Source organism: Malus domestica, chromosome 02 (assembly GCF_042453785.1).
Source record: "Malus domestica chromosome 02, GDT2T_hap1".
Taxonomy (NCBI): domain Eukaryota; kingdom Viridiplantae; phylum Streptophyta; class Magnoliopsida; order Rosales; family Rosaceae; genus Malus; species Malus domestica.
The window spans coordinates 28826589-28898332 of NC_091662.1; the positions used below are offsets into that span (position 1 = coordinate 28826589).

The following is a 71744-nucleotide window of genomic DNA, read 5'->3' on the forward strand; positions in this document are numbered from 1 at the left end:
TATACCCACCCCCATAATCGTTTATAAACGGTTAACCATACCCATAACCGCATACCCATTTAACCGTAACTGTTTAGTACCCGTTTACCCTTTTTTTAGTTCCGTTTATCCTTTCTTTTTTACCATTTACCCTTTTTTCATCCGTCTACATGTTTTTTTAACAACTTGAAAATTGTTGATGCACAAAACCGGAGGTCTTAGAATAACGTAAATCCGACTGTGAATCTGCATGAAATGTAAATGACACAAAATGGTTCACGCCAAGGTTTGGGCTACGTCCACACTGATTGTATTGTATTTCTCTGAGAAGTGATGGAGAGAGTGTGAGAGCTTTGCTCTAGATAGGAGAAGCTTAGGGTTTGTGAGCGTGAGGAGACCCTTTTATAGAATAAGGGTTCATCCCCTAATTACATATTTGCCCCTTCCTTTATTACATAATTACATTTAAGTCCCTCGAGTATTTATACGAGGTCTAAATACAAGGCCCTAAATATGGTATAAACAGTAGTCCCCCAAGTCTTCAGTCAAGAGAGTCTTTTGGCTGGAGATTTGAAATTCAGTCCATGTGTGGGCCGAAGTAACTAGATGCTATCTTAAACTGATGCTCGATATGAGGCAATGTTCAATCTGAAATGACGCTCAACTAGAAATAGCATACGCTGTGAGGCTGCTCGGCTCGTGGCTTATGTTGCCTTGGTTGGCTCAGCTTGCGGCGTTTGAAGGTGAGGGAGTCCCTTTTATAGAATAAGGGCTCGATCCTCAATACATGAATGATGAGCTAGAGTTGATGCTCTCTAATGATGGTGAGGGAGTCCATTTTATAGAATAAGGGCTCGTTCCTCAATACATAAATGATGGGCCAGAGTTAATGCTTGCGGCGAGGCGGTTGCTCAGTAGGCGGCGATGCTCTTTAATGGTGGTGAGGGAGTCTCTTTTATAGAATAAGGGTTTGCTCCTCAATACATAAGTGATGGGTTAGGAGTGATGCTCGCGGCGAGGTGGTTGCTCAGCTGGCGGCGTTGCTCTCTAATGATGGTGAGGGAGTCCTTTTTATAAAATAAGGGTTCGCTCCTCAGTACATGAATAATAGGTGCTCTCTAATGAAAGTGAGGGAGTCCCTTTTATTGAATAAGGGCTCGCTCCTTAATACATAAATAATGGGCTAAGTCCCCCAAGTATTTTTCATAAGACCCAGTTGAGGCCCAATATATGGTACATAATGTAGTCCCCCAAGTCTTCGGTCAATAGAGTCTGTTGGCTGGAGACTTCAAATTGAATCCATGTATAAGCCGAAGTGGCGGTTGTTCAGATGCGGTATTTGTATGCCTTGCACTAAAGCTTTGTAGGTGAAGCTTTGCAAGTGAAGCTTTGAAGCTGGAGCTCTATAAATAAAGCTTTTGAAGCTAAAGCTTTTGTAAATGAAGCTTTTGAAGCTAGAGCTCTGTAAATGAAGTTTTTGAAGCTAGAGCTTTTGTAAATAAAACTTTTGAAGCTAGAGCTTTTGTAAATAAAACTTTTGAAGCTAGAGCTTTTGCAAATGAAGCTTTTGAAGTTGGAGCTCTATAAATTAAGCTTTTGAAGCTAGAGCTTTTGCAAATGAAGCTTTTGAAGCTAGAGCTCTCTGTAAATGAAGCTTTTGAAGCTGATTGACATGAGTGATGCTCATGAATGTTTATGTTGATTGACATGAGTGATGCTCATGGATGTTGACATGAGTGATGCTCATGAATGTTGACATGAGTGATGCTCATGAATGTTGACATGAGTGATGGTCATGAATGTTGACATGAATGATGGTCATGAATGTTTATGTATGATTGACATGAGTGATGCTCATGAATGTTTATGTATGATTGACATGAGTAATGCTCATGTATGATTTTGAGTACTGGGCGTACTTTTGATCACCTGGTTGGTGGCATGAAGGAGAGTACGGGTTGTACATTTCATCACCTAGTTGGTGGTAATAGCGGTAGGTTACCAAATAATTGTGGAGTATTTGGCGTACTTTTGGTCACCTGGTTGGTGATAATAAAGGGTCTGGCTCTTTTGGGCATATGGACCTTCGCCCTCCACATGACATTGCAGCCCTTTATTTTGGGCCTTTTTTTTTTACCCTCTGATGGGGTTCTGATGGGGTTTATACATATTACCCTCTGATGAGGTTTATACAGATATCTCCGAAAGATAAAAAAAAATAAATTACATCATTGTAGTGGGGTGTTTATTCCTTGCTTTTGCAGTGTCCCCATGTGCCTCCCTTTTGCTTTCTCTTTATTTTTCTTTCTTTTGGCAGATGACAGATAAGGGAATAATACCATTTCCTTTTTTTGCTTTTGCTTTTGCTTTCGCTTTCATTTTTGCTTTCCTTTCTGTCTCTCCGCTCCTTGCTTTTGCTTTCTGTATTCCTTTTCTATAAAGTGACAGCACTTGCTTTTCTTGATCTCTCTGCCCAGATGAAATCCAATCGCATCCCAATCTCACCCACCACAATCTGACAACCATTGTGCCTCTTGAACAGATCCTTGTTAACCGTCTTCAGAGGCCTAGAATCCAGAACCAGACTTAGTAGCGAACGCGCCACCAGCCTTGCCTGAGAGTCTCCGACCACCACGACCCATAAGCCGTTGAGCAGATCGGATGTGTCGAAACAACCCAGATCACTTGCCCTCTCTGTAATGCTTCTGGGATGAGTTGCACAACCACGCTTAAAACGAATTTTGCAAGGAACAGAATCTTCAGGGATGTGCAGTAGCTTCTCTACTGTTGCCATTTCTAAAGATATCTGGGGAAGGCTAAACTGAGATTCTAAAGCATTGAGGCAGTTAAATATGTCCCCATCCATATTTTTAGTGTTGGAAATATGCCTTGAAAGTCAATCTTTGGAAGAAACCTTTCAGGACAATAAATGGATGTATAGATGAATCTTATACATCAAATGGCAAAGATACTATTTAGGACTATCTCTATAAACGATATATGTCCTAAATAGTGAATCCATGGACAATGGATCGATTGAAAAAGTAATCTAATGAAGTTAGACTACAGAGACCTTCTTCACATAACCATCATGTCCAAAAGGTTCCTGGTCATAGGATTGTCGGAGGGATACTGACAATGCATAGACCGGTACATACTATGTCCGCTTCAATTAGAAGGATGGAAAGTCTCATCCCATTCGTGTAGTGACACTAAGACAAGTATGTAGGTGCTCATTAAGGGAATGAGTTCACTGAACACAATCGAACAAGAGTACTTGCATGAAGGTCTACTCACATGTCAAGCAAGTAACTCTAATGGTTGGAATAATGTAAGTAGTCATTTGACCTGAGCCATCATCGTTGTCTTGTGGTTAAGTACTTGATCTTTGATTATGTCAAAGTCACTCCATCCGCGGGTGTCCACGGCATAGTCAGGGTTAAACCACTTAGTCATGAAGGCAAGTGAATGCGCAACAAGGAATCTCTAATCCTCGTTAAGAGAGGATGAATACTCTAAGATATGATTCTAGAATCTTCGGCCGAAGTATCAAGCGTAATAAAGGAAAGCGTTCCTATACGAATCAATTGAATCATATAAGAAGGAATAATCACATTAGGGGTTTGACATAATATATCCATACCCTAATGGTGTGATTGAGAGTATTGTTTTAGAGAAGGATCGAATTACATTGTAATTCCAACTGAATAGGTTCTCCGAACAACTTCTACATTAGCTTGGGTAGCCATGATATATGGTTAGATGTTACTCATGGTTTGTGAGTTCTTCTAGATGATTAAATGTAGTCATCAAAGAAGAAGGTAAATTAAAAGTAAGTTTTAATTCACTAAGTGATTGGATTAAATATAATCAATTGGATTGGTGCCAATCACCTCACTGCCTTGCTAATTAGAACCTAAATCGATTGTTCACCAATACACTCTTGTAGTAAGTAATTAATGGATGATGGAAATAATTAATTGGATTAATTAAGTGTTGTGATTAATTAGAAAGTCTAAAGAAATCATAAAAGCGATATAAGATCGTTTTGGGCTTAAAGAAATGTTTGGGTTTAATTAGGCTCATTGGGCCTAAACCCATTGGGCTTTTATTCAAGCATTGGATGACTTGAAATAAATAAAAGACCAAAGCCCAAACAACACAAAGGGGCCGGCCAAAGGAGGGAGAGAAAGGTCAAATGTTGACTTGTTTCTTTTTGGCTATAAAAGGAACTTTATAGCAAATGTTTCATTAGGGTTTTTGAAGTGTTAAAAGAACAAAAGAGAAAAAGAAAAATATCTCTCTAACACTAAAAGGGCTGGCCACCATAGGGGGATTTAGCTAATCATCTTTTCACCTCTTTGGTTATTCCTTCATCCTTCTCACTACACTAGTGGGTGAGGATCTTTAGAGGTTTTCAATTTTGGAAACTTGAAGAGAACCTAGGAGCACTCATTCTAAACAAAGTGGAGGAGACAAGGAAGGAGGCTAGGCTCACGGAGTTCAATGAGCAAAGGGCTTGGAGGTGGTCCATCCTTGGTCTAAGATCTAGATCAAGAGGTATGAAACTACTCCCAAACTTTGTTCTTATATAAATTTGTTTATGATGCATCTTACATAAACCTATGCATCTTGAAGGGGATTTGCATGACTATAGCTTTGATATTATTTGATAACATGCTTCCGTTGCTTTCGTATATAAATTTTGAATTGTATATGCATGCTAGTCACTAGAAATCCCACATGAAATCTCATAAATTTTCCTTCATTTAGCTCACTTACTTGGTGGAGCTGAAAAGACAATCAAATTGGTATTATCCCAGGATTCCATCCCAAGGCTAGTGGCGGGATAAGAATGCATGGCATTATGGTGGCCGTTGTTAGTGCTAACACCATCACACCATTTTCACTTACTTCAGAGATTTGAGAAAGAGAATCTTGCCCAGTGAAGCTCAACTGCGACTTTAATCTTGTTACTCCGTGACCACCATTATTGCTCCATTGTGATCTATAGCTTCCATTTCCTCTGTAACTGAGAATCTTCCATTATTCTCAGGGGCGGTGAGATGGCTGAAGAAGCCAGCTGGAGAGTTTCATTGGCGAACCAGAGCCGCCAACGACGTTGAAGAACAAGAAGAAAAGTTGGAAGATCCAATCTCGTTCAGACCATGCGATCGGAGCAATGGCTTGGTGGTGCTGGTGTCCCTGTGGCTGCCGTTGGATGAGTTGACTTTGAAGCTGAACTCATAGCTAGTGAGGAAGGGAGAGTTACCGCCACCGTCTTCGGAGAAGTAGTGGCCTCGTAGGTGTTGCGGTCAGAGGGATGATAATTCGAGGTCGGCGGCGGCTCCTATGACAGAGTCCACGGCTGAGTTTAGGAGGGATCCTGGGGCAGAACTGTAGCAGGTTAGGCCTGTTGTGCTTGGTCTCGGGGCCATGGGCTTTTGAGGCGATGAGGATGAGTTTGTGGGATATATTTATATGTATACAGCGGCGGCAGCAGCAGCAGCAGCTCACTTCTGGTGTTCTGAGATTTTAGAGAGAGAAAAAGAGAGAGAGAAGGGTATGTGTCTGTTCTGCTTACCCATTTCTGGGTTTCTAGAGAAAGAGAGATGGGACTGGGATTTTGGTTTGGTGTTTCTGCAAATTCACGGTGGTGAGATGAAAAAAAATGAAAGAGAACCGACATGATTTTTTGTGTCGTTTCCTACAGACGGCGCCAAATGTTGATGCACAAAACCGGAGGTCTTGGAACAACGTAAATCCGACCGTGAATCTGCATGAAATGTAAATGACACAAGATGTATCGTGGTTCACCCCAAGGTTTGGGCTACGTCCACACTGATTGTATTGTATTTCTCTAAGAAGTGAGGGAGAGAGTGTGAGAGCTTTGCTCTAGATAGGAGAGGCTTAGGGTTTGTGAGGGTGAGAAGGCCCTTTTATAGAATAAGGGCTCCTCCCCTAATTACATATTTGCCTCTTCCTTTATTACATAATTACATTTAAGTCTCTCGAGTATTTATACGAGGTCTAAATACGAGACCCTAAATATGGTATAAACAAAAATTAAAAAAGAAAAAGTTGTCAGAATTTTCTTGTTATGACAATTAAATACCGTTATAGGTACATTCATCATACATTTCCGCATTTTAATTTTTTTAAAGTCCGTATACCATAGCATAAATGCAGCGATTGATGCTATCTTATAACGTTCTAGACTCTAGAGTAGGGATGAGCAACGGTTCTGGCGGACGGGTAACCGCGATTATTTACCCATAACCATTTATACTCATACCCGCATAACCGTTTACTCGTTGGGTAACTGCCTAAACGGTTAACCATACCCATAACCGTATACCCATTTAACCATAACCGTTTAATACCCGTTTACCCATTTATCATTTTTAATCCGTTTATCTTTTTTTTTTTTTTACCATTACCTCTTTTTTACCTGTCTTTAACAACTTGAAAATTAAAAAAAAAATTGTCATAATTTTTTTTTGGACAATTAAACACCGTTATAGGTACATTCATCATACATTTTCATATTTTAATTTTTTAAGTCCTTATACCATTCCAATAATTGAAATAATAGTTTACATACGATATTTTTAACTGTTACCAATGAAGGTAAATATAATATTTGCTAAGTATTATTGGGTTGCAAAAATTGTTTAGAAGACATTTCTGTCAATTTCATGGTTACCCGCAATGAATTTAAATTAATTTGGCCAATTCCTTGATGATGAGAATCATCATTCATGTAGCAGTGTTTTTGAGAGAATGACCGATGAATTCCTTGCTAATTTATTGGGTGCTAAGTATTATTGGATCAAGAACATGGTTTCTGTTAGTTTTACATATATAAAATAAATAGGTAAACGGTTACCCGCTTATAATGGCGGTTAATACTCATAACTGCTCATTTAAATTTCGCGGGTAAACAGTTATACTCATAACCGTTTATTTATCTACATGGTTACCCATAATCGTAACCGTTTAATTTAAATAGACGGGTAACTGCAGTTACCCATAACCAATGAGTATTTACCGATCCCTACTCTAGAGTAGCATAAAGGTTTCATGTTAGTGGTTTCCTATATTGTGGTCGCAGCAAGCTTAAGCGGTAAACATTTTCATGTCATTTATCTCAGACATCCATGACAAAATAATCAATATCTTCCTCCAGCGCCTGTCCCAAGCAGTTTTTCTGCATTATGCAGGACCGTATCTTCAACCCTAAAAGTAGAAGGTCGCCGACAAAGTTGATAAAATATTGACAACAATTACATATATAAAATAAACGGGTAAACGGTTACCTGTTTATAATCGAGGTTAATACATATAACCATCAATTTAAATTTCACAGATAAACAATTATATTCATAAGTATTTATTTTTTTAAATAATTATCCATAATCGTGGGAAATTTAAATAGGCAAATAAGTGCGGTTACCTATGTGCTATTTGGCCATACCTAATGCCCCCCGCGCGGGGACGTCACCTTTTCCTTCTCTTTGTAGTTTGTACACGAACAACGCAGACAGGCCCGCGCACGGTGAGACTGGCTTCCCCTGAAAATATTATCTGCCCTTGTCACCAATTTCCCTGTGTTTTCTCGGCAACCAAGCAAGTTTTCCCTCCAATTTTTATCTGTCAGCTGTTACATGGCCATTAAATTGTACCATAACGTCTTTAGGAAACTGAGAATGTGTTCCTTGAAGCCGATTCCAGAAGTTGAAAGTTAACGGTGTAATTGGTCTCGAAACAGAGAGAGACCCATGCCTTCAATCCGCCTCTACTCATCGCTAGCTCCGCCCAACAGCCGCCGTCCCACTTTTCTGCTGCCGTCAATCGCAACGTTGCTCAAAGCCTGCAAAACCCAATCCCATCTCCAACAAATCCACGCCCACATTGTACACAAAGGTTTGGAGCAAGATTACTTCCTCATAACCCAGTTCATCTGCCTCTCCAACGCCCTCGCTTCCCTCTCTTACTCTGCCGCCGTCTTCGACCGCGTTCTCAGCCCAAACACCTTTCTCTGGAACTGTCTGATCAAAGGGTACTGCGAAAGGTCTGGTTTTTTGGGCATTGTTTCTCTGTTTGTTCGAATGAAGAGGGAGGAAGGCCTTCCGGATAGGTATACGTACCCGTCTCTTTTTAAGGCGTGTGCGAGTGAGGGGAGGGTCTGGGAAGGAAGGGCGATACATGGGTCGGCGGTGCGGTGTGGGGTTGATGGGGATGTGTTTGTAGGCACCAGTTTGATTGATTTGTACGGTAAGTGCAAGGAGATTGTTTGCGCTCGCAAGGTGTTTGATAGAATGTCTGAGAGAAGTGTGGTTTCTTGGACGACTATGGTTGTTGGGTATGCTAGTGTTGGGGATTTGGTGGAGGCCAACAAGTTGTTTGATCAGATGCCCCAGAAAAATGTGGTGTCGTGGAATGCGATTATTAGTGGGTTTGTGAAGATGGGGGATTTGGTTAATGCTAGGAGGATCTTTGATCATATGCCTGACAAGAATGTGGTTTCTTATACTACTATGATTGATGGATATGCCAAGTACGGAGATATGGCGTCTGCGAGATTTTTGTTTGAGCAAGCCCCGAATAAAGATATCGTTGCGTGGTCAGCATTGATATCAGGGTATGCTCAAAATGGTCAACCTAACGAGGTCGTAAAGATATTTCAAGAAATGAGTACGAAGAATGTTAAGCCTGATGAGTTTATAATGGTGAGCTTGATGTCAGCTTGTTCCCAAGTGGGCTGCTTGCAGGTGGCTAAATGGGTTGATTCTTACCTGAGCCAGAGCTCCGTTGATGTTCGCCAGGCTCATGTTCTCGCAGCTCTGATTAACATGAATGCAATGTGTGGGAATATGGAAAGAGCAACACGTTTGTTTGAAGAGATGCCTAAGCGGGACTTGATTTCGTATTGTTCTATGATACAAGGGTTGTCGATTAATGGTCAAGGGGGTCAGGCTGTTGACCTCTTCAGACAGATGCTAAATGAAGGTTTGGCTCCGGATGAGGTTGCTTTTACAGTCATCCTGACAGTTTGTAGTCGGTCAGGGCTTGTTGAGGAGGGTTGGCACTTCTTTGAATCAATGAGACATAAGTACGGTTTAATACCCTCTCCTGATCATTATGCATGTATCATTAGTCTTCTTAGCCGGTCAGGACGGTTAAAATCAGCTTATGATCTTCTACGATCAATGCCTGTGGAGCCTCATGCTGGTGCTTGGGGTGCACTACTTTCAGCCTGTAAGCTAAACTGCAATGCTGAGCTAGGAGAGTTAGTTGCTCATCGACTTTTTGAGCTTGAACCCCAAAATCCTGGTAATTATGTGCTTTTGTCCGATATCTATGCAGAAACAGGCCGCTGGTTTGATGTTTCTGCAGTGAGGACCAAAATGGAAGAGCGAGGGATTAAAAAGATACCCGGTATCAGTTATTTAGTTTAAAGCGTGAGCTTCTCGGTAACTCTCTTTATGCAGTGCCTGGAGTGTATACAGATGACACACCATCTTCACTAGCGTCTACATCGTGGAGTTGGAATTAATCAAAAAGATTTAGTTCTACTCCTAGCTTATTGGTGCTTGAGGAACCAAGTTGCCAAGGCTGCGTTCTACGACACTCCTTATTGCAAGCTTCAAGTGGGATTGCATCCTGAGAGGATGGTAGAGACAGAGACATAAATGTTTTCGTTCAAAGGAGGTATTGCACCACTTGTATTTCAAAACTTCTGAGTTCATGTGTGGAAGTTGACCAACTTGAAGCTTATAACATCAGTTTTGTAGTTAGTCTATTCAAATTCTGATTTCCTATATTGCCAGTGCTGCTAATAAGGATGTATTTTTAAACTTGGCTTTAAGTATGAGTAGTCTGTGTAATTAAGGACCAGTCGATTACTCACTTCCATAAAAATGGCGTAATTTGATCCCTTTTATAGACAATTGTAATAAGGCGACCATAAAGTTTTAAATATCTGCTTCAACAACCTTATTTTATTTTTAAACTGTAAATTAAGTAATTTAATTTGTTAGCATGAAAGTGGAAATGTGTGCTCTGCTTTGTGTTTTCGGGATCTGGAATACTATTATGAGGATTTTGAAATTTCATTTATGCATATTTACTCGCACAAAGGTTTCAAATGCAACTGGTGTGTGCTTTCTATCCACTTTGGTTGCTTATAGATTATATTAACTCTAAGATTTCTTTTTATATGGTTTATGACTTTCAATATGTTTAACTAATGCATTGATGCAGTTTATTAAGAGAATCTGCTTCCCTTGAGAGCTTTATCCGGGATTAACTATCAGCCAAGCAACCTGAAGCTTATGGGTGGTTTATCTCTAAGCAAGTTCCGTTGGTGGTAACATCCTCTGTTTTTGAACGCGACCCGTGCTTTTCTGCTAAATGGATTTGAGGATTATATAGATTTAATGCTGCATTCAATCTGCTTCCAGGCCTAGTAAGGGAACGCACTTGGGGTCTAGCAACACAAATGACACATCTCTCCTCATGCTTACACTGACATGCAATGCTGCAATTACAAAACTTGGCCAAGCAAAAATTTCTTGCCCTCAATTCTTTGTTAGGTAGACCTGGAATTTTTGACAGATGATACTTAAGTTTGACGTTGCTTTGTTGGTTTGGTTGTGGATTTAGTTGTTTCCATATGTGCAGGTTCCTGATTGGGGGCAGCATCTTATACTATCCTCAGCTCTCATCAATAAGCTCTTATTGATTGTATGTAGAGGTAGCATGTAATTTCATAACCATCTTGTGGATAATGCTTTGTGGTTCAAATATGATATCTAAAGATACATAAGTTCCACATGTAGACCGTGAATAGCTGCACTGGCTTCCATTTTATCCCGGCAATTCTGGCATCCCTAAACAGTTGCTTGGGCATCAAAATAAATGGGAAGGACCTCCCAATTATGAAACAATCCCATAAGTTTTAGAAGTTTGTTTTCAATGGATGTAGAGTCTTATCAAATACAGTAAATGGCTGGAGAGCCCTTCTAATGTTAAGGCAGTGAGATTCTTGTCTCATAGTCATAGTGCATAGTGATTGAACCATAAATAGCTTCAGTTCATAATTTTGACGAAATTCTTTTTATCATCATTTTTAAGCACAACAAATTAGTGGACATATGGAAGAACGGGGTATATTAAAGTATGTTAATGACCAAAGTATCTCGTAGCTGTTTTTAAATAGTTTCTACTATAATAGTAAAGCTATTAGGACCAAAGATCCCCTCTCCCCAAGTAGTTTTTTTATCTGATTGGAACACTAATTTTGTCGCCTAATAGTTGGAGATTGTCATATAGCAGTTGGAGCATTGCACCTTTTAAACTGTGATGCAGGAATGAAGTGATGAAAACTGTACCAATAACATTGTGCAGTATATTTAACGCATCTTTTGTTTGTTCTTATGGCATTATTTCTGCATATAACCTTTTGGATTAATCATGCATAAATGGTCACATGGGCTCTATATTTCATTTTAATACTTACCGGCGCAAAAGAAGGTAACTGGCGCAAAAGAAAGCTATTTATTGCGCTTTTGTTTTTTTAGGTTGGGCAATATAAGGATAGTACGGGGGGTTGAACCAGGACAAGCTCTTGGAAGTGGGTGGATTTGTCACCATACTGTACAGATAGGAACAACTAGATTTATAATACTTCGAAGCATTTAAAGGTGCCTTTGCAAATGTGTTTTTTCTGTTGATATATTGATATTATTAATTAGTTTATGTCGATCTTGGAATTAGAACAAATTTGCATGATGGTAAAGTTAATTGACACAGTAGTTCTGAACCCCATCGTTGCAGTGTCTTACTTATAAGCTACATGAACAGGTTCCACATTCCCTTGTACTTGTGTGCTTGTCATCCAGGAAGGTAATCGCTCTTAGTCTTCTCCTCACGAGCAGCACAGTTCCTTAAAAGGGAAAGCAGAAAGAATGAGGGCAACAGGTATGAAGCTTTAGGTCTTGTCCACGTAGGCGACCATTCTGTTAACTTTTAAGATTTTAGCGTTCCATGTAACCCAACTCTTTTTTCTTTTTCCTTTTTCCTTTTTGGTTGGGTTCAATACTTTTTCATGATAAGGACATCTCATTTCAAAAATTTATTTTTAGAGCTACTCGTGGAGCTCCTTTATGCACCCTCCAACTGCAACCTTGAGTTGATTGTGGATTAATATGTATTTTCACAATGATTTATACATTATATGCATTTGCTTTTTACCTATTGCACCATCTAATTGCCAAATGTATTAGTGTTTAACTGGAACTCTCGTTATCTAAAAGAAGATTGTGTATGCTGCTGGCTCAAATTTTGATCTTTTTGACTTATTTAACAACTCATATTGTTAGCCCTAGGTTTATTTCCGGTAAGGGCAACATTGTTTGTTACTAGAGCAATCAGGTTGAAGATGCCACTGTGGTAGTGTTTGTTTGCATTCTCATGATATATAGTTTTGTTTCCTAGGTGCTTCCCTTATTAACCCTCTGTTATATATTATCATGTGTTTTTTTTCTTTTCTTTTTATTGTCCTTTTAAAAACGTGGTCGAGAATGTAGACTAGTAGTTATTGACTTGTGTTGCCTAGTCTATCTTGTTGTCCCTTTATAGGAAGAATAGCCATCTCTTTTGCCCACTGTTCCTAGCTCAGCAACATGGTGTGCAAAAAACCATAAAAGCGTGTGCTGAGATCCTTTGTAACTGAGCTCTTGAATCTCTTATTTATGAGATTGTTCCTTGTTGCTAATTGCTAATTGCCTACTCGATTCAGGAGCACATCTGTTTTGTTGTTGGAAATTGGAAATGTGCAATTACTCGAACCAAGTTGCTTGATATTTATGGAATGACCTGACAGAACTCAAAAGACGGGTGATAAGGAGTGCTGATCAATCAGAAAATGAGGAGGTATATCTCAAAACTCTGTGCAACTTGATGCCATATCTTCTGATAAAATAAGAAATTTGACTTGTAAACAATTCCTACTTGTGAGAATTGTCATTTGAACTCTTACTGGTTCAAGATATTCTCATGTTGTTATGGATTTTTTTAATCAGGATATTAACCCTGCTGATGATAGTTCTAAGTATGAGGATGATGTTGGAGCGCTTTAACTAGTATCATTGGTAAATTGATTGACAAAGATAAAAGAAGCTAGCGCGGTATGAATTTTTTCTGGCTTCAGTAGGCAAATAATTAAACACACCTCCTTATCAACTAGTTAGACACTGTCAGCCTCCACGGCCAAGAAAATGAGGGGAAAAAAAGGAAAATTTAAATAATGTTGGTTTTGCTCTAATTGTTTCATACTTTGACAATAAAAGCATTTAGAACGAGTACCAAGCCTTCTTTAACCGTACCCATTTTAGTTGCCACCACCACAAAACCAATTACGGTATAGGATATCTATCAATATATGTGGCTGTCTCCATGATGATTTGTACTTGATGATGAGCAGGATGTCGACTCCTAATTTTTTTAAATAGTTGTTCTAATTTCCTTTTCATTACTTTTCATTTTCTGTTTCTTCGAAAAGTTGATTGGCAGGATGTGTCGCAAGGAACTCAATTACTAACAATTGACGTTGGTGCCGTTATGGGGTCGCTTACAAGAGTGTTGATGGGAAATGAGCTCTGACCGACTTAGCTAGCATTGGTTGTTCTGATTCCGGCCAAAAAAACTTATGAAATGATCGGATTCTCATCTTCATGTTCATCCAGCTGACTTGGTTTATTACTGGAGGAGGTTTCTGGGCGGGCATATAACAAGGTCAAGGCGTGCTTCGGTTACTTTGTTTCTGTTGCATTATTTGCGTTCGTGCTAGTCAATAACCTGTATAAACCGTACCTTTGTAAGACGTATGCAATGAGTTATCTGAAATTCATATGTTTTAACTCTTTATAAATCAATCAAATTTTCGGTTATAGAGATGACAGTCAATGATTTCCCAGTTGTTTGGAAAGGACGCTACAAGGAATCAAGGGATATCCAAGCCACACAAACCCTCATGGATACTTAATATTCATATTATCTTCATCTTGATTACACTCACTACTTGCTACTTTTGGTTATAAGTTTGATCCTTATAAAATTAGAAATCAAAAACAATTTTTCGACCTACTATGAAATGTAACACATCAATGATTTTTGCCTTCTTTTTCTTTTCACCTACACAATGACCCCTGTTTTTACTTTTAGTTTTTAAATTAAACAAATTAAAAAGTAGACAAAAAGTGGTGTACGAAAATCCTTCTTTTCCTAAAGGGACCGTATGGTGTTTTCGTCACGGCAATTCACCCTTCTTGAGGTCATGAGGACTCACGAGCTATTTTAGCCTCTCCTTCGCCACCATTGTGCTATTCACCGTCCTAGAAATCGAACTTAGAACGTGCTGTGTAAAATACAAGCCTGAAATTCGTCTCTAACCAATCGGCCACCCCGTATTTCTTATTAGTGACACGTAATTGGATTTGCAAATTTGGTTTAGATCTACCTAGCATTACCCATTGATATATTCATTATTAAAAGGTGGCCTATAATAATTTGTCAAGTTGACATCCACTCATCTCCCTGAATAAAATTCTGCACAGAATACGTATTAACATGTTGAGATGGGATCTTGCTAGTCCAGTTCCATCTCTGGGACAAATCACAACCCGCCCCAGAATTCCCAAACTCCCCAAGATAAAGGGTGGTGAGAGCGAAATCCCCACTCCAAGGCATCCACCCTTGGGGTGTAATAAGAGCTTCCATACTGCAGTTTATAAAATCCGTCCTCGAATACTCCTTCCACGGCCTCCCCAAGTAGTTCTTGTGCACCTGCGGCTTGCTCCGGTACAACCTCATGTACTCTTCCGTGCCGTTGATCGAGCAGTTTCGAAACACGAAACCCGTTGCCAGCGCAGGGTCTGTTCTTCCGTGGGCTGTGACGACATTGTCTTCGCCTTTCTCGGGTAGGAGTTGCCGCGGACGGACAAGGATGGTGCAGTCTTGGAAGATGGAAGCTGACTTTCCGAAGATGAAATCGACGTTGCCATGGATGGTGCACAACTTATAGAACTGTCGGTTTCCTTGTGCGTAAAGAGTGTCCTGGTTGCCTATGAATTCGCAGTTTTCGATTACCGAGAGGTCGCTGTCGGATCTGAAAGCAACTGCTTGGCGGGCGTCGGGACCTGCTGTGTTCTGGATTGTGAGCCCGCTTGCCATGAACCCATCACCAAGAACCCCTGTCACATCACATACATCGACAAATTTACGGAAACTTCTGGAAAAATAAATAAAAATAAACTGAGGAGAAAATCTAACCGACGGTGGCAGTGTTGTAGGTGGAAATTCCGGGCTGGCCGACATTCAACGACCCGGTAATGATCGTTTTGCCGATCCCGTCACCCAAAAGCATCACGTTCCGCTTCTCTAAGGCCACCCTCACGGTCTCCTCGTACACCCCGCCCTTTATCCCAATCACGAACCTTTTGTTTCCCGCGTTATCTGGTGCGGCATTCACCGCCTCCTGCACCGTCCTGTAATTACACCATTCCTCCTTGCACACCGTCACGTTCGCCGTTGAACCCGACGGCACCCCACCTCGAAATCCCGGGTCCGGACCTCCGTGCTCCAGCCGCTCCCAGAACCCGTCTCGCTCCGTCTTCGGCGGGGCCCACATTTTTGTGTCGTTGCCGAAGTTGTCGTACGAGGCCATCATGCCGAGCGCGTTGCTGGATTTGCCGATCAAACTGTCGAGAAATGACATCGTCTCGTCGACCATGCTGGTGTCGTTGGCGTTCTTGAGGCCCGACCAGCACCCGTACTGGTAGAGCAATGCGGAGCTCATAGAAGCACGTGCATTTTTAATTTTACCACGTGAGAGACTGTCGGTCGCGAGAGAGATTCGGTACTGGGAGTTAGCGAGGATGTCGAGGCAGTTATTCGCGGCGGTCGTGCGGTTGTGGCTGGCCGGGGACGAGTCCAGGATAGTCTTGACCATTCCCTGCGCCGTCTTGACGCCGTCGCCGGAGAGTTGAACGGCGAATTGGATGGTTTGGAGTGGGGTGGTGGTGGGTTCAGTGACGAGGTTGGTCAAGGAGGCTTGACAGGCGTCGGGGAAGCGCGTGGCTTTGCAGGCTTGTTGGATGTGAGGTTGTGGGGAGGTGAGGAGGCGGTGAGTGTGGTGGTGGTGGTGCTGGGCGGAGGAGAGAGAGAGGAAGAGAGTGAGGGAGAGGAGAGAGAGGAAGAGGAGGGAAGCCATGAGGACAATGAGGAGGAAGAACAGCATTGCCATGGAGATGGAGGTCTAAATAAGGCGGGGCGGCATTGATGGGTGAAATATAGAATGGGATATGGAAAGTCATGTGATATGTGGGGATTTGATTTTTGTTGGTTTTATTTATTTTTGGGACGCATAAGAAAAGGGATTGCAGCTTCTTTGATTGGAGGGGGTAAGTGATGTATATATTTCAGTGTTAAGTCAACGGCTTTTGTTATATATGGTAATCTTTATAGCCGACGGTCATATTTGTGAAAAAGGACAAAGGGCACGTTTATAATATTACACTTTTTACGTTAGTGGATGCTTCAAAGCGGTTTTATCAGGAATAAAACAACAAAAATGAATTCATGAGAGTTTGATGGATAGTCTTATTTCTCTAAGGTACTCCAATTTGATCTTGAATACCCTAAATTAGTATTTACATTATTTTTGTTAGTAGGGAATTAAGATGAAGTCTCTTGAAACTTATCACTAGAGCATCGAAAAACACAAATTTGAGATGCGAAAATCATATTTACATCCTATTTTATATTTTCAGTAAATGTGAATGAAAAATTTACTTTAATGGGAGAGATGTAAATATGAAATCTCATTTACATCTTCCACCCAAGATGGATGGATAATTTACATTCTGCTATTAGAGGAATATTGTTGCATTGGTTCAAAGCTTTGTCCAACCGAAGTAGGTGTGAAGCAGAATACCCGCACCTTAGCTTAATTGTCTAGTTTACTTAACATGATAAGTATTAAGGAATTGGGGAACAAAAGAAAGGATACGGGATCAACTAGCTCCCTTGTCGATCTGGTACATGATTTTCATGTATTAAATTACGGAAATTCCACATTCTATATACGTAAGATAACATAGAAAAAGTTGGGGATTGAAACAACATGCTTCCACTGCTAATGTATTGCGTTCCTACTGCACTCACTAATTGGTATTTTGTTATTAAAAAGGGGAATTTAAAATCCCGTTAATATTTCATGTTTTAATCCACTCATCTCCCTGGATAAAATTCTGCAGAGAATACGTATTAACATGCTCGGGTGGGATCTTGCTGCTCCAGTTCACTCTCTGGGACAAATCAGAACCCGCACCCGAATTCCCGAATTCGCCATAGAAAAGGGTTTTCAAAGCAAAATCTCCACTCCAAGGCATCCACCCTTGTGGTGTTAGAAGAGCTTCCATATTACAGTTTATAAACACCGTCCTCGAGTACTCCTTCCACGGCCTCCCCAAGAAGTTTTTGTGCACTTTGGGCTTGCTCCAATATAACTTCATGTACTCTTCCGTGCCGTTGATCAAGCAGTTTTGAAATACAAAACCCGTTGACTGCGCAGGGTCTGTTCTTCCTTGGGCAGTGACTGCATTGTTTTCGCCTTTCTCGGGTTTGAGTTGTCTAGGACGGACAAGGATGGTGCAGTCTTGGAAGATGGAAGCTGAGTTACCAAAGATGAAATCAACATTACCGTGGATGGTGCACGACTTGTAGAATTGGCGGTTGCCGTGAGCATAGAGAGTGTCCTGATTGCCAATGAATTCGCAGTTCTCGATTACGGATAGATCACTGTCTGATCTGAAAGCAACCGCTTGGTGAGCATCGGGACCTGCGGTGTTCTGGATTGTGAGACCACTCGCCATGAACCCATCACCGTTAACTCCTGTGATATATGAGATAATCAAACAATCAGCATCTGAGTAAAGATGCAATCAAGGAGTCACAAGAAAACTCGACGAACAAATGATGCTTTCATAATATGTTGTTCCTCGCATTGTCATCCCAATATACGGCCGATTTGTGGAAAGTATAAAAGTAATGGCCGGATTTGTGGAAAATGTCAGCAACGATAGAAAACATATGCAGCTGCGAAGGCTAATTGCAACTTAAACCGGAAGGATTCAGGGTTGTGCAAACTAATGGTCAAGAAGATTCCATGAAGATAAAGACGTTCCTCGGCAATACCATCACAACTCCAGGAGTCGTGCAATAGTTACACAAAATACGACAAGTATTGTGGTCCTAAGCTAAATTCTGGAGATCTTCGTACCATAAACTATGCCTCTCAAATCATTCTAATTTCCTATGCCTCTCCACCCATCCTGACGAATAACGCTACACATATCACATTTACTAACAAGTAATGCTTATATGTATCACATTTACTAACGAGTTATGCATCGGGTCTCACATGTTGAGTTCCATTTATGTGAGGACACAAAAAATATGGTCGCAGTTGGACAACAAGCAACCCACTAGAACTAGGAAAAGCTACCACCTACGCCTACTTCCCCATACTCTACCGATACATTCCAATTGAGTGCAATCATGGACCGCACCAAAATAATGTGCTCCAGCATGTCACCACCCACCCATCCTCTGCCATTACGTGGGTGCGGGGTCACACCATAAGAGTGTGATCCAGCACGTACTGCATTTTCAACTTACCAAATATGACGTCATATTTTAAAAATCTTAAAACTAGAACTGACCTAAAATTTTATTTTATTTTTTTTAAACATACGATATTATTCATAGCGGAAGAAGATAATTCGCTTCAAACTCAAACCTAGTGATAATCGAACGTATGACATCTCATTTATAAATAAAAAGAACTATCACTAGTCTGTATTACTAGATAAGCGCAGATAAAAATAAAAAATCAAATCAAATTAAAATACAACGTAGTAAACATACCGACGGTGGCAGTGTTGTAGGTGGAAATTCCGGGCTGGCCTACATTTAATGAGCCCGTAATGACGGTTTTGCCTATCCCGTCACCCAAGAACACCACGTTCCGCTTCTCTAAGGGCACCCCTACGGTCTCCTCGTACACCCCCGCCTTTATCCCAATCACGAACCTCTTACCTCCCGCGTTATCCGGCGCGGCATTCACAGCCTCCTGCACCGTCTTGTAATCGCACGAATTCTCCTTGCACACCGTCACGTCCGCCTTTAAACCTGACGGAATCCCTCCCCGAAATCCCTGGTCAGACCCTCCGCCCGAGACCCGCTCCCAGAACCCGTCCCGCTCCGTTTTCGGCGGGCCCCACGACTTTGTGTCGTTTCCGAAGTTGTCGTACGACGCGATCATGCTGAGCGCGTTGCTGGATTTGCGGATCAGCGAGTCGAGAAACGACATCGTCTCGTTTACCATGTGGGTGTCGTTTGCGTACTTGAGAGCCGACCAGCAGTCGTACTGGTAGAGCAACGCGGCGCTCATGGAGGCACGTGCGTTTTTAACGCGACCACGTGACAATCCATCGGTGGCGAGCGAAATTCGGTAGTGGGAGTTGCCAAGGACGTCGAGGCAGTTTTTCGCGGCGGTGGATCGGTTTATGTTCCCTGCGGACGAGTCCAGGATGGTGTGGACCATGCCCTGCGCCGTTTTGAGGCCGTCGTCAGCGACCTGGACGGCGAAATGGATGGTCTCGAGAGGGGTGGCATTTGGGTCAGTGACGACCTTGCCCAGGGAAGCTTGGCACGCTTCTGGGAAGCGCGTGGCCTTGCAGGCTAGCTGGATCTGGGGTTGAGGGGAGATGGAGTGACCGGGAGGACGGTGGCGGGAAGCGGAGGATAGAGAGAGGAAGAGAGTGAGGGAGAGGAGAGAAAGGAAGAGGAGGGAGGCCATGAGGAGAATGAGGATTAGGGATTTGGGTATGGAGGAGCAGCATGGTGGTGGCTTTATAAATTTGGTGGGTTTTCTGTGGAAATTGAAGGTCATTGAATGATTGGGGTGCGGAATTAATCGGTCATATTTGGAATTCGGAAAGTAATCCGATGTCGCGATTTGATTTTTGTGGATTCTAATTGGTTCGAATTTAGGAAATTAGGAGTCACGGGGGAAAGGGGAAAGTCACGGGCGGGTGGATATTTGGAGGAATTCAGACTGATGCCGTCTGTCTGTGTGTGTCACGGATTCACAGATGGTAGTGGTAGTGGGAGCAAAAACGAGAGCAGTAAAACCGTAAAGGATCCAGTAATTGCTGTGGAGTTATCCAAGTGAGATATCATCTGAGAGGCTGTCAGTGTAAAACTCTTGTGTCTAACTGAAAAGTAAAGGGGGAAAGCGACACACAGACTGACAGGCATATCCAGGAATGTCAGAGCTTGCTTGGTATCGTATTTGAAAATTTTTATAATTTTTCAAAACATTTCTTAAAATTTTTTTTTGAAAATAATTTTCTTTAAGTCTCAAAAAATTGTTTGGTATGCGATTTAAAAGTTTTGAATCTTACAACTTATATTGGACAAAGAGATCCAAAATGAGGAGGTCAAGAGAGAAAGAGGAGGAAAGAAAGTAAGAAATGATTGGAGAAAAGAGAAATAAATGAGAGGATCGGAGGAGATGAAGAGGAAGATGAGTGAGAGAAGGAATCGAGAGAATGAAGAGAATGGATTGGAGGAGATGCAAAAAAGGTCAAAGAAAAAAAAAAAGAGAGAGAGAAGCGGGAGAGAGAAAGAAGAAAATAGATATAGATTTGTAGTGAGGGGAGGAGGGAGGGAAAATAAATAAATGTGTTTAAGTTTAAAAACTTTAAAAACTCACTTTTTGTGTTTTTAGATAATAGACTATAATTTTGAGTTAGTCTTGAGTTCAGTTTTTGAAAATAATCATACCAAACAAGTTTTTAAGGTTTAAAACTTAAAAATTATTTTTGAGTTTAAAAAGTTTGATTCAAGTAGAGTACCAAACAGGCTCTTAGTGACCATCTTACTTATTCTAATAAATTATGTTATTCAATAAACACATATTAAAACTTAATAACCTCTTTTCCTAAACGACAAACGTGGCAAGTTAGTAGGTCATCACTAATAGATTAGACATTTTAGAGCATTTCCAAAGGAAATGTTAAATATCTTAGCCTTATAATGAGTTAGCAATAATGTGATTCAAATTTGTCTTTGACGAAAATCGAATCTAAGACCTCTCACTTACAAGTAAAGAGGAATACCATTAAACTGTAGTACTAAGTGGTGATGCAAAATTGATTTTAATCCCACTTTTGTACATTGTTATTGTTTGCGCTAAACCGATGACCCAAATCTTTGCGACTTCAGTAGTGGAGCTAAGAATAGCTAATAGCATGGGCTGAACTTCGACCACCAACTCCCGCGACCACCTGAGTTCCGACCACCCCATTCTAGCGACCACTCAAATTCGACAATTCAAATTTTAAAGTTTTTACCCTAGCCCTCCCCACCCTATCATCTGCTCCATCGTACTCTCCCAAAGCTGAAAAAAAAAAAAAAAAAAAAAAAACTCTGATGAAGCAACGAAAACAATACCTCACTCCCAAAATTGAATGAGGATCAGTAAAACCAAATCAATGTGTTCATCTAATCATATTTTGCTACAATTTTCAATTACCCATAACTTAATCCCTGATTCTCTCTCTATAAGAGGGTAGTGGCCAATATACAATAATGTTTCATTAATCCACAAACACAACTATTGACCCTAAAAACTACTTAGCCTACGTGGATCGCAAGCGGAATAGCTAATAAGCTAACTGCATCTTTTGGTTGAATGTGGGGTGTGCCAACTCGTTGGGTGAGCTCGGCCAGGGAGTGAATGAATATTGATGTGGAGCTAGGCATGCTGATGACTTATGTATCTTGCGACTGCGGCCGAGAAAGGAACACGTCTCGACCTTTGGTTCTATAGCCTGAAGACAAGGCTGCTAGTTTTGCGAAGGTCAATATCAAATTCGGCTTTCAGTGTGTCGAACATAGTAACCTGGCAACACCTCACTTCACCGAGAAGGCTGATGAGATGACCTCTTCCAATAAGGACTCATAAATCATTGCTAACCGAGACTTGGATAGATAACCAAATGGTCTCGAAGTAGTGTTGTTTATTCAAATTGAAGTTGCTTCTCGGTTGGTTGATTCTACGGCTCCGGTGCTGTTTATCTAAACTGAAGATGTTGCCAGTTACCACCACAGTACTGTTTATCCAAACTGAAGATAGGGAAAAAGGAAAACAAAAATCTCAAGATATTTGAGAGGTTTTGCATAAAGTGAGAGTTTGTGCATGACAGTTTTGTGTGTTGATTTGGAGAGGCTTGAATGATGCACACCCATCTCTATTTATAGTAGTAATTTCCTTATGGCTGAAGTAGAGTTTCACTCGGACTAGAGCTATTTAACTCAATCCAAATGGATCTTGGCCAATCCTAACTCTTGTAGGACTCTGAATCAAGCTCTTCTATCACCTAAATTCAACCCTTGATTCTTGGCATCTTTTCTGATTCGAAGCATAACCAGCCTCTGAGGATTCCTTATTGTACTAGGATTCGGCCACTCACCTCATCCAGATGAAAACCATTTTTTGATAGGACTCGGCCAAATTCCTCTGGGCCAGGCCCTTGGTGGGAATATTCATGATATCTCTTATTGGACTGAGGCCAAACATGGGCTCGCCCCAAAAAACGTCATTTTGGGTCCAAACAACAACAAAGACACGTATAAAAAACTTAAAAGTATATCAGCAATGAAGTCTCATGCATATGCGGTCCAATATCCTAATAGAAAGGGTGTTGAGTTTCCCTCCATGCGTCTTAGGTTTGAAACTTCCCCTCTCTCTGGCTGGTCAACATCTACAGGTACTTGATGAAAGTGACTAAGTAAAACGTTCTGATTAATTTGAACCAAAAATAAAAATACATTGATTATACGTATGTCTCAATAATATCGGTGCATGAACTACGGTTTTTTTACAAACTTACTCCACACTATAAAAGAGAATGAAATAGATAACTCTGAAAAAACAAGCATATGCCTAATTCCATCTAATGGATTGTTAATATTGCCATGTTTTTCTTCAATGTACAACTTCTCACCGGCGTTTCGAATGTGTTTTTCTTGCTTCTTCCCGATGTTCTTCTCTCCGGGGTTTCAAATGTGTTCCTGCAGCTTTTTCCGATGCACTACCTGTCTCCGGCGTTTTGCATGTGACGTTGCTTCTTCCTTCCAACACAGGAATCTCTGTGACGTGGTTGAGATAGAAAGGTCTAACGTAATTCTGGTAAATATATGTCGACCCGCTGAAGCGTGGGCAGACCAACCAAAAATACGTAATCAGCTTAGCGTATGACCAGATTGGGATGAACTCAATGACTTTGGAAAAGGTGAGCTCAAACGTTGTGATCATAGAATACAGAATCCAGTAAGTAAGCCACTGTCGATCGTCGGCAATATTAGACATGGTCTCCAGTGCCCTAATTGACGCATATAGTGGATAAACAATAGAAACCACAGGCATTGCAAGAACGTCAAAGTTATGAACAAGCACCTTGATAATATCTACTACCATCTCCGATTTCTTTCGTCTCTCGCTAGTCGCTCCTCTCTCTCTCTCTCTCTCTCTCTCTCTCTCTCTCTATATATATATATATATATATATATATATATATCTAGACTACTGGAGAATTATAAGGCAATAAGGGAATGTTATGTAGAGAGGTGGGACTTGTGAGCGTTTTCAGCTCCTTTATGCATCTAAGCAAAATCATCAGATTAGCCCTTCAAAAAGATATTCTACAGTCAAAGGGTGCCATTAATCCTGGTTTCCTGTTGTTTTAGATCAAATTCCTGTTTGCTTATTTCCCTTTTTCATTAGTTTTCTAAAAATCTATCGGAACTCCACTTTCCGTGCAACATTTTACAGAGAGACAAGTAATTTTGTCAATACCAAAAGTACCCTTGAGATAAACTCCAAGTAATTTGTAAAAATAGATTGTACAGATCGTTGAAGTTTGATGTGGGGTGGGTCACACAACTAATTCCCATTTTTTTCCTTTTAGATAAAGAGCCTGATGATAACTATACTCTCATTCACAATTTTTATTTTGGGAAAAGTATTTGAAATGTCATATGAACTTATACATTTTTTTTTTAATTTGTCATATAAACTAAAAATTTAAGCGTTTTGTCATATCAATTTTATGAAATTATTAATCTGTCATTTCACTAACTCTGATAAGTTTTACATTCAAAATAAATAATGGGCAATGCACATGACTTATGTTCAAGGTTTATTGCGAACTTTTGAAACATTTTCGCAAGTTCTTTTTTTTATTCTTATACATAGATATATTATGTGGGGGAATACATAGGTTCATGACTTTTAACCTCTTTTTTTTACAAGTTCTTTACTTTTCCTTAGTACGGACCTAAAACTTTTGGCTGGTAAAAAAAACATGCGAGGTTCATTTCAAAAACTTATTGTCAACAACTATAAAAGACAACGGCTCACTAACATGAATTTTAACTAATTGTAAGCTTTGACAATTCAACGTAGTCATTCGTATCTATTAAAAAAGGAGTTGAAATGTTCGAAATAACTTTGAAATTTTCAGAAAAATCTTGACGGCGAGCGGGGAATTGAAATGTCCAAATTAACCTTAAAAACAAGTCATGTGCAAGTCACAAAACTTTTAGATAGAAAACTTAACAGAATTAGAGTAATGTGGCGAATTAATGTTTTCGAAAAAATGATAAGATAAATTACTTGAAATTTTAGTTCATATAACAAATTGAAAATAATGCATAAGTTCATACAACATTCAAAACATCCCTCTTTATTTTCTAGTTTTTGTGATTATGCAAATGGCAGAATGAGGATTTTATGCAATGGGAGTCAATATACAAACCATATAATTAGTATTTTTATATAAAAGAATAAGAAACTCCAATCTTTCAACCACATGTTCTATGCAGAAGGATAAATGACATGACATTTTGTAGCATGCAAGTTCGGGGATACAAATCCTACATCCAAAATTCCAAAGTTGGTTTGCAAAAACTGCGACTCAATTTTACTAATTAAAACTGAAAAACCGGGTCAACCGGAATCAATTAGGACGGGTTGCTCGGGTTGCCACCCTACATACAAGGAAGAGCTTCTCATTTAAGCAGACATCAAATTTAAAGTCCAACTTATCTCACAAATATTACAAATTCAGGATGCCAAAAACAATTCTTATACAAAACCCACACAAAGTATCGGGAAAGTCTTGGCACCACGAGTCCAAATCACGAATAGAAATTCACCCACCAATAACTTGTCTAGCTATAATGCGTTTTACCCCCGTATGATTCATGAACATGACATTGATTCTGTATCGCCCTGTCTATTTTCGGGGAGTTCAAGTCCTTCTGAGAAGATGAACTTGCTGGTGGCTCCAAAGATGTTCGCTGTCTGTAAAATTACAGTTTGACAAGCTGTTGACATTGGCGAGACAGAAACTGGAAGACATGGCGTACACTTTGGAATAAATTCCTTCTTATTGAAGGTTGGAGCAAAGAGTGATAGCACAGCCTGACAAAATATGAACCTGAAGGAAGAAACAAAAAATATACACAGAAACATGTTTCACACACAGGGAACATATATAAACAAGGAACCGCTACCTAGAACATAACAATTCTAGAAAATTATCGGCAAATTAAAGGTCAACCCATTTGAGAGCATCCAATAATATAAAGTGCTGACAATTGTTAATTTCAGCAAACTTTCAAAGACATGAACGCGCAAACGTCTGTGTATGGGTTGAAGAAATAAAACTAAGGGTTTATCACCAATGGTCCCTGAGCTATGTGAAACACATCAAATTGGTACCTGAACTTACAAAATCAATAAATATCATCCCTACACTTTGGTACACATCAGTGTGGTACTTCCATGAAATGTTCTTTTAAATTTATCACGTGCAGCGCACATGACCTCTGTTTAAGGGGTATATTTGGTATAATCAATTCTCTCCTACCACTGACTGCCACCACCTTATCACTGTGTTTCCCTTCCACCCTATCTCTGTTCATGAAAACCTAAGTATTTCTTTATTTTCTCAAATAATTGCAGCCATAGAAAATTCAGGACTGTCCTTTGCATTAGAATTAACTGTAGGAGAGTTCTATTTTCACATACAAATACTATATATTACATTAAATTAACTAGCAAAGGAATTCGATGGTGTTCTGACTGGTGATAAGAATAACTGTAGAGTATTAGTTTCACCAAAATGCCCCTCAAACAGGAGAATGACTTACATGGAACACGTTCACTGCCACGGGTGTCCCTTGTCCAATAATGTATTGCCATGTGCAATTTTTCCTCCACATGGCAATGTATTACTGGATCAGGATGCCACGTGGAAGTGAACCTATTCAATGTAAGTTGCTCTCCTCAAACAGAGGTCATGTGTGCTGCAAATGACTAGTATTTAACTGAAAATCTAATGGAAAGGATCACATTGATGTGTGGTAACGAAGTATAGGGATGATTGATTGATATTTAAGGTAAAGGAGCTAAATTGATGAGTTTTGCATGCTTTAGGGACCATTGATGATAAAAACCAAAAACAAAAGAATCAAGAATGTCCAGTTGCAAAATGGCAACTGCCCACCAGGACACCTTGCCAGAGAGATACTTGCAGACTTGTAGTTTAGTATCCACTCAGTGGAAAGTCCTTCAAATAAAAAGTCCATTAGACCAATGAGTTTTAGGCGTCCCACATATGTTAACTAAAACTAGCTCTATGAGCTATATTAACCGAAACCCTAAACACTAACATTCAAGATGGAGTCAGATTGGAACTTATGTACCCTCAACTTTTCAAATCTTATACTCAAATACATTTAAAGATATGCTTATGCTGAAGTTGAAATTGAAATTTTTTGCAAGACAAACATGTTGCGGTGAGCTTAGAAAAGACCTTTCAGTCCTGCCTGAGCTCGAATAAGTCTACCCAGCCCAGTCGAACCTATTTGACACTTCACAGCAATTATCCGAACGCCCAAGGATAATGAAGTAACAAATTTAAACCTTCCATGTAAACAGCTTAAGCATTTATGGCTCAAATACGCCTCTTTATGGGTGCCTTGACCAACAAAACTTGTGAGAGATTTTGAACATTAAATCCTCTAGCATTGTGCACATAGCAAGAAAGAACTTGTACCACAAAACATTTCTGTCAAAATTCGTGCCAGTTTCAAGTTTAATCAAAAGTGCATCCTCGTGCAGAAATCATGATGCATTTATTCACACTAAAATATTTCTTGTAAGAGCAGTCGAAGCTGACTATTGATAAAAATAATACTGAAATAAAAGAGAACACTAGAGACTGTAGGCCTACACATTGTAAACTACTCCATAAGAACAAAGGTTAAAAAGAGGAGTACCTCAAAAGGAGTCGCCTTAGGAAGGGGTCACTCAAAATCTGCGCCCAAACAGGATCAATAGTGTCCAATGTCACCAAAGTAGACCCCCAGTCACTTAACGAACTGGAAAGAAGCTTCTCGGCCTTGTCAAATGTTTCCTGAATTAGTTCCACAAAAGTTAGGAGAAAACTAAATAACCAATGCTTATTAAGAAGAGACCAAGTGTCAACATTATACGCACCATGTCAATGTCAGAACCTGAAATACCAAGCAGTAAACAGAAAGCCTGCACTGGAGCTGTGAGGAAAATAGTGAATAGGCTTCCGCTTGACTGACGAGAGGAACCAAGAGTAGTGTGATATGAGGAGCTAGAAGATAGGAGCATTGCAACTGTCTCTCCTTTTTGTACTCCGTTTATAGCCTGAGTACATTTAATCATTAATGAGATCTGTATTGATGAAATTTAAGGGAAAAGAGAAAGAGATGAACATAGGGCCCGCTCATTAAGCTACCATATAAATAATACTGCACAGTGGGGAGACAGATTGGGAGGGGGTTGAGGTTATTAAGTTTTGATAGTGACAACTATATCCTCCATTTTGCTTCAGGTTGGAAATCTGATTATGAAGTAGCTACCAAAGACAGAGTACTCAAACTTCAATCATTTCGTGAACTACAAGAACTGGCCACTTCTAGCCTCCAGGGATTATCAGTACATTCAATGAATCCATATGGAATATTCAAGAAGTAAATAAGCGGATAACTAGGAACTTGCATCAATGCAGTGTGATACGAATTATGAAGAGCTAGAAATATTTATATATTTGATAGTACAGATTAAATATATACTTTTTCAAATCCCTAAACTTCTTTACAGGCAAAAACGTTATTGGCAATGCATTCCAATTCTCATAAACACATCTAAAAATTTAGGAAAGATATCCCACAACAAAATAGAGTTAATATACTTGCCTCAAAAGCTTCACTGCTGTCACAGTCAATAACTAAAACAAGCGGTCTTCTTGTAAATGGAACCAAGTCACTCGGATAAATGTTATTCACTCCTGAAATAGAGATTTTGTATGATGTCAGTTTATCATGGAGGTTATGCAAAAACAAAGAAATGAAATACAAAAATATGACCAGATCAAAGGTTTAAATACACCAGTCACATTGATCAAATCATCAAATAATACCCCGGAAATCTATTAATCAATTATATATCAGATAAGCATGGCATGTGAGTAACAACCAATGTATTAGAAGCGTGAGGCGTGGGCGAGGCGTCCAAGGCGAAGCCCGGCCTAGGTGTGAGGCATGAGGCGAAGTCTCACGGGATTTAAGTTTATATATATATATATATATATATATATATATGTTTTATATATTATACATATAATTGAATAAAAATAATACTACGTAAAATCAATGGATTAAAAGCGTGAGGCGTGGGCTAGGCATCCGAGGCGAAGCCCGGCCTAGGCGTGAGGCAAAGCCTCACGGGATTTAATTTTATATATATATATATGTTTTATATATTATACATATAATTGTATAAAAATAATACTATGTAAAATAAACATCCATTCTCAATTTTTCATTCAAATCCATAGTCATTCGAAAGATAATATCATCTAAATTCATCATTCAAAGGTAATATCATCCAAATTCATCATTAAAAAGGTAATCCAAACAAAGAAAACAATAAACATTCGATGCATGCATACAATTAATGAACCAACAATTTATTAATTAATTTATATACCAACAATTTCCAACAATTTATTAATTAATTTATATACCCCTGTAGTCCTGACTACTTAGGCCTAACAATTTCCAACCTACTAGCACCTTCCACTAAATTTATAGCCTAACCTTCCCCAGAAAATGCAGAGGCAGATTAATAAATTTATAGCCTAAACAAGGCAGCACCCAGAGGCAGCACGTAGAGGCAGATTAATAACTTTTCTGTCTAACTATTAACCCCTCTAGTATAGCAAAACCTTCCCCAGAAAACTAAATCCCTAATTTCAGAATTTCAAAAACCCTAACCCTTGGGATCTTGCTGACGGCGCTGGGGCTGGGCTGACGGTGCTGGGGTGACGGCGGTGAGGTGATGGCGGTGTGGCGACGATGTTGCTCCAAGCGGCGGCGTGGCGACCGGACCAGTGTTCTGTGCTTCTGGGCTTCTGGCGCGCGGGTGAAGAAGAAGCAAGAAGGCAGAAGGCAGAAGGCAGAGGCAGACAAAGGCGATCGAATTCGAAGGTACAGTATGAAGACTGAAAATCCTTACCCAAACGGCATCGTTTTGGGTTTGGATGGTTTTCAAAAAAAAAAAAAAAAGGGTCTGACAAGGCGCCTGGAGGCCTTGAGGCGCGCCTCCGCCGCCTGAGCGTCTCCGGCGAAGCATTTCGCCTACTCCAGCAAAACTGAGGCGTTTGCCTCACCGCCCAGCCTCAAGGGCGCCCTAGGCGCGCCCCAAGGCGAGTTCTTTAAAACATTGCGTAAAATAAACATCCATTCTCAATTTTTCATTCAAATCCATAGTCATTCAAAAGATAATATCATCTAAATTCATCATTCAAAGGTAATATCATCCAAATTCATCATTCAAAAGGTAATACAAACAAAGAAAACAATAAACATTCGATGCATGCATACAGTTAATGAACCAACAATTTATTAATTAATTTATATACCAACAATTTCCAACAATTTATTAATTAATTTATATACCCCTGTAGTCCCGACTACTTAGGCCTAACAATTTCCAACCTACTAGCACCTTCCACTAAATTTATAGCCTAACCTTCCCCAGAAAATGCAGAGGCAGATTAATAAATTTATAGCCTAAACAAGGCAGCACCCAGAGGCAGCACGTAGAGGCAGATTAATAACTTTTCTGTCTAACTATTAACCCCTCTAGTATAGCAAAACCTTCCCCAGAAAACTAAATCCCTAATTTCAGAATTTCAAAAACCCTAACCCTTGGGATCTTGCTGACGGCGCTGGGGCTGGGCTGACGGTGCTGGGCTGACGGCGCTGGGGTGATGGCGGTGTGGCGACGATGTTGCTCCAAGCGGCGGCGTGGCGACCGGACCCGTGTTCTGGGCTTCTGGGCTTTTGGCGCGCTGGAGAAGAAGAAGCAAGAAGGCAGAAGGCAGAAGGCAGAGGCAGACAAAGGCGATCGAATTCGAAGGTATGGTATGAAGACTGAAAATCCTTTACCCAAACGGCGTCGTTTTGGGTTTGGATGGTTTTCAAAAAAAAACAAAAAAAGGGTCTGACAAGGCGCCTGGACGCCTTGAGGCGCGCCTCCGCCACCTCGGCGTCTCCGGCGAAGCATTTCACCTACTCCAGCAAAACTGAGGCGTTTGCCTCACCGCCCAGCCTAGTTGTAGACCTTCTAGGCTTCTACAGTGCATAATTACAAATCCAATTCAAGTGTAAACTTATTAAACTTCTTACTCAACCTGTCCTAGACCCCTTAAACCACAGTATACTCGGAATAGATATAACCTTATACTTTATTATTGTTTCTGGTACTGGAGATAATATTCCAAGTACATGGCCACGTAATTTGGACCAAGGCACCTCCTAAACAAGAATGAATCATTAGCTTTTGATGCCCCACTACAACCCCGTCCTGCAAGAACTCGCACAAAGAGAAGAAAGAATGACAAACCACAGATTTTGCCAAAAACACTTTGCAAAAATTTCTTCAGTTATTTTAGTTATTTTTTTTTTTCCTGCTAGGTCAACTTTTCAGGGCAAAAATCCAAATCTGAGCCCAAAACTTATAATTGGGAGTAAACAAACAAGCTAAACCTTAATATTTGTTCCTCATTTGTTTAAGAACTTACCTCCGTTTCTATGGCTACCAAACTGTAAACAGCCCACCTGAGAACTTGAACCATCTCCTTTACCTTGTCCACGAGAAGGGTTTATCCTATCAGACGAATAGGCCAAGGTAGAAGGGGACGTCGCATCAGAGTACATTCCAGCACCTGCTGGGGACAAAATATTATGTCCTTTAAATGAACCAATTTAATGATGTCAAAGGAATGTTGATTTTACACAACACAAACAAAAAAACCCAAGGGCTAAGATTTAAAACTAAATTTTCACACCTGAAGCTGACAGATATATCAAAATAACTCCATCAGGGGGAAGCTCCTCACAAACTGTGGCCAAAACCTGACAGTCATGCAAACAATATAGGAATTTTATTACAAAGGAAGTTCCTTACGAAAATAATAGTGTTGAAGCAGTCTTGCAGAGAGGATGGCAGAATTCAGATACAAGGAGCATTAACTATTGCAAAGAGGAAAAGATGATGGTAAGATTTCATATTTCATCCAAACCATTCCCTATGTGTTTACTGAACAAAATCATATGCTTAATCGAAATCGCTCATGGTTCTAGAAACTGATATGTGGTACTGGTAACTGATAACTATACGTGGTAATTATTAGCTTGCTCAACTATAGGTGCTATGATCCATAGACATATATCCTAGGTGGAGTGTCACAGCACTTGCTAAGTGTTTGAAAAAAAAGGGTTAAGAGCTCTGACACAACTTTGACACAATCAAACAAATCTGTGTCCTATAAAAGCATGGGTTCATGCCGATGTAACATAATCAAGAAAGAGATGATACATCACAGATGCATACCAGGATGATAGTTGCTCAAATCTAGGATAAAACAAGCACATACTTTTCTGTAATTTGCACGGGCAAGAAGGTTCAACCTCCCAATGTTTACAAGAGCATGATTGTGTGGTCACTAGTCTTTGAATTAATTCTAATAGTTAAGGAAAACAAGGATTTTGCTTGGGTTTCCATATAAACTGGTTCCCTGTGTTTAAACTTAAAGAGATACTATCTTTAAGCATTTCAGTAGTCGATAATTGAACATAAATGTGCACAACAAAACAATATTTCAACCTCATCATCGATCTATACTATTGTGATATCAATAAATCCAAAATGTACTACAGCCTAGAAGCCAATATAACAAAACACTGAATAGAGAAACAGGCAACAGATCAGTAAATTATTACCCATTATACTCACTGCTAGAAAATGTGTAACAGACGGACGGTATAAGACAGCCTTTCTTGGATTAGGTGGCAGAGTAGGATCGGCAATATCTTGAGAGTAATTAATGCGGCTGGACGCTGGTGCCCCATTCTGACCATTTTTAGCCCCACTAGACTGGTAAAATGAGCCACTAGGTTCCCACTCCAGACACTGAAGCATCCTAAAAGTGTCAAGAGTAAGCTCTGAAAACTTTACCTGATTGAGATTTTAACATAGAGAAAACAGAAAATGTCAGAAATGATTCCAGTTATCATATTCATAAAGCATAAAAAAAAATGTAATTGAGCCTTGACAACATTTGCGCATCAGAAATTGAACAAAAGTGAGAACCTATTCCAGTAAACATAATTGCAGTTTCAGGAAATCTCAGATTTCACACATTGGAAAGCTGTTCTTATCTGCATTTCATGGTTATTATTTTTTTCAGAAATACAATTTTCTTCAAATTTAAGATGAAAGTTACAACACATAAGACAAGGTATCCCCTTAGAGATCATTCATCTCAACTACATCTAAAACTGAAACTCAATAAAAAAAAATCAAAATAGCTAAAAAAGAATTACATTGTCCACACAGAATGGCATTTTTTTTGTTGTTAGCTAGAGCTTTTTGTACACTGGCTTTGTTTATTTAGTGACACAACTGTCTACAAGCATTGTGATTGTTTTGAATTATACACATATGGTTACATATTCCAAGCGAAAAAAGAAGTGATGGTAAAACCTCAACACCTAACCTCATTATGATGGTAGCTGCTCAGTATAGCATCTCGTAGTCTCAAGGACCTCTTTGCAACTGCTGTGGAAACATGTGGTAAGGAATCAGGATGACAGTCTAGAACAATACTGTATCTCAAAGGCCTGATATTCATAAAAGCTGTGTCAGCTTTCAAAAATCTAACTATTTCCTGAATCACCAGCTTCCATTCTTTAAAATCAGTTTCCTGGAAACAAAGATCATTGAAATATCACTATTATTAAACCTATCTGCAAGAACAAAGATGCTTAAACTTTCTACTTCTATACATGAATTTAAGGAGGAGAAAAAACAGAGTTATGCATTAATATATTAAATGGAAACGAAACAGAGAGTGACTGACAGTCTTAGACCTCAGTTAACAGTGCAAATCTTCCAAGAGAAATAAAGCATTACCCAAAAAACTCTTATGATTCTACAACCAAAGCTACAGAGCATGGGGACTTCATAAAACCACACCTAGTCAATGTCATTCCATCATACTTAACTACTGCACAGCCTTTTAAAACTTTGCCTTTGTCCATGTTCGTATTCTCAATCACTGCATAGTTGTTATACATATCATATATACATTATACATATACACACACACACTAAGTTATTATGTATTACATTGTAATTTTTCTTTACTCTCATTTTTGCTCTATTTCTTTCGTTGTGTAAACTTATGCTAATTCTCGATAATTTCTAGTCATTTCCACTGCAATTAAAATAAGTATATAGTATAAACACACACACACCTTCTATTTTCCATTCTAAAAATGAAACGAAAGCACATATGTCAAGTGAATGTTGTTCACAAGTAAATCAAGAAATCAAAGCACCCTAATAACAAAACAATGGAAAATCACAAACCTGGAAGGTCCTCTTGCACTCATCAACCAAGACTCTGAGCTGATTGAGCAGCTGCTGCACCATCTCTCGCCGATTCAAGAGCAAGCACACCATTAAAAACCTCGAAACAAACCGGAGCTGCTTGTTGGCCAAGCTCAGGTCCTGAAACATGCCCTCCTTGAAGTATTCTCTGCTGAGAATCGCCTCGTAGAATATGTACGCCTCGGATAGGTAGCTTGCCTCGCTGATCCTCATGTACTGCCCCAAGTAGAGCTGCGCAATTCGCGAGGCGATCTCGCCAATCTCCGATCGCCGGAGACCGGACTCCACGAGTTTCTGGCGATTTTCTTGCTGAAATTTCCATAGCTGCGTGTACACCTTGAAGACCTTGTAGAAATACGCGTCGTACTCGTGCCTGAACAGAATTCAAAAAACAATATTAAGGAATAATTGTTGGGAAATTAGGGTTTAGGATGAAGAAATGGGGGACATTGAAGGACCTGTTGCGGTGGTAATAGGGGAGCTCTCTGATTTTGGAGAATTTCTTGTCGGCTTTGTGGAGGAGAGACCAGTAGATTTCGCTAACTGGGATGTTAGGGTTTTGCTGTGCTTGCATTGTCGTTTTGGGTTGAGGATGGTGTCGTTTTGGGTTGGTGGTGGTGGACTGCAAGTGTGAGTCGGCTGAGGGGGGCGGGGGAGGGAGGAGGGAATAATAGAAAGATTTTGTTTGTTGTTTTTGGTCGGAGAGTAGTAGAAAGATTGGAGCTGGGCTTTATGTTTTTGGACTTGGTTAGTAATTTGGGCCAGGAAACTCTCAGTCACACTCTGTTTGAGTGAAATTCAGGATCAATTTTAAACTTTACTCCAGGAACTTATGTATATCATGGAATGGAATGCACGATTGGATTGGACGGAGTTAGAAATTTCTTCTATTGGGGTAATCCTGAAAAATAATTAACAAAACCTTATTAAGGTTTGACTTTATACTAATATGGTAATGGGGATGGTTTCAAATCACAATTTCAATGTTACAAAATTTCAATGTCGTTAATACATGAGAGGCAAGAGAGGGATTTTTATGTTTGAATGATGGAACAAGAGCGCATGTGATAATATTATTTTTTTTATGGAAAAGAAGCAATAGGAACGATGCTTGATATTAAGTGCATATATTTTCTTCAAATATAATAAGTATAGGGGTGTGATATCCACACATCCCTTTTTACTTCTCACACACCCTTCTAATTTTCGGCCGTCAGATCAGATGAAATGAAGAAGATCAACGGACATAAATTAACAAGGGGTGTGTGAGAAGTAAAAAGGGGTGTATGGATAGCACACCCCTAAGTATATATATACACACACACACATGCATACATACCTACAGTATGTGGCTTAACAACGAATTACTTGAGTGTTGAGTGGGGGCATCAATATCCAGTGGGCCTTTATTGGCTTCGTCCATGGTTGGATATTCATATTTTCTAAATATAGACATCTATAATTTATTGGTTGCATATCAAAGTTCCTTGTGGCTTCTCGACATAATTTGTGTGTGACATATAGTGTTTGGTAATACATCTTTTATCTTTTATATTAAAATAGAAAATGTTGATAATGACTTTGTGTTATTTTGTTGTTTTGCCTTCTTTATTCTGTCAAGGATATCTCATCAGGAGAGGCTGAAATATTTCTGTGAGTCTTCCCGCCTTTTGAAATGGGTGGATAACCGTAACTTGCCATTCGTTATCTCTCTTTTAAAAGAAAAAAAATATGATATAATTCAATTTCATTTGTAGGAATAAGGAATGCGTGACTACGATACAAGTGCTTAATTGATTCCTTCTAGTCATCTTTTATTCATTCATGTATACTTTTTGCATAAGGATTATGACTTACTAGTCAAACTATCTCATATTTGGGAATCCTTTCTCTCCCGCCCAAACCCCATTTGGTGCTAGAGAGAGACAGAGAGAGATGTAAAGAGGCAACCCGGGGAGAGAGAAAAGTCTCCGATCTTGATACGACACCAAGAGAGACTGGAAAATAGAGAAGATGGGAGGCTTGGCTAGAGCCTAGAGACTGGTGAATTTTCCATAGTTTGATTTTTGTCTCCTTTAGTATCGTTGTAATAACAAGAACATGCTATTATCTTGTTAATCCATTATTAGTCTAATGCGACAAGGCCAAAACAGAAACTGATGAAACCTTATGACATCTGTTCGGATTTAGAAAGTTGGGATGAAGGTGAGGCCGTCTCCGGTCAAGGGCATTTGGTCAATATTAGCCCTAAAATTAAACAAAACCGTCTCCAACCGAAGATATTTGTAAATTTGTGTGTTTTGGGGGCTCAAATCGGCCCCTAAAAGGGCTAAAAAATGTCGGCCCTAGACACAAGCATTTCTTTTTTGTAGAGCCCATCATTTGATTGTATAGTGAAGAAATATTTGAGCATACTAAAATGTAATAAAAATATAAAGGGTCTAATATTTAGTCTTCCATGATTAGAGACGGAAAAAATTAACATGATAAATTAGGCCCTGTTTGGTAGTGTACTTGAATTCAACTTTTTCAACTCAAAAACAATTTTCAAGTTTTAGGCCTTAAAAACTTGTTTGGTAGGACTATTTTAAAAAACTGAACTCAAGACTAACTCAAAAATATAGTCTATTATCTAAAAACAAAAAAAGTGAGTTTTTAGAGTTTTTAAACTTAAACTCACTTCTTTCTTTTTTCTTCCTCCTCCATTCTCACTCCAAATCTCTCTCTTTCTTCTTTTTCTATCCTCTTTTTTTTTTCTTTCGTCTCTCCTCCAATCGCTCTCCTTATTCTTTAGGTTATTTTTCTCACTCATTTTCCTCTTTATCTCGTCTGATTCTGTCTCTTCTTTCTTTTTCTTTAAATCATCTCTTATTTTCTTTCCTTCTCTCTCCTCTTTCTACCTCTCTTGTGACCCCCTCTTTTTAGATCTCTTTGTTATAGTTTAAGTCGTAAGATTTAAAAATTTTAAATTAGAAACCAATCAAGTTTTTGAGTCTTCAAAAAAACTGTTTTCAAGAAATGTTCTTAAAAAATGTTTTGAGAAATGATAAAAATTTTCAAATAGGATACCAAACAGGCCCTTATATTTTTTACGGCTGAAATTGTGGCCAGGATTTTTCCTTCATGGTTGGAGAGGGCCTGAGACCCCTAATACTATTCATATTATTAACTATTTGGAATTTTAAATTAGAGCTGCATCTTTACTTCTTTTTTTTTTTTGGGTCAAGAGTTGCATGAGCCTATTCTTTAATTTTTTGGGCCGGGAAGGATTTTAAGCCTATTTAGATGGCACAAAATTGGAAGGGCACACCATTGGGTGATGTTGCATTCATGTAGATTTTCTATGCTACTTTGGGGATTGCAAAAGGGAAAGATAAGGGTAAAGTTCCTATCTCAATGCACGAAAATCTTTATCTTTCGTTTTTCTGCTTTAGGTCAAAATTCAAAAGCAATATACATGCAACAGTTTCATTCTCACTCTCACGTAACGTCTTTATAGATGAACCCAATGAAGGTTCATTAGGTATAGATGTCCTCATTCAAGCAATTTATTGTTAAGCTACATATTGCAGATAAATACAATTGTTATATCTAAAGAAAATATATGTACTTAATATCAAGCATACGTTCATATTACTTCATTTAAAAAATTGTATGATCACAAGTACTCTTGTTCCATCATTCAACTAGAAAAATCTCTCTCCTGCCTCTCATGTATTAACTACACTGAAATTTTGTAACATTGAAAGTGTGACACATCATCATTTGAAGTCATCCCTATTATCATATTGGTATAAGTCAAACCATAGTAAGGTTTTGTTAGTTGTTTTTTAGGGTTGCCCCACTAGAAGAAACTTTTAGCTCCATTCCTGGACGTTTCAATCTAATAATATAATTGCCACTTAATATCACGTCTAGTGGTATTCCTCTTCATTCATAGTGAGACGTTTTAGGTTCGATTTTCACCGAAGGCGAATTTGAACCGCATTATTGCTAGCCCATTGTGAGTCTTTTCCAAAGTCTTTCTAGGTCTTTTTCTACCCCTTCAGCCCTGAACCTTTGTCCCATAATCGCATCTTCTAACCGGAGCGTCAGTAGGCCTTCGTTTCATATGTCCAAACCATCGTAACCAATTTTCTCTCATCTTTCCTTCAATTTCAGCTACTCTTACTTTACCTCAGATATCTTCATTTCAAATCTTATCCTTTCTCATGTGCCCACACATCCAACGAAACATTCTCATCTCCGCTACACCCATAATTTAAAAAAGTATTTACATATGACATTATATTATCAAATAGAAATATTCAAATAGCCTTGAACTCGTTTCATATCAATCAAATATCTTACGTAGTTCCCTTGAGCCAACAAATTAGATGTAGGCAGTGCATGGGACTCACATGGTTACACGTAGGGATGGGCAACGATTATGGTGGGTGGATATTTGCAGGTATTTACCCATAACCGTTTAAGTCCTTACTTGCATAACCGTTTATCCATTGGGTATTTGCATAAATAGTTATACCCATACTCACTGCATACCATTTAACCATAACCACATACCCGTCTTTAACCTGTTTACCCTTTTTTTACCCGTCTACATGTTTTTTTAACAACTTGAAAATTTAAAAAAAAATTGTCATAATTTTTTCTTTCTGACAATTAAACATTGTTATAGGTACATTTAACATGCATTTTCATATTAATGGCAATATTATGTATGAATGTTTGTCATGTCTCCCAATTATTTGATGCTCAATTTATTACAAGAATCATGCATGTTATAGGTTAATTAATATTCTTCTATACTTCTATACTTCTATACTTATATATATATATATATATATATATATATATATAGAGAGAGAGAGAGAGAGAGAGAGAGAGAGAGAGAGAGAGAGAGAGAGAGAGGGAGAGAGGTACGCATTAGTCCACTAATAATCATCTAACTTGAAAAATATATGGATTTTTATTTAGAAACATATTTTCATCAATTCAGGCCATTTAATCGATTTTGTTGTAGTCATATTTAGAATAGGAATGTGATTGTGTAAATTCTAGTGTATCTAAGGACATCTTGGAATATTCTCTTTAGTAGATATTATCCTATTAGAGTTGTAATTCTATTAGGGTAAGGATTTAACCTACCTCACTACTATAAATAAAGGCACAATGGGGTGAAATACTACACACCTCACAATTAAATATCTCTCTTCTCTCTCTCTTGTCGCCAGCGTCCCCCTCTCTATTCCCTTAGAATGGTTCAGTCAGTTAGGCCTACAACATGTTATTAGCAAGCTCTTGCCAGAAGCTAAAGAACTGAAGGATCGTAGGATGAGGCTTTCTTCTACAAATTCAAGGGCTTCTATTTGTTGTTTTCCAATTAGGTACGCTTAAAATAAAGTAAGATATTTGAAACGTCCACGAAGCATGAAAACATTCCCCCTAATGCATGAACCCCCTATATTTATATTTTCCTTCTGATATATGCACATTTCATGCATTACACAATTATTATTTTGCTATGTGGAATTTTGAGTCAAAACATATAAATAACTTAGAAGTAATTTAGGGTTTTTCAAACCTAGTGATGTCGGAAAAAAAAAGAAGGGAAATGTGTGGCATGGTTATAGCTCGCTGCCGCTGGCACCATTGTCGACCACCACAGCTGGCCTGTAGCCCAGCCTCGTGGAGTACACCGTCAGAACGATGTCGTTGTGACGTCTGGACTATTGCAGTAGCCCTTTGGGTTTTGCTATGCCTACACAGACACCAAGCTTTGGCCTGGTAAGGGTTACTGTAGTTATGTAACCCCTTCAAGCCTAAAACCAGCAACTTTTGAGTTGTTGGGCTTTGTCTTAAGTCCTTGGCCCAAACCTGCAGTAAGCCCATAGCTTGCTAGGTCCACCCCGTGCCCCTGGCTCCCCTACAGCAAGCCCATATCGCTTGTTGGGCTTTGCCCAAGTCTAGGCCTACTTGCCCGCAGCTTATGTTGCTGGGCTTGACTTGCCCCGACCCAAAAACTGGGGAGCCAGCCTCGACTGGGCCTTCCCACACCAACTCGCAAGCCAGCTTTAGGCTGGGTTTGCCTTGTGCCTTGTTTTTGGCCCAAACTAGCAACTTTTGTTGTTGGACTTACCTATACCACATGGCCCGGAGGGCTGAGAGGCCTGCAACCCTCTCATGGCCCAATGGCCTGCATCTGTGTTGCAGGGCCCGTCCCCACATTGCAGCCAGCCCACTTTTGGTTGGGCCGCATTATTTTTTCGACCTAATGGTAATTTTTTGGCATCCTTGCGTTATATAACATGCCTAAATATTTTTTTAGGGTACTTTGATTTACACTGATTAATTCTAATTTAATGATTACTTGGTTTATCACCAACCGAAGCTAATATGACCTGTCTATCATTATATTTGCTTCCACAATCGACCCCGTTTGGTCCCGATCTATTGAATTAATTAAAAGTGACTAGCAGTCCATTAATCTGATAATTAGTCCATAATTATTGACCTGAAGATCACTTTTGGACATTAACGATTCAATAATTTATTTTTATACTTATCCTTTCATTATCTTGAAGCTCTCACACTTGAGTTCCCGAAGCAACTCAAATCCACTACACTTCAATCAGCATATTGCATTCTGTGTTCTTCCAGGAACATCTCCTTTATGAACTAATCGTTCATAAAACTAAATTGAACCTGTTTTCATATTTAGTGCCTTTGAAACCCAAAGTTTTCATTCAAAACTTACCACTTGAAACCTGTAGCTTTCATGCTTAAATTAAACCTATACATGTCTATAAAACCCGATTGTTATACGACGAATGTCTATGGCTTTCCATATGATTAACCACGTTTTTATACCCTTTGTTTTAGGGATATATCAAACTTAAACAAGCTCGATTTCACTGCTTTAGAAGTATATGGAAGAAACTACTTGAAGTGGGTTCAAGACGTGAAGCTCTATCTCACCGCAAAAGGGTATTAAACCCATCATTGGGGAACCTATCGACAATGAACCCATTGATGAAGCTGAGAAAACTATTGCTATGATCTTCATTTGAAGACACATCTATGATGCACTATAGACCGAGTACCTCACTGAGGAGGATCCACGCACTCTCTGGCTTGCTCTGGCCGATCGTTTCGATCACCAAAAAGACATTTACTTGCCTGAAATAAGACACGACTGACAGCATTTACGTTTCTAAGATTTTAAGTCTATGAATGAATACAACTCCGAAGTTTGTAGAATTCAATCACTGCTTAAGTTTTGTAAAGTGGACTTAACAGACGAGGATTTCTTGGAGAATACTTATTCAACCTTCAATGCCACAAGTATTCTCTTACAACAACAATATAAGGCACATAAGTTCACCAAATTTTTGAATTTGATCTTTATTTTACTTCTCATTGAAAAGCAAAACCAGCTTTTGATGAAGAATTATCAAGCCCGACCTACGAGCCGAACATTCTGCCTGAAGCGCATGCGACTAATTCTAACAACCACAAACAATGAAAGCATCATCATGGCCATGGTAATGGGCGGCAAGCCCACCCCGGGTCCAAGGTACATAAAGCCAAGGCCTACCCAAGGGAGAAAATTTAACCCATAAATGCCAAACCCTTGCTCCTAAGGTCCCAAACTTCAAGAATAGAGAAAAAGCTACCGTTCAATTGGCTTCCACTGAACTGGGCATGTGTTACCGTTGTGGATCAAAGGATCATTGGTCACACGTATGCCAAGCTACTCCTAAGGCCATTGCCAAGTATCATTCCCATTGTGAGTTTAACTTTGCACATGTGGAACATCCCAAAGATGCTACTACATCCATGAAAATATCAAATTTTCAGGAGGCATCCGCTCCTAAGGAAGAATAAAGTTTTATTTTTCTAGACATGGTTTTAGGGTGTTTTTACCCCTAGTGGCCGAACCCCCCTATTTTTTTAGGTTTATGGTTTAATTTTTGAACAATTTTTCTAAGTGTTTGGAATAATTTGTTTGGTTTTGGTTTCTTTTGAATTATGATTAATTATTTTATAGATATTATTTCTCAATAGATTAATTGAATGAATGGAATTGTATTTATGAATGTGACCAATTCAATTTATTTATTCCTAGGTATGACTAGTAGGGAAGTTAGTTGTCTGGCTGATAGTGCTACCATGCACACTATATTGCGTGAGCGACAATATTTTACTAACTTCGTACCTAAAAATGCACCTATGACAAACCTCTCAGGCCCATCCAACCTGATAGAAGGATACGGAAATGCCCGTATAATGTTGTCCACTGGTACTATCTTAACCATTAAAGAGGTTCTCTATTCTCCACGTTTCGGAATAACGTTGCTGAACTTTAGAGATATTCGAGATAATCAATATCATGTTGAAACCACTGAAGAGAATGGTTCAGAATTTCTTTGTATCACTTCTTACGAGTATGGCTAGAAGTGTATTCACAAGAAGTTGGAACGTCTCTCGAGTGGGTTGTACATTACAACCATTCACTACATAAAGGCCTACCATGTGGCTAGCCCTATGCTAGGGTTCCAGAACACTCTGCTGCTTTGGCATGACCATATAAGATATCTCGAACGTGACATGATGCATTGTATCCTTAAATCATCACATGGGCATCATTTACCTCCACACGTTAGATTCTCGCCTTGCAAAGCTTGTTCTTTGGGGAAGTTGAATACTCAACCCTCAATTACATAGATTGTTCATACCCCTCTTAAGTTTCTTCAGAGGATTTAAGGGGATATTTATGGACCTATCCAACCAACATGCGGACCATTTAGATACTTTATGGTGTTGGTTAATGCATTGACACGTTGGTCTCATGTCTGTTTATTGTCCACAAGCAACGCTGCATTTGCGAAACTCTTAACATAAATTATTAAGCTTAAGGCTCATCACCCTAATTATTTGATTAAGTCGATTCGATTGGACAATGCTGGAGAGTTTACGTCACAGACTTTTGACAATTATTGCATGTTTGTTGGGATTGATGTTGAACATTATGTACCCTATGTTCACACCTAAAACAGCTTGGCAGAAGCTTTCATAAAGCGCCGTCAATTGATAGCTCAGACTTTGGTTATGCAAACCAAATTGCCGGTATCTGCCTGAGTTTATGCAATATTGCACATAGCCATGATGGTTCGCCCGAGGCCTACCGCTACCCAACTTCATTCACCATTATAGTTGGTTATTAGATACCAGCCTGACGTCTCACATTTATGTGTGTTTGGGTGCGCAGTTTATGTGCCAATAGTACCAACACGACGTACCAAAATGGGTCCTCAGAGGAGAATGAGAATCAATGTCGGTTATGATTCACCATCAATGATTTGCTACTTAGAGCCTTTGATAAGAGATCTTTTTACTGCACGTTTTACAGATTGCCACTTCGATGAGACAGTTTTCTCGTTGTTAAGGGGAGATAAGAACGTTAATGTTCCTATAGAACACCACAAATTGTTGTGGTATACTCCCACTATGTCTCATTTAGATCTCCACACCACTCAGTCTGAAACTGAAGTGCGTCGTATTTTAGATCTTTAGAGCATTGCACAAAGCATGCTAGATGATTTTACTGATCTAGCAAAGGTTACGAGAACACATATATACCCGCAGTAAACGAACCTACAAGGATCGACGTACCAAGAATACGCCGTAACACCGTCTTGGATGGCCAAACTGTCCCCGAAGGTGGGGTAGCCGTACCTTCCACACAGCATGGTACATTGGTGGATAGCCAATCATCTTCTCCTACCCTGAAGCGTGGCAAACCTTTTAGTTCAAAGGATTCACAACACTATAAAAGGAAAACGGCACAAACTAGTAACCCTAGTCTGAATCCGACAATCGTTTACTTATCTGTTCCAACGCATGAGGTATTCTATATTACAATGATGTCTTAGATGAACAAACTGGCCTATTGAGAATCATGAGATTTTGGTCCACTACGCAGTATTGGATGAGGTTTGGAATCAGAATGAGATGATCGTCGACAATGCATTCGCGTACACAGTAGCTACTGACATCATGCTTAGTGATGACATTGAACCACATTCTGTTGATGAATGTCGACGAAGAACGAATTGGTTAAATTGGAAACAAGCAATCCAGGTCGAACTTGATTCACTTACGATGTTTTAATGAGGATAAAGCAAAGCCTTCGAGTACTCCTATGGTCGTTCGAACTCTAGATGCTAAACGAGATCTCTTTCATCCCAAGTAGGATAAAAAATAGATTTTTGAGCCTGAAGTTCTATACCTAAGTGCAATTGGTGCTTTATTATACTTAACTCAATGCACTAGACCCGACATCTGTTTCGCTGTTAATCTTTTGACTAGATACAGCAATGCGCCAACACGCAGACATTGAAATGGTGTTAAAGACATTTTCCAGCTACCTCAAGGGTACAATGGATTTGGGCTTGTTCTACACCCATGAAACCTCGAGAGAAGCAGCCACCCATCGGTCCTTGGGTTGATTCCTGCCTTGTTGAATGCGCAAATGCTGGATATTTTTCTAATCCACAAAAGGTACATTTTCAAATGTGCTATGTCTTTACCGTTGGAGACACTACTATATCTTGGAGGTCTACCAAGCAAATGCTAGTTGTTACTTCTTTGAACCAAGCTGAGATTCTCGCCTTGCATTAAGCCTCGCAAGAGTGTTTTTGGTTGAGAGCAGTCATGGAACATAGTCGAAGCACTAGTGGTCTTACTTCCGTCGTTGACCTTCCTACAACGATCTTTGAAGACAATGCAGCATGTATTAAGCAGTTAAAAAGAGATGCATCAAGGGAGAGAACACCAAGCACATAACGCCGAAGTTATTTTACTCTCACTAGCAACAACAACATCAGAACATTTAAGTCAAGCAAATATGTTACGAGGACAACCTGGCCGATCTCTTCACCAAGTCATTGCCCAAGTCTACATTTCAGAAGCTCATCCAAGGAATCGATATGTGTAAATTATCTGAGTTGAATTGCTTATAGTTCTCTTATTTGGAAGTTATGTCTAGCTCAGGGGGAGTATCCAGAAACATGCTCACTTGATCTTAATGTATTCTTTTTCCTACGATTGGGAGCATTTTTTCCACTAGGTTTTTGCTACCTAACAAGGTTTTGATGAGGCACCCATTACGGGATGATCATACTCTGTTGAGTTCACTACTTTCGTCCTGTATGACTTTTGTTTTAGACATTATGCATACTTTTCACTTTTCTCCTGAGTCTACGGGTTTTTACCTGCATTAAATTTTACCATAGTGAAGTTTTGTGAGTTTTACTACCAATGCATACTTTCTTTAAATTTGAGACTCGCATTCACCCGTTGTGCTGATGACTTCATCAATTGTTCTACATCAATTGCTAAAAGATCTGATGCAAAGTTTTGTTTAAGTACACACTCAATGAGGAGTGTTGTAGTCATAATTAGAATAAGAATGTGATTGTGTAAATCCTAGTGTATCTAGGGATATCTTGGAATATTCTCTTTAGTAGATATTATCATATTAGAGTTGTATTCCTATTAGGGTAAGGATTTAACCTATCATACTATTATAAATAAAGGCACAATGGGCTGAAATACTGCACACCTCACAATTAAATCTTCCTCTTCTCTCTGTTGCCACCGGCCTCCCCCAAAAATAATATTAGAAAGCCAGAAAGAGAGTTTGGTGTCTCAAAGCTTCACCAAAAATAATTGGACTATAAAGCCCCTCAAACAAAAAAATCCACAAACAAAATAGCAGGGATAATTTTGTCATAAAAACAACTAAAAAAAATTAAATTAACAAAAATAGTAGAAGCAATTTTCTTCCCACAATCTTGCAAGATGAGAAGAACTTGTGTAATGGAAGGAAAAGAAACTGTCGTCGTCCCGCACAATTGAAAATCAGTTGACAGTTTTACATTCATTCATTCCCACTATATTGTGAGAAGAACCTATCGTTGTCCCACTCAAATGAAAATTAGTCAACAGTATACTCTCTCTTTTGGAATCTTATCACGCAGTATACTCTCTAATAGATTTTCCGCACTTTGTTGTTCGGGTCACAAGTCAATGCTTTACTTCTTTTTTTCCTTCAATATTTTATGGCAATATGTAATTGATTTTATGCAAATTAATTGTCGTTGGATCTTTGTGGATATTTGATTGGTGATTCTTTTTCTTGTTTTTTTTCAATTGAAGGAACTGAAATAGTTTTGTTGTGGGAAAATTGCAGAAGCTCAAAGAATTGAGAAGGTCGACTATCACTTCTTCTCTACTCATGTATATTATCCTCCATTGCAAATAATCTCTTTTATAATTGTATGTTGTGTTTTCACACTAATTGCTTACTCTGTCGCACTGCAACCACACTATTCCAGATAAATCCTTCTACGCTGCATCTTCTGTCCCTCCTCCAAGCTTGCAATCCTCTGCATCTTCTCTCTCCTCCACCTACTCTGTCGCCGCCTTCATTGCCATATTCTCCAGGTACCCAACTTCCCAATTTATAAAACTAGGGTTTTTTTTTCTATCATTAATTTGGGAATGGTGACTATCTTATGCAATGGGTGAGATTGTGTGTGCTAAAAGAGATTGGGCATCTACAGAGCCACGGAAAATCCCCAAGACCGATTCTGATTTTTCACTCTTTTCATTTTCTTATTTCCTTGCAGATTCGTGAAAAGCATTGAGACTACAAAGTCGAAGCTCTGAAAATTTTCGTGGATCACAAAAATAGAGCAGCAGAGTATTAATCATGGTCTTTTTCCTTCTTCATTTACATGGTTGCACTGCTAAAAAAAATTTCTCATTTGTTGCTTGGACTTTTGATCATCATCTATTTTTTTATGAATATTTTGTAATGGGTAGTTGGTGGAGGGACGTTGGTCTCTCCTTTGTTTATCTGAGTATTACATTGGATTGTATTGCACTTGGTTTGATGTTGTTTAGGTCAGAAATGCAGGGATAAAAGAAACAAAGAGGTCTAGACACACGGAAAATAAGAAACAGCCATTCTTCTTCAAATTTGGATCACAAGAAGGGAGCAGCAGAGTAATTGATCATGGTCTTTTTTCTTCTTCATTTACATGGTTGAACTGCTCCAAAATTTTCTCTCATTTGTTGGTTGGACTTTTTATCAGCATCTATTTTTTTATGTATATTTTGTAAAGGGTAGTTGGTGGAGGGACGTTTTGAGTATGTGCTTTATTTTATGAGCATGATTGTTATTCAATTTTCTCATACTATTTTTAATATTTTTCCAAAATTCAATTCACACTCTTCTCTTTCTCACTCTTCACTGTCGAGCCATTGTCAGGTACAACGATGATTTGTGCTTTATTTAATGACCATGATTGTTATTCAATTTTCCCATTTTATTTTTAATATTTTCAATTCACACTATTCTCTTTCTCACTCTTCACTTGTACAGCCGTCCTATGTGTATAAGTGGTTGAATACATTAGACGTGTAGAGCTGGTGTGCTGGGAGATGGTACTTCAAAAGTATTTCTCTATCTATTTCTTTTGCGTTTTATTAATTTATTTGGCTATCAAATGACACTCTGTTCTTTTCTGTCTTAGATTTTGTCTGAGAAGACAAATGTTACGCCTGAATGTTTATTAGGCACTCATCGACTCGTATTCAAAGGTTGGAGAAGCGAAATATATGAGATCACTCTATTTGGTACTCATATGTTTCTCAAGCTAGACACGCATCCTTACTTCTTTATTGTGAATACTCTTCATTTTATGTTATATATTTTCTTGCCAAAGAGTAAATAGGTAGAAAAATTAAACATTTGTCATTTGTTTTAGTACAACACTATGTCACGATTATCTAATCTGCCTCACCAAATGACACTCTCTGTTTTGTCCATGATTTTTATGTTACCCATAAATGAAATAATCCCCCTTTTGTGATCCTTAAAGTCAATTCATTCACCCACAATAAAAGTCAAATGAGTAGAAAACATATTATCTTATTACACGAATATATATTTTTTATAGTGGATTGTTTCTCCATTCATTATAGAAATCAAGGTAAAGAAAACAAGGGTGAGACGGAGGTGAAACAGATCGAGAAAGAGTCTTCCTTGGTACAACTTTTCAACTCTCAATCTTAATCTTTTATTCTCAATTCTCAACCTCAATCGTTTTGGTCCTGTCAAGCTTAAATAAGGATTACAAACTTGGACGTGATTATTTGTATACTTACCATAATTCATTTTGGCAACCTGAAATAGGGATTACAGACTTGGACTATTAATTGGTAGTGGGTATATATGTGTTTCATTTAGTGGTTTGCATTACTAATATCAATTCCCTGTTTACATTCTCCTCATTTCTTTTTTGTTAAATTGGCTTTGGTGCAGTGAATTAGTGGAGCATTCAAACAGAAATACAAATAGCATTACTGCATTACTAAGGTATTTCCCTCATTTCATTACTAAGGTATTTCCCTATCCATTCTTAAGTTTGTTAGATGGTAGACAATCACACAACATGTTTAATATTTACTTTGAATGTCATCAAAGGCATCACTTTTTTATGCCTATTGTCTTAATTTTGGTTATGGTGGATGTTTGGCTCCCTCCTATTAGTTTGTGTTTTTTTCTTTTCGAAATTCTCAATGTTATGTGCTTTGTCAATTCGATAGTGTACAATTTCATGAATCTTTTTAACTGTGATCTAATTTGTGCAAGCATCATTTTCCATTGTTGAATTTCAATGCTATGTTTTCATATTTTTCTTCAATTTTACCTTTATTAAGAATCATCAAATTGAAATTTTCAGTTTTAAGATTTTCAGAGGACTTCAACATATCAAGTATGGAGGGAATTGATAGAAGCAATATGTCAGAAGTTGTTACCCAATCTGCATTATTCCTCTTCTGTAGAGATGATTTATTTTTTCTTCTTTTTCAAAAATAAAATAAAATTCATTCTCTTTGGCAATTTCTCAATGTAGGTCGGCAATGAAGAAGTTCACTTCGAACAAACAAATGTTTACAATTCTCAACAATTAGACCAAAGGTATCGTAGGAGCAATCAACAAAGGCAAAGACGACAATCTATGAATTCATCATAGCGGGCTCGAATTTCAATGCGACGACATGCCAATTATCAAATCCGATTGAACTCAGTAAATATGGTACAAAATCAAACAGAAGTAAACCAGGAAGACATAGGACCAACATCGGCGGGTAAATATGATTTCTTATTTTTTTTTTTGTCTCTATTACTTATATATTTGTAAATCCATACATTGTATGAATATTTTTGTACAAATTATTAAGACACATCTATTGAGATTGAACGAATAGTGATTTTGCATTGTCATTGCCTTTTTGAACTATCAATGCAAACATCCATTTAATAATTATGTTATGTCTATAACAATTTCAACATTTGGATTGTATATATTTACCACAGTGACCAACGTTTTAACAAGTACTTCAAACAAAAAAATAATAAGGAAAGGGATATGTCTAGAACGGTAGGTGATAAATGTTTTGTGTAAACTTGGAATAATAGTTCAACTATAATAGTCAAGAGAAAAATATAAAAGGAATATCACATAAAGATATAGTATATCGATACTAAAAGGCAAATATTGTGAAGGAAAAAAATCATCATGATAGGACCAACCAACAATTATAATCCACTATTAAAGGGCAAAAATTGAAGGAAATGAGAATGGATACGAATATAGACTATAGTATATCGATATAGCAACATAAATTTAAAAAAAAATGAAATGTTCTATCAAAATTAGTGGAGTGAACCATTTTGTTTTTCTTTTACCCCAAAGCACTGAGGTAGTAGAAACCATTCCTTTGTCATCCTCCTCTCTTCCTGTGTCACTATGTGGTAAATCAAGTATGCTGTAAACTAATTTTATTTTACCACTGTTATAATATTTACTCTCTTTCTTGCATTTATGTTGTTAGTTTTTAGTTATTTTAGTATTTTAAGCTATTTTCATGTGTTTGTAGGTTCAAAGGGTTAAAGTGACAAGAAAGTGCATTTTGGAGCCTTTTGGAGCATTTTTGTGCTTGGAATGGATGACACATGCATGGAGCAATGAGGATGGACGAAATTGAAGACCTAAAGATGCTAGGATTCCTAGTTGAAGAAGGAATGTTAGCCAAGGTTTCCTACTTTGGTTTTGACCTTTCCTAATCCTAAAAATTTTCTAAGTTCTAGCTACAAGGGGTTCCTGAACACTTTAGGACACTTAAATATTGCTTCGAGAAGACCTAATCCCTATCTAAGAGGGAGCCGCACCTTTCCCTTTCCTTTTTCCTCCTAGCTGCACCAAATCTGCAAGGTTTCTTCCTTGCCGCACAAGGGGAACCCTTTCCTTTTCTTTTTAGGTTCCTTCCACTTTCCTAAAGGCCTTGCCGCACCCCCTTACCCTTTTCCCTTTGGATTTTGACTTTGACTTAGCCTATTCCTAGTAGATTAGAGTTACAAATCCTGAAACTTTAATAAAAACTTTATTTCCCTTTCATTTTGTTTTCTGCTGAACCTTAACCTTTATTCCCTAGTGTTTTTACATACTCTAATATATATATCCACCTTTGCCGCACCCTTTAGAGATCCCTGGACCATTCTACACATCTCACAACATTCACCAACATTCTACACAACCAAAACACATCCAATTCACCCTTGCCGTAGCCACTAACTAATCCCTTCACATCCATTCATCTTCTCAACTATTCTTCCATACAAATCACCCCTCAAACCTTACCCCAATCCTTGTGCCGTAGCAAAGAGAAGAAGGAGGACCCTTTGAGTGCTTGCTATTCAAGTTTGGATTGCTGGATTATTTTTAGGTGTAATCTATCTTTTGTTTTCAATGTTTAAGTTTATATATCTTTGTTTTGTGAACATGAGGAACTAAATCCCTTTTAGCTAGGGGGAAATTCAAAGCCATGAACATATTTGCAATATGAATTGATTAATTCCAGTTGTGATTTCATAAAGTGTGTATGCAATTTGCTTAACTGTTTTATTCAAAACTTATTCTTGTATATTGATTAAGGAGGCCTACTTAGTTTGCATGCTTGAATCTGATGCTAGGATATAAGGGAGTTTCACATAATCGTTACAAACTTATATTCACAAGTAGTGAAGGTCGCTGGTCACGATCGCGTTAAGTTAAATTCCTAGCATGAGTATCATGATGTCATAGTTACGAATGCTTTGTCAATGCTTTTTATTTTCATAGAGCTTAATGATCTTTGATTGTATCTCTATTATGATGTGCATGTAAAGGACTATTGAAGAATAATTTGGGTTGACGATGCGTATTCCATCCAATTCAATGACTTAAGGAAAATCCGAGGGTTAATTAGTGATGGCACGATTAATCTGGGGCATTGTCATTCATGGTTTATTGAAAAAGCAACTGGAGATCAATTTGCATGCAAGTGTGTCATGTGTGGAGAAGAACCCTCTAGCTAGCCCATCATCCATCCAATTCAACCAAATTCGTGCAAATTTGTCTAGTTCTAGTTTCTGTTTTGTTTTTACTTAAATTCGTCTAAAACCAAATCCCCTTTTACTTTAGAGTGTTAAACTAGTTAGAATTTGTCCAACTTGTGTTTTTAAGTGTTTTGAGTCAAGTTAAAATCAATTTTCGTCCAAAGTTGTTCTTAGTGTCTAGTTTGAGTTTATTTAGTTGTTTTAAGCTGTTTTGAGTCTTGTGAGTCTTGTTAAGTGTTTTTAAGTTTAGTTTTATGTATTTGAGTCAGTTTTCATTAGATTAGCAATCCCTCCTAATCCCCGGCCTAGAACGATCCCAACTTACATCTTTACTACAATTGTCAATAAGAGGGTTTAATTTGAGTGCTATTATTTATCACATCACACATTTTGTGCTCAAGGTTCCATATACCATAAGATTGGAAGTCTCTTGCCTATTGGTGAAAGTAGATCGAGATTCCTACAAATGTATATATATGACACAACTCATGAAATAGACAATTAGATGAGAGAAAGTGAAGCACTAAACAGATATGTGGTTGAAAAAATCCAACAAATCTTGAATCAATATAATCCATTAGTGTAAATATTTCACCACCTTGTGCAAAGTCAAGATTTGCAAAGTTGTACATTGATTATCAAGGAACAGCCCACGAATCAAGGACAGTATTGTTTACCATCTGCATCTTAGGTTGCTGCAATCATAGTAGGTAGTGAAGGATCAGAAAACATTAGAGGTCGAGATATTGATGTGCAAACTACAAATGGTCAACTTAAGAGTATCAAAGATTGTGTCAGCTACTATGACCCTTTACAATATCCATTGTTGTTACCTTATGGAACTTATGGATGAGATGAGAATACTCGAAATAACAATAGTAGAAAGGTGACATGTTGTGACTATTATTCGTATGTTCTTTAGGTAACCTAAGACCTTCATCTCTATCAATACAATATTAATTTTTAAAACTTATATTGTGTTGAACAATGAATTTTATCATTTTAGATCTGTCAACATGACAAATCGCTTCTACTTTGTGGTGGCCACCTATTGCAGCAATAAGTAGTTGACAATTATGTAAAGATCGAATCACAAAAGCTTAGATGGATGAGTGATAATCAACACACAATTCGATCTAAATTTTATTGAGGACTACAAGGCTCATTAATTGCAGGACAAAATAATGCATGTATAAAGCTAATCAATTTATAAAAAATAAAAAAAACATATATTTCTTCATGTTCATGTTTTGTCACATTAAATGAGACTTATTAATGGGTTGAAACAAAACAAACATATTTAGACTTATTAACGACTTATAACAAAACAAATACATGAAACGTCAGTTGTTGTAGGACTATATTACCATACTCTTTTGTTGGTAGTCCCCGTGACATGTATCAAAGGTATCAAGATGCAATGACTTTGGTTCAAAAATATGGAAGACCAGATATTTTCCTAGCAATGACATGTAATCCAAATTGGAAAGAAATAAGTGATGAGTTACTACCTGGCCAAGCACCACAAGATTGACCAGATTTGCTTACAAGGGTTTTTTGTGCAAAATTTGAAGAGTTGAAGAATGATGTTATAAAAAAATAGAGGGTGTTTTAGGCAAAGTTCTTGCATATGTATATGTCATTGAGTTTCAAAAGCGTGGTCTCCCCTATGTTCGCATGCTTCTCATGTTAGAAGAAAATGAGAAGCTTAATAGTCCAGATGATTATGATCAGATGGTACGGGCTGAAATACTGATGCGAAAATTAACTTAACACATAAATTAAACCCTCTTGTTGTCAATTGTAGTAAAGAATGTAAGTAGGGATCGTTCTAGGCCGGGGATTAGGAGGGATTGCTAAAACACTTGAAACTGACTTAAATATGTGAAAACAAACTTAAAAGCATGAAATTAAACTTACAAGACTCAAAACAAGGCCACAAGACTCAAAACAGATTATAGAGACTCAAAACTGCCTAAAAACAACTCTAAGGCAGTTTCTGCCACTCATACTAAGTTTGGACGAAAATTGATTTTATCTTGACTTAAAACACTTACAAACACAATCTAAAACAAGTACTAACTAATATGACTTTAATAAAATAAGGGGATTTTGGTTTTGGACGAAAATAAGGAAAACAAAGCAAGAATAATTTAAACAAATTCTTAGACAAATTTAGGTGAATTGATGGGTGATGGGTTAAACTATGGATGATGGGCTAGCTAGAGGGTTCTTCTCCACACATGACACACTTGCATATAAAACGATTTCCAGTTGCTTTTCAATAAACCATGAACCTCAACACCCCAGATTAATTAGGTACGTTTAAATTAATCCTTAGATTTTCCTAATTTCATTGAATTGGATGATTCCATACAACAACCCAAAGCATTTCCCACAAGTTCCCTACATGAATTGTATAATAGAGATACAAGCAAGAATCATTAAGTTCTATGAAAATCATAAGCATTGACGAAACACTTGTAACTATGAATTGCATGAAACTTATGCCAAGAATTTACTTAACACGGTTATGACGAACAACCTTTACTACTTGGGAATATAAGTTCATAACGATTAGGTGAAACTCCCTTATATCCTAGCATCACATTTATGCATGGAAATTAAGCATGCACTCTCAACCAACATACACAATCAGTTTTAATTCAAATGGATAAGTAAATTGAATTCACAACTTATGAATCACAACTGAAAGTAATCAAATCATATTGCAAGCATGAACATGGTTTCGAATTCCCCCTAGCTAAGGGGGGGTTTAGTTTCTCATACTTACAAAGCAAAGATAAACAAATTTAGACATTGAAAACAAAAGAAAGAAGTACACCTAAAACGCTCCAAAGTTCCAAGCTTGAAACGCCAAGGACCTTTGTTTTCACCACCTTGTTGTAGCACAAGTGTCTAGGATGTGTATGGATATATGGAGAGAATGGATTTGCACGACATGGAAAATGAAAATGTATGGAGATATGTTTGAATGTATGGATGAAATGGAATGGAGCTCGAGGCAAGGGACTTGTGTTTGTGAATGAAGCTCTTTTGATGGATCAAGATTGTCCTCCTTTGGAAGGTGGGTGGTGGATGTATTTATAGGCTAGGGAGAGGACCACTCCATTTCCTTTGCATGTGCAGATTGCATGGGTGTGTGCTGTCCATGTTTCTCCTTTCCTTTTGCACACACATGCTTCATCATTTCAGCCACCAATCCACCCATTTTCTGCCCATGTTTCTCCTTTCCTTTGCATGTGGGTGTGTCTTCTCTTTCTGGCTGTGCATTTCTACTTGCTCCAAAGCTAAATGAGTGCAATCATAACCCCATTTGCTGCTGAGTGTTGATGACAAAGCAAAACACAAAACAAGTGCCTTTACTTTCTCATTTTATTAGCCAAATCTGCTTAGCCATTTTCTGAACCTTTCAGTGTTACAATGCTCATAACTTCTTCTAGAAAAATGATATTAACAATCCGTAAATTGCTCCAAAAAATAGACATCTGTAGCTTTCCAAGAATATAAGGCTCATTCTCTCATTCATTCTGAGCTGTTCGTAACATGCTTCCAAAGTCAGCTAATCTGCACAGGCAGTTTTGACGAATTTGTTGGCTATCCATGTTTCTCTTTTGCACATGCCTTGTATAATATTGTCTCCATGTTCTTGTGGTAGAAATGTTAAGTAATGATGAAGGGTTACTGCTGCACAAGTGTGAAGGATGGTGCTCAAGGCCTCTTTGCATGTGTCTTTGTTGTCATGTTATCATTATTTCCACATCCACAAGCTGTAACACTTGCACACACATATGCTCTTCATTATTCAGCCACAATCAACACATGTTCTCCATCACATGGCAGCTATGATGTTTGTTAGTTGTAGGTCACACACTTGCACACACATATGCTGAATTCTAATCTTCCCAAAACGTCCATCATCATGTCTCCAAGTGCATGTAATCCATTTCAGCCCAAAATTGCTCCAAAATGCACCAAAATGCACTTTTCTTGCCAACTTTGTTATTAGGACCTACCAACATACGAAAATGGCTTAAAACACTCTTATAAGCAATAACTAACTAAGTAAGTGCAAGAAAACATGTTAACTAAGTCGCATAAATATGCTCCTATCAAATTCCCCCGCACTTAGCTTTTGCTAGTCCTCGAGCAAAATAAAGAAAACAAAACACAACCTAAACCTTCCAACGTTTGCCTCAAGGATTTCCAATGCACATGACATGTTAAAAATCATTATTCCCACATATTTTAGTTATCTTCACACTTGAGCACATACTTAATCACAGTCACCACTTACTAGTTCACATTTAACCAATTAAAACGATGTTTTGAATGTAGTAACATGTCTTAGAGAATTTACTCAATTCCTTACAAGATACTCTCTATTTTCACACATTTTCTGACTACACGCCCTACACTAGTTATATGTGAGAAGATTGATGTAAACATGAAAACGAAAACTCACATATATGTATAACAAAGAAAGCGATTTTCTGGAGTTATTAAGCATGTTTTAGATATGATCTCATGAATGGAATGCTACTACTTAGATGCAAGAACCAATGACACCATATGCTCATACCAATTCCAAACTCCACATATTGAAACGCATGACACTCAAGATGAAGTTAAGGGTTGTAATGGGGTTTAAGGGTAATGGTTAATAAAGAAAGGATAGGGATAACAAACATTCTGAAAGCAATAGCAAGCAACATAATGAAATAGATGCTTGGAATTCACTTAATAATGCAAAAATTAACTTTTAAACACAACAGGAAGATTCAAGCAGTACTTAGGGCCGAATTCAATGTTTTGGATCCTTTCTTCAACAAACAACACTTTAGAGCTATTTTTCACCATTTTTCTTCTTTTCATTCTATTTTCCATGAATGTTTCTTTTTTTTCTTTTTCTTTTCTACCCGTGCCTTATTAAGGACTTTGGCACACACACATACACAAGAATCACTTCCCCCACACTTGTTTTTCTGCAAAAGTTCAACAAAAGGAATTCCTTCTAAATTATGTTTTACTATGCTTCAAGAACAAGGGTATGGATGGTCCTAATCTAGGCTAGGTGAGGATAATGTGGGTTAACAAAGAACATAGGCTACACAAGGCTCAACGGGGTTAAACTTAAACACATAATGAAATAAGGCACGGCAATTTGGCTGTGGTGGTCACTACACAACTTCATCTTGAATATGTATTATGCAAATCAATAACATGCTTTGAATGAAATAGGCATGAGTTCTAGCATTTGGAACTAACTGATAAAACTCCTTCTAAGTAGCAACCAAGCAAAGAATAATTAGATCATGCAACGACTTTAGAAAACAATGATGCACAGATTATTAACTCTCCAAATAAACGTTTAGGCTCAAGTCTCACAAGGTTGTAGCGTACATTTGAGTTCCTTCTTTCAAGCATGTTACAAAACTGATTTTTCCTTTATGATTGCATGTGAATTCATAAAATATAACCACAACCAAGCATACACCAAAGAGTAAATCAAATTTTCATCCATGTTTATAACTCTCTTTAACAGTCATGCAATTAAAAACCAAATCCTCATCATTGTGTTGGAATGTACCCTAAGACACAAATAAACATACAAAAACAATTTTTCAAATTTTTATGAGATTTTCGGATTTTTATGTCAAAACACACTGAAACACTCCAAAACAGCTTAAAAACACTTAAAATAGCAAGGAACAACACTAGAAGTAATAGGTGATAAACTCCTATGAATTTCATGCAAAACAATGGTTACCCCCCCCCCCCACACTTAAATCAAACATTGTCCTCAATGTTTCAAGCATAAACTCACACAAACAAACAACGAATAAACATGACAAGTATGGCAAAGTAAAAATTAGACAGAGTAGAGTTTAAGAACGCAAATTTGGTTTTGGAGATAGATGATCTTGTTATCTTTCCACAGCTTTGATCTCGAACTGCTTTGGAATTCTGAGCGAGGAATATGAGAGTTCCTTGGTTTCAAATCAGACTTATTCTGCTGGGTTGATTTGATTGTGCAATCTACATTCTTCTCTGCTTGTTTCTTCTGCACGGCGGGCAGACACGAGGTAGAGGTGTTGGTCTGTTTTTTTCTTCAATCTTTCCAAGTGCCCACCTCTTGCTTTCTTTCTCCTTGTCCATAGCTGAGGATAAATTGGTAAATTGTCTTCATATGCTTCAAGGTATCATTTTCACTTCCCTTATCTGTTCCCCAAGCAGATGTGGTAGACAAAGAGGAAGCATAAAATGATGAAGATGAGTACTCGAGAGCAAGGCTAGGTAAGCAATCAGGAAGGGGTTCCAGGCAGTCGGTTCTAGATCGGAAGATTAATACCAAGTGCTGGCTGATTGCTCTCTTTCTCCTTGTCCCAAAACAACGACAAGGAGAAAGACAGGGAGAAAGCATGATATGAGATACTCTTGCTTTCAACCTTCATGATATGAAATACTTTTGCTTTGGATGAGTTGTTTGCAGAGGTACCCCAAGGAATAAGGAACACTGAGTGACTCGAGAGGGTTTGTTGGAAAGGCATTCTCGGAGAAGAAGAATGGTTATGTATGTTTGCCTTGCAGTGGAGGGTGAAAGGTGACATTTATAGGAATTAATAACCGGTACTATTCTTTCACTCTTGTCAGCAACCGTTGGATGATTTGATAGTAAACTTCACGTGCTTTCTACTTAACAAGAGATCTTCGACAGATTGCCCATAATTTCTGCAAAGTTGACTGTGCATGTGACAGGCGCTGACACGTCTGGAAAAGCAAGTGCCTCTTCGATATCTCGAATCGGCGCTTCGACAAACTGCCCGTGATTTTCGCAAAGCTGACTCTGCATGTGACAGATGTTGACACGTCTGGAAAAACGCTTCGACAAACTGCCCGTGATTTCCGCAAAGCTGACTCTGTATGTGACAGATGTTGACACGTCTGGAAAAGCAGATGGTTGGAATCGGCGCTTCGACAAACTGCCTGTGATTTCCGTAAAGCTTACTCTGCATGTGACAGATGCTGACATGTCTGGAAAAGCAAATGCCTCTCCGATATCTGGAATTGCCTCTTCGATCTCTAAAATCCCGTCGAGTGCAGAGGTTACATGTGACAAGTGCGGACAAATCTGGAAAAGAAGATTGGCCGTGGTTTCTGAGCAAGCCCAGCTTTTGAGAAAGCTAGCGCCTCTTTGATTTTTTTGAGTTGGCCTCTTCGATTTCTGAGCTCGCCTCTTCGATTTCTAAAATCCCATCGCATGCTGATTTTTATAGAGGTACGCAGGACGTTCAAAGCACACTTGAATTTTTGCTTGTAAAAACTCCCTTCTTGCACTTCTACGATCTTGACTTGTCTAACCTCTTCTTTCTTTAACACCTCTGAAAATGTTTGGCCCCTCCGACCGTCGTTTTGACTTGAACCTTGGTGAAGAGGCAGTCTCGCCTTCTCTAGACAACATATGGCGCCCATCCTTCATATCCCCTACTAGTCCCCTTACCGTTGGAGATTCAGTGATGAAGAATGATATGACAACTGCGATGGTGGCCAGGAACCTTGTCACTCCCAAAGATAACAGACTACTTGCCAAACGGTCTGATGAGTTGGCTGTTAAGGATTCTCTGGCTCTCAGGGTACAGTGCGCAGGTTCCGTGTTTAATATGGCCCAACGCCTATTTGCCCGAACCCGTCAAATTGAATCATTAGCGGCTGAAGTGATGAGTCTTAAGCAGGAGATTAGAGGGCTTAAGCATGAGAATAAACAGTTGCACAGGCTCACACATAACTATGCTACAAACATGAAGATGAACATTAACCAGATGCAGGAATCTGATGGTCAGATTTTACTTAATCATCAGAGGTTTATGGGTTTGTTCCAACAACATTTGCCTTCGTCTTCTGGGGCTGTACCGCGTAATGAAGCTCCAAATGATCAACCTCCGATGCCTCCTCCTTCTGGGGCTCTGCCGACTGCTGAGGCTCCACCGACTACTGAGACTTCTCATAAGCAGCCTTTGTGAAGGCTCCCTCTTGTATTTATCTGCTTAATGTTCTTTTCTTTTTTATGAATGTAAAAATACCTTGCATAACTGTCAGTGTTTCAAAAATAAACCCACACAAAAAACAATTAAACAAGCAACAAATAAAAATGACAATCATGGCAAAATAAAACTACAGAAAATGGAAGGTTTTTAGAAACGCAAAACTGATTGTTGAGCAATTCAAAAATCTTTCTTATTTGAATACATGGGTTGCCTCCCAAGAAGCGCTTGCTTTAACGTCTTGCAGCCGGACGATATCTCCAGTTAAGCTTGAATAGGACCCATGGTATGAAGGGGTATGTCCTCCACGGCAAGCTCCTCAAAATACTCATACATTGGCTCTCTGAATGGAAGGGAATAGTAATATTTCCTGATTGGGGCGTTGAGCATCCTAAAGTCAATGTATTCATTCCCACCAGCTCGGATTCGATTGGGGACCTGCACCATACAAGGTAACAACCTATTAGTTGAAATGGGAATCGAAATTGGAATAGGTGGCTTACCAATGTGTTGCAATGAAGTGGCAGCACTGTCAACAGATTTTCCAAATGTGCTTTCGGCCAAATTATGCATTTGGAGGTCAGTGGTGTGTTCTTTGTGCTCCACTCCAATTCCCTCTTCGTTGGTGGTTGGAAATTCATCCTTCTTGGTTGGTGCTGAAGTTTCTTGCCCTATATCTTTAATTACATCAATGGCAAAACAAGAACGAACATCAGTAAGATTCACATTAGATTCGGGAATTTTAAAGTGAATCATATCACCACCAAATGTCATTGTTAATGCTCCCTTAGCCACATCAATCTTGGTTTGAGCTGTTTTCATGAAAGGTCGTCCAAGCAAGATTGATGATGGTGGAGAGTGGGCTGCATCCTCCATGTCAAGCACATAGAAATCTGCAGGAAAAATTAAGTGGTCTACCTGCACCAACACATCTTCCAAAACTCCTTTCGGGTAGGCATTAAATCTATTGGCTAGTTGAATAACAACACCATCATGTTTAAGCTCTCCTAGATTCATAGATGCATAAACAGAATATGGCATGACATTAATTGATGCACCTAGATCTAGCATAGCATGTTCAAACCTTGTATTACCAATTACACAAGGAATTGTGAAACTACCCGGATATTTGCATTTGGGTGGCAACTTTCTTTGTAACATTGCAAAGATATTCTCGCTTACATGTACCACTTTTTTTCTCCCGAATACATTTCCTTGTTGTACAAAGCTTCTTAAAAAACCTGGCATACTTTGGGATTTGCTTTATAGCATCAAGGAGTGGAATATTGACATGCACCTTTCTAAACGTCTCCAGAACATCTTTTTCATCCTCTTCATTCTTGGCTTGCAAAAATCTGCTAGGAAAGGGTACATTGGGTGGAATATGGTTAGTATTAACCAAAATTAGAACTTCCTTACCTTTGTTGGTCGAATTGGATGGTTTAAGAGCATTTGGGGCCTGCGACAAAAGTGTTTCCACCCTTTCCGTGAGGGTGCTTTGTTCCTTCTCTTCAATTATCAACTCTTCAACCTCATTGGAACGTGATTTGGAAGGTTGGGGATCAGATCCAACTTGTTTTCCACTTCGCAAACTCATGGCTTTGGCAGATTCGAATCCTCAATTTGGGTTGATAACGGTTGAACTAGGCAACTTACATTGCTTTCTGAATTGTCCTACAAACTCCGCAATCTGCCCAATTTGCTTCTCCATTTGGTCCATCATTTTGTCTTGGTTTTGCGTTGCTTTGGCTTAATTTTCTTACCTCTGAGACAAATTGGTGAGTAACTTAAGAAGTGTCTCATTATCTAAAGATGTACCTAAGGTGTTTTGGGCAGGTTGTTGTGGGGCTTGTGTTGGTGCGTATTGCTTGGTATAGAAGCTCGGAGGTTGCTGCCTAAAGCCTCCTTATTGTTGGGGTTGTTGGGGCTCCCTCCACCTGAAATTTGGATGGTCTCTCCAACCTGGATTGTACATATTAGAATATGGATCGTTCCTTGGCTGATTTTGGCCTTGAAATCCAATTGCATTGGCGATTTCCCATCCACCATTTTCAATCAATTGAAGGCACTTTTCAAAGGCATGTCCTTGGATAGAACACACACCACATACACTTGGTTCTTTCATCCTCATTCCTTCGGCCATCTGAGACACAACGGAAGTAAGATTAGCTAATTGCGATTGAATGTCAGATGTGGAACTTACCTCATTCACTTGTTGCCGTGGGGTGTCCCTTTGACCAACGTCTTCATATTGTTGAGCATTCAATGCTCGGTTAGCAATTAAGGTCTTGGCAGCCATGGGTGTTTTGTCCACCAAAGCTCCTCCCGCTGAGGCATCTAGCATTTGGCGTTCAATTGGTAAAAGCCCTTCGTAGAAATATTGAAGAAGAAGCTCCTCCTTCATATGATGTTGTGGACATGAAGCAACAAGGGTTTTAAAATGCTCATAGTACGTGGGAAATGATTCACCTTGGTTTTACTAAATGCCACTAATCCTTTTGCGTAGTAGAATGACTCGAGAAGTTGGGAAAAACTTCTCCAAAAATGCTCGTTTCATACTCTCCTATGATGTGACAGTTCCGGGGGCTAGCTCTTACAACCAATCTTTAGCCTTTTCTAAGAGAGAAAAGGGAAAGGCCTTCATTTTCAAAATGCTCCCATCAACATTCACGGGAGTCATACTCGAACAAACAACCTCAAACTCCTTCAAGTGTTTATTAGGATCTTCCATGGACATCCCGTGGAACTTAGGAATGTGATGCAACAAACTTGATTTCAATTCGAACTCGTCCGTCTTCCCTAGGGCAGCCATGGGGTATTGGATGCATAGGGGAGCTGCATTGTCCAATCCTGAAGTGGAAAGCTCCTTGATTGTTCGATTATCCACTGCCATGTTGGGATCTTCCTCTACAACCTGTGTCGTGGGCTCCTCTTGCTCTTCTACTTTGTCTTCTCCAAGATCTAGTGCAGGTTGAGATGGTTGGGGTTCTTGTTAATTCCTTGCTCGTCTCAAAGTTCGTTCAAAATTGTCGTCAAAGTCACGGATGTGCTTATGAATAGGTTGAGAACTTCGAGTCATAAACCACCTAAAACAAGAAAACAAGCCAAGTCATCAACTAGGAACAAAAATACATGAAAATAAACAAAAAGAAGTAACAAGGGATTAGCAAAATTGCTAATCCCCGGCAACGGCGCCAAAATTTTGATGCGAAAATTAACTTAACACACAAATTAAACCCTCTTGTTGTCAATTGTAGTAAAGAATGTAAGTAGGGATCGTTCTAGGCCGGGGATTATGAGGGATTGCTAAAACACTTGAAACTGACTTAAATATGTGAAAACAAACTTAAAAGCATGAAATTAAACTTACAAGACTCAAAACAAGGCCACAAGACTCAAAATAGATTATAGAGACTCAAAACTGCCTAAAAACAACTCTAAGGCAGTTTCTGCCACTAACACTAAGTTTGGACGAAAATTGATTTTATCTTGACTTAAAACACTTACAAACACAATCTAAAACAAGTACTAACTAATATGACTTTAATAAAATAAGGGGATTTTGGTTTTGGACGAAAATAAGGAAAACAAAGCAAGAATAATTTAAACAGATTCTTAGACAAATTTAGGTGAATTGATGGGTGATGGGTTAAACTATGGATGATGGGCTAGCTAGAGGCTTCTTATCCACACATGACACACTTGCATATAAAACGATTTCCAGTTGCTTTTCAATAAACCATGAACCTCAACACCCCAGATTAATTAGGTACACTTAAATTAATCCTCAGATTTTCCTAATTTCATTGAATTGGATGATTTCATACAACAACCCAAAGCATTTCCCACAAGTTCCCTACATGAATTGCATAATAGAGATACAAACAAGAATCATTAAGTTCTATGAAAATCGTAAGCATTGACGAAACACTTGTAACTATGAATTGCTTGAAACTTATGCCAAGAATTTACTTAACACGGTTGTGACGAACAACCTTTACTACTTGTGAATATAAGTTCATAACGATTAGGTGAAACTCCCTTATATCCTAGCATCACATTTATGCATGGAAATTAAGCGTGCACTCTCAACCAACATACACAAATTAGTTTTAATTCAAATGGATAAGTAAATTGAATTCACAACTTATGAATCACAACTGAAAGTAATCAAATCATATTGCAAGCATGAACATGGTTTCGAATTCCCCCTAGCTAAAGGGGGGTTTAGTTTCTCATACTTACAAAGCAAAGATAAACAAATTTAGACATTGAAAACAAAAGAAAGAAGTACACCTAAAACGCTCCAAAGTTCCAAGCTTGAAACGCCAAGGACCTTTGTTTTCACCACCTTGTTGTAGCACAAGTGTCTAGGATGTGTATGGATATATGGATGGAATGGATTTGCACGACATGGAAAATGGAAATGTATGGAGATATGTTTGAATGTATGGATGAAATGGAATGGAGCTCGAGGCAAGGGACTTGTGTTTGTGAATGAAGCTCTTTTGATGGATCAAGATTGTCCTCCTTTGGAAGGGGGGTGGTGGATGTATTTATAGGCTAGGGAGAGGACCACTCCATTTCCTTTGCATGTGCAGATTGCATGGGTGTGTGATGTCCATGTTTCTCCTTTCCTTTTGCACACACATGCTTCATCATTTCAGCCACCAATCCACCCATTTTCTGCCCATGTTTCTCCTTTCCTTTGCATGTGGGTGCGTCTTCTCTTTCTAGCTGTGCATTTCCACTTGCTCCAAAGCTAAATGAGTGCAATCATAACCCCATTTGATGCTGAGTGTTGATGACAAAGCAAAACACAAAACAAGTGCCTTTACTTTCTCATTTTATTAGCCAAATCTGCTTAGCCCTTTTCTGAACCTTTTAGTATTACAATGCCCATAACTTCTTCTAGAAAAATGATATTAACAATCCGTAAATTGCTCCAGAAAATAGACATCTGTAGCTTTCCAAGCATATAAGGCTCATTCTCTCATTCATTCTGACCTTTTCGTAACATGCTTCCAAAGTCAGCTAATCTGCACAGGCAGTTTTGACGAATTTGTTGGTTGTCCATGTTTCTCTTTTGCACATGTCTTGTATAATATTGTCTCCATGTTCTTGTGACAGAAATGTTAAGTAATGATGAAGGGTTGCTGCTGCACAAGTGTGAAGGATGGTGCTCAAGGCCTCTTTACATGTGTCTTTGTTGTCATGTTATCATTATTTCCACATCCACAAGCTATCACACTTGCACACACATATGCTCTTCATTATTTCAGCCACAATCAACACATGTTCTCCATCACATGGCAGCTATGATGTTTGTTAGTTGTAGGTCACACACTCGCACACACATATGCTGAATTCTAATCTTCCCAAAACGTCCATCCTCATGTCTCCAAGTGCATGCAATCCATTTCAGCCCAAAATTGCACCAAAATGCACTTTTCTTGCCAACTTTGTTATTAGGACCTACCAACATACGAAAATGGCTTAAAACACTCTTATAAGCAATAACTAACTAAGTAAGTGCAAGAAAACATGTTAAGTAAGTCGCATAAATATGCTCCTATCAAATGCCAGCTCTAATGAAGATCCTAAATTGTATGGTGCCGTGTTAAGGCATATGATACATGGTCCATGTGGAATACACAATTCACTGTCGCACTATATGAAATGTGGTAGCTGTAAACGAAATTATCCGAAGCCATTTGCACCAACTACAGTTCAAGGAAATGATTCTTATCCAGTCTATCATAGAAGAGACAATCATGATCCAATCCCATTAGATCATAATGCACGTATAATAGTGGATAATCGATGGGTCATTCCGTATAACTCATGGCAACTCCTCAAATATGATTGCCATATTAATGTTAAGATTTGTTGCAGCATTAAGAGTGTTAAGTATATGTACAATATGTTTATAAAGGTCTCAACTGAGTAGCTTTAGAAGTCCATCCTGAACCTATTTAAGATGAAATAAAGCAGTTTGTTGATGCAAGATGGGTTTGTGCATCTGAAGATTTATGGAGAATATTCAAATATGTAACTAATCGACTTTATCCATCGGTGGAACTATTACAAATTCATCTTCTTAAAGGACAAACTGTTCATTTTTACCATCACCAAAGAGTAGCAGATATTTTGGCAGATAACACAAACTTGATGACTATGTTGACAGAGTTTTTTACAAAGAATATCACTTGCCCAGAAGCACGACGATACTTATACCAGAAGTTCCCTAAACAGTTCAGATGGAGTAAAAAAGATAAACTCTAGAGTGAAAGGATGAATAACCATAAAGTTATTGACCGGATATATGCAGTTTCACCGAATGAGGGTGAAAAATTATACTTATGCATCATTCTTAAGAACGATTATAACTTTAAAAAATAAGGATGCTGACAAACTCAATAAAATGATCATCGATAAATTTCTAAGGACTGAACATATCTTATACTCTTTCGATTTAGTTGAGGATGATGTGAGAAATTTGTATCAAGAATTCTTGAATTCAATCTCACCGGGTGGAATGCCCCCTCATCAGTTAACTTTGAAAACAAGTGCCTCGATAATGCTTTTGAGAAATATTGATCCGAAGATGGGGTTGTGCAATGGTACAAGACTGGCTTGCCATAGAGCTTACAATAATCTAATTGATGTTGAAATCTTATCTGGACAATTTGCTGGAACTAGAGTGTTTTTACCTAGAATCTCTTTAAAACCATAGAAAGTGCAAGACTCCCATTTGAAATGATGAGAAAACAGTTTCTAGTGAAATTGAGTTTTGCATTAACCTTAAATAAATCACAAGGACAGACAATACCAAATTTGGGTATTTATCTACCAGATCACGTATTCAGTCATGGACAATTGTACGTGGCTTTATCAAGAGGAGTTTCAGCGTCTACAACAAAAGTCTTGGTAAAGAAAGGAGAATTACATGGTCACAAAGGAGTCTTCACAAGAAATGTTGTGTACAAAGATATTTTTCTTCCTTCGAATTCAACATAAGGTTATATTCTTTCCCTTAATGTTTAATTTCCCTTTTCAACTTTTAATGCAATTCAATTACAAATAATGCTAATATTTGATTTTATCAAATGCATTAAATTTTCAACAGGACGAAATGATATGAATTCATGATATGTTTTGTTGTCATATGTATCAAGGTCAATTGAAGTTGGATTGTTTTTATACTTTTTATTTAGCTTTTAGTTGCAACTAAATTATAAGGATCTTCTCTGTTATTTATTATTATTTTTTTACATATTCTAGATGAAATACTTTAAATTCCTGCCTGTATTATTAGAGATGATAATCACCCTTATTTTATGTTTCTATACATTGAAACAATCCTCGCATATAAATACATCTAAAATGTGTAAGTCGCGCGTAGCGTGCCGTGATTAAAAAAATGTCGCATGCAGAAAGGCTAGTTTATTGAAAACTCAAGGCTAATTAATATATATATATATATATGGATATGATACCAAACCACTCACTTGGCTCTAATACCAAATGGGTGCGGATGCGGAAGCCGAATGTGTATATGGATATGAGAAATTCAGTGTATTTGATTAATATCAGATCAGGATTAATAGGGAATTAAAAACCAAATGAATCAATTATAATTACATAAACAAATAAAACTAGATTAAACATAGGCGTAATATTCATGATAAAATAGTGAGTTAAAATTAATGATGCAGTTATAGATTTGAAAATAATTTTATTTCAAATTGGAAACCAATTTACAAATTCGTCTACAGACGATTGATAAGGAAAACGATGGAACTCGCAGGCATCCTTGATTGAAAAATAAAATACAAGTGTTTGATTATTTTGCTGGATGAGAAATGGAGCTTAAGAATGACTTCTGTTGTCTAAGCTTTTCGACTAGAGTCCTATTTTTTAGAATTCGCAGAAGTCTAAGCTTTTCGACTAGAGTCCTCTTTCTTTTTGAGAATGGCTTCTGTCCCACCATTTGACTGCTTGTTGTCTATAGACTTCACTAGTTTCAACTTCATAATTCCATTTCATTATCCAAGGGATTTTGTACTTAGCCATGAACAATGGGAGTGGGGTAATCCGGTAGTGGAATTTGCTTCGATCAAATTTTTGCTGGAAACCATTTGAGAGGGCTGACATTAATTCTTCGGGAAGCAAACTTGTAGTTAGGCCATGAGCTGACCACCATTTGGGAAACCATGTTGGGAAATTCATTCTGAAATTTCTATCAAAAGTTATAAATCATGAATGGCTAAAATCTTCAGTTTGATGGAGAAAAATGTTAGTCAATGCTTGGATGTAATCATGATAATTATAAGTGGCATGGGCTAGTGATGGGTTTTGAGAATGGAAAGCTTTTAATTGATAAAGGGGGAGTCCCCATTCTATTTCGGTGAGAAATTTCTCAATATGAAGGGAATGGTAAAGGATTTTATTTTTATGGGTTTTACTAAGGATAGGTTTAATGGAGATGGATTTTGTTTCCATGAGAATGACTTGGTAATATTTAAGTGTTTTGTAAGTTTATGTGGGTTGGTAATGGAAATTTGGTGGAAACACCGTTTTGGCTATTTTGCCAGGGGCTTGTTCTTGGTTGATGTTGAGAGGGATACTGAAAAGGTATTCCATTGGGTTTTTGTTAATATATGGGGATGATTTAGTATAACTGATGGATTGGGATGGTGTTGGATAGTTTGGAGATGAATATGGGTCATATGGACTGGCTAAGGCCGTTTGGTAATTTGGTCTTGGTGTTTGGTAATTTGGCCGAAAACTGCCAACTGTGTAACCTAATGGTGTAAAGCGGTTGGTAATGGCTAAGGCCGATGAGGAACCAGGAATGGATTCCTATTTTACTGGTGGTGGAGGAAGAGTGGCCGGAAGCCTCCTCTGGCTATTGTTTTTGTTGGTCGACATTCTTCCCCTGCAAAAATTCTCTGGTTAAGAAATCTGGAATGCAATTATGGCTGCCTTTAATGTATTCAATATCAAAATCGAAAATGCTTAATATGGCTTGCCATCGTACAAAAATCTGTTTTGATGCAATCTTTTGAACATCTTTTTGTAAAACATGTTTTGCAGATTTGCAATCAACTCAAACAAGAAATTTTTTATTTAATAAATCATCCTAAAATTTACTAATGCATAAGACAATAGATAATATCTCTTTTTTAATAGTACTATAATTAGCTTGTGCAGGATTCCATACTCCTGAATGCAAACGAACAATTTGTTCAGGAGATCCGGAAGAAGATTGTTGTTTTAGGATACCTCCATAACCAACGTCAGATGCATCAGTTTCAACTATTTTAAAAGAGTTGGGAGTTAGAATGCCAAGACATGGTAAGGTCTTGACATGAGTTTTTATCTGTTTGACAATGGAAGTGTGAACTGGAGACCAGGATGGAGGATTATCTTTGAGACGATCAAATAAAGGTTTACATTGTTGACGAAGATGAGGGTAAAATTCAAAGACATAATTTATAGAGCCTAAAAATCTTTGGAGTAGGGTTTTGTTAGTAATCTGATCTGGAAATTTATCAGCAAATTGAATGACTCTATTAATGGGTTGGATGGTAGATCTATGGATATTGTATCCTAAAAATCTAATGTTGGTTTGAAACAACTTAATTTTAGATGCAGACACAACTAATCCATTAGACTTAATTATTCTAGCAAACAAATGTAAATGTTTCCAATGTTCATCTATTGACTTTGAATAAATAAGAACGTCATCAATATAAACAATTGAAAAATGACTATACTGGTTAAAATTTCATTCATAATATTTTGAAATTCACTCGGAGCATTCTTAAGGCCAAAAGGCAATACATTCCATTCATAATGTCCGAAAGGAGTCACAAAAACTGTTTTATATTTATCATTTTCATGAATTTGGATTTGCCAAAAGCCTGATTTCATATCAAAAATTTTGAAAAAATAACTGCTTGAGAAAACTTTTTTATCAAATCTCTTTTGTTGGGAATTGGATACCTAATCCATTCCAAAACTTCATTCAAAGGTTTATAGTTAATAACTAACCTGTGAGTTCTTCTTTCTAATTCTGCGTTCTTTTGAACATAAAATGCAAGACAAGACCATGGTGACTTGCTTTTACGGATAATTCCTTTATTAAGAAGTTTTTGAATTTCATTTTTGCTAAATTCTAAAACTTTTTGACTCATTTGAATAGGTCTAGCCTTAGTAGGAATTTTTGATTCATTAAACTCTTTTACATAAGGGAGTTTAACAATATGTTGTTTTCGGTGCTAAAAGGCATTGGGAATATCTGAACAGATGTCATCAATAAGTTTCTTTTGAAAATTATTAATGGCTTCTAACAAAGATTTGTTTGTTAGCCTTTCTTCAATTCTTTTGTGATTAATTTCTTCTTGTAAGAAATTAATTTGTTGGGATTTGTTATTGATTAGATTGATGGATCGTGATATATTATTCCTTTGAAGATGTTTTAGTTTTCGAAGGTCTGTTTCTAAACAAAACTCAAAAGTGATTTTCTGTCCCAAGATTTTGGTGGTAATCCTATTGTGATGAACCTTAAAATGATATATAAGGGCTAAGAATGGAAGACCAAAGATAACTGGATCAGAAATATTTTTGATTAAAACAAATGGAGTTTTAAAACAAACATCATTTTCGCAAACATGCGCTTTAGGTATTTCATATTTTAATTGCATTGGTAATTGGTTTGCAGCACTAAATATTTCTGAAGATTTATGAAAATACTTAGTAGGTATTAATCATTCTTGAATACAATTCAAATCTGCGCTTGAATCAATCAAAGCAATAGTTTCAAAATGAAAATCATCAATTATTATTTTAATTTTAGAATACCATTTCTGGATTCGGATTTTGTCTAGAAGACTTAAAACTAAATTTTCTGTGGATGATTGGTCATTGGAACTGCAATCTGAAGAAGAACTACTTTGTTCTCCATCATTGTTTTTGACAATTGTTTGGGTTCGAATTTCACTAAGATGTGAACGAATTTCTAGGTTCTCAGATTTTAAGAATTTAATTTAATTTTTAATTTTGTTAACTTCGTGTTGGAGATCCTTGATTGTGATTTCTTTCTTAGTCTTATTGAATCTTTCTAAGGTTTTGCTAAGAGAAATTTTTTGGGTTGAATGGAATTGGCTAGTGCCATGTTCTTCGGAAGAAACTAATTTCTTTAGTTTTTTGAGATAAAATGATTTAAGTTCAGAGTCATCGACTTTGCTTATTAGTTCTATAAGAAGATTTTCTTGTTCTTCTTGTTTGTTAAGTACTGAGATTTTTTAACAACAAGCATCGGTACATCTTATCTTGATGTCAAGGGATGAAGAGTTACTTGATGAATTATTATCTGAAGAGGATAATTCCAAATCATCTTCAGATTGACTATGGTTCCAAATCATCTTCAGATTGACTATGGTCAATGTTCCTAAGTTCTAAAACTTGGATTAACTGAAGTTTCTCTTCCTCAGAGATCTTCAATTGGTTAATTGTTTTCTTGACACGACAATCATTGGCATAATGGCCAAATTTGCCGCACTTATAGCAATTTCCTTTTTGTTTTGAGGTTTTGGAGTGGATTTTCCCTGAGGGTTTCCTTTTCCACGTTTTTGTTTTGGGTTTTTCATAAAATGTGTTAGTTTCAAAATTTCTATTTTTTTATTTGTACGCCTTGTATTTGGGGTGCTGTCTACCTGAGTACTTATTGGAGTACTTGTGATCAAGGTATAAAATATCGTTGATATCGGAAACATCGGTAGTCCAAAAACACGGAAATTTCGATGGAAATATCGGGATATTATCGATATCGATAAAAATTGAATAAAAACCACGAAAATTGTAAGAAAAACTTGGAAATTTTTATTGAAACTTTGCAGGATGTTTATTTAGTCAATTATCTATTAGTTTATCACAAAAAATTGGAAAGAAATGCATTGCATGATAGATATAACTGATTTAA

General features: G+C 38.1%; 5 protein-coding genes and 1 pseudogene across 8 annotated transcripts; 1 reads left to right on the forward strand and 5 right to left on the reverse strand.

Moving 5' to 3' along the window:
- Positions 1 to 2413: 2413 nt before the first annotated feature.
- Positions 2414 to 5453, reverse strand: LOC114823562 (transcription factor bHLH128-like; annotated as a pseudogene).
- A 2043-nt stretch (positions 5454 to 7496) lies between these two features.
- Positions 7497 to 13945, forward strand: LOC114821514 (putative pentatricopeptide repeat-containing protein At5g37570). Of its 2 annotated transcripts, XM_070817718.1 has the most exons (7): positions 7497 to 9693; positions 10246 to 10351; positions 10446 to 10577; positions 10666 to 10738; positions 11848 to 11964; positions 12785 to 12918; positions 13547 to 13945. In XM_070817718.1, the coding sequence occupies exon 1, from the start codon at positions 7761 to 7763 to the stop codon at positions 9438 to 9440; it is 1680 nt and encodes a 559-aa protein (XP_070673819.1). In that variant the 5' UTR covers positions 7497 to 7760; the 3' UTR covers positions 9441 to 9693; positions 10246 to 10351; positions 10446 to 10577; positions 10666 to 10738; positions 11848 to 11964; positions 12785 to 12918; positions 13547 to 13945. The 2 variants fall into 2 exon arrangements, with proteins under 2 accessions (XP_070673819.1, XP_070673821.1); XM_070817720.1 differs by lacking the exons at positions 12785 to 12918; positions 13547 to 13945 and adding an exon at positions 11565 to 11687 and having other exon boundaries at positions 7542 to 9693; positions 11848 to 11936.
- A 479-nt stretch (positions 13946 to 14424) lies between these two features.
- Positions 14425 to 16366, reverse strand: LOC103407279 (probable pectinesterase/pectinesterase inhibitor 51). Its single transcript, XM_008346223.4, has 2 exons — positions 15316 to 16366; positions 14425 to 15236 (listed from the first exon to the last, which is right to left on the reverse strand). The coding sequence occupies exons 1-2, from the start codon at positions 16286 to 16288 to the stop codon at positions 14557 to 14559; spliced, it is 1653 nt and encodes a 550-aa protein (XP_008344445.3). The 5' UTR covers positions 16289 to 16366; the 3' UTR covers positions 14425 to 14556.
- An 833-nt stretch (positions 16367 to 17199) lies between these two features.
- Positions 17200 to 20333, reverse strand: LOC103408110 (probable pectinesterase/pectinesterase inhibitor 51). Its single transcript, XM_008346976.4, has 2 exons — positions 18973 to 20333; positions 17200 to 17938 (listed from the first exon to the last, which is right to left on the reverse strand). Exons 1-2 carry the CDS (start codon positions 19997 to 19999, stop codon positions 17259 to 17261), a joined length of 1707 nt encoding a protein of 568 aa, XP_008345198.3. The 5' UTR covers positions 20000 to 20333; the 3' UTR covers positions 17200 to 17258.
- A 2783-nt stretch (positions 20334 to 23116) lies between these two features.
- LOC103409971 (HVA22-like protein a) lies at positions 23117 to 23593 on the reverse strand. The gene has a single exon (XM_008348751.3). It carries the CDS (start codon positions 23591 to 23593, stop codon positions 23117 to 23119), a length of 477 nt encoding a protein of 158 aa, XP_008346973.1.
- Positions 23594 to 25169: 1576 nt separating this feature from the next.
- LOC103408116 (uncharacterized) lies at positions 25170 to 34896 on the reverse strand. Of its 3 annotated transcripts, none has more exons than XM_008346995.4 (10): positions 34636 to 34896; positions 34157 to 34550; positions 33282 to 33488; positions 32519 to 32740; positions 31572 to 31638; positions 31305 to 31448; positions 28414 to 28505; positions 27683 to 27862; positions 27463 to 27599; positions 25170 to 25616 (listed from the first exon to the last, which is right to left on the reverse strand). In XM_008346995.4, exons 1-10 carry the CDS (start codon positions 34749 to 34751, stop codon positions 25379 to 25381), a joined length of 1797 nt encoding a protein of 598 aa, XP_008345217.1. In that variant the 5' UTR covers positions 34752 to 34896; the 3' UTR covers positions 25170 to 25378. The 3 variants fall into 3 exon arrangements, with proteins under 3 accessions (XP_008345217.1, XP_008345210.1, XP_008345205.1); XM_008346988.4 differs by having other exon boundaries at positions 31305 to 31451; positions 34636 to 34861; XM_008346983.4 differs by having other exon boundaries at positions 31305 to 31472; positions 34636 to 34858.
- Between the last annotated feature and the right edge of the window lie 36848 nt (positions 34897 to 71744).

What these genes read in the sequence shown, in the direction of transcription:
- LOC114821514 (XM_070817718.1), top strand. Translation starts at nt 7,761, where the DNA reads ATGCCTTCAATCCGCCTCTACTCATCGCTAGCTCCGCCCAACAGCCGC.
- LOC103407279 (XM_008346223.4), bottom strand. Translation starts at nt 16,288, where the DNA reads ATGGCAATGCTGTTCTTCCTCCTCATTGTCCTCATGGCTTCCCTCCTC. An exon ending in CTACAACACTGCCACCGTCG is followed by an intron (nt 15,237 to 15,315) that starts GTTAGATTTTCT and finishes GTGATGTGACAG; the next exon opens with GGGTTCTTGGTGATGGGTTC.
- LOC103408110 (XM_008346976.4), bottom strand. Translation starts at nt 19,999, where the DNA reads ATGACCTTCAATTTCCACAGAAAACCCACCAAATTTATAAAGCCACCA. An exon ending in CTACAACACTGCCACCGTCG is followed by an intron (nt 17,939 to 18,972) that starts GTATGTTTACTA and finishes CATATATCACAG; the next exon opens with GAGTTAACGGTGATGGGTTC.
- LOC103409971 (XM_008348751.3), bottom strand. Translation starts at nt 23,593, where the DNA reads ATGGTAGTAGATATTATCAAGGTGCTTGTTCATAACTTTGACGTTCTT.
- LOC103408116 (XM_008346983.4), bottom strand. Translation starts at nt 34,751, where the DNA reads ATGCAAGCACAGCAAAACCCTAACATCCCAGTTAGCGAAATCTACTGG. An exon ending in CTGTTACACATTTTCTAGCA is followed by an intron (nt 31,639 to 32,518) that starts GTGAGTATAATG and finishes CATGACTGTCAG; the next exon opens with GTTTTGGCCACAGTTTGTGA. An exon ending in ACAGCAGTGAAGCTTTTGAG is followed by an intron (nt 27,863 to 28,413) that starts GCAAGTATATTA and finishes AAATGTACTCAG; the next exon opens with GCTATAAACGGAGTACAAAA.